The 72,089-nt window shown below is 43.8% G+C and overlaps 1 protein-coding gene across 1 annotated transcript; it reads left to right on the top strand.

The window, feature by feature from the left end:
* The first annotated feature begins 13,709 nt into the window (after positions 1-13,709).
* LOC141141132 (vomeronasal type-2 receptor 26-like) lies at positions 13,710-46,207 on the top strand. The gene is made up of 4 exons (XM_073628837.1): positions 13,710-14,489; positions 20,381-20,602; positions 26,849-26,972; positions 45,021-46,207. The coding sequence occupies exons 1-4, from the start codon at positions 13,710-13,712 to the stop codon at positions 45,926-45,928; spliced, it is 2,034 nt and encodes a 677-aa protein (XP_073484938.1). The 3' UTR covers positions 45,929-46,207.
* Positions 46,208-72,089: the final 25,882 nt, after the last annotated feature.

A 72,089-nucleotide genomic window follows, 5' to 3' on the forward strand; every position in this document is an offset into this window, starting at 1 on the left:
TTGCCTCAGAAAGCAACAAGAAGGTGGGACAGTTCTTTTCCATCCATCCTGGACCAGACCAGGGGGATAGACGCTTTTTCCAATCCTTGGCAGTTCAGTCTATGTTACGCCTTTCCTCCAGTGAGACTAATAGCCGCAATTCTCAAAACAGTTTTGGCGAATCAACGGACCTCATCCTGGTGGCGCCATTCTGGCCAAGGAGACCCTGGTTTGGCAACCTGAAGAGACTGGCCATTCCTCCCCCATTATCCCTTCCGGTCAGGGAGGACTTCATTTCTCAGGGCCCTATTCTACATCCGCAGATACAGAGCCTCAGACTTACAGCCTGGTATCAGAGGAACAGCTGTTAAGGTCTCAGGGATTTTCATAAAGAGTGATTAAAACTCTTCTGGAGTGTCAAAAACCAAAGTATGGAAGAGGTTTAGTTCCTGGCTGCAGGAGCAGGGGCTAGAGCATCCAGGGATTCCGGCAGTTCTGGATTTCCTCCAGGCAGGTATAGAACTGGGCCTTTCTATCAGTACTTTGAAAGTTCAGACTGCGGCCTTAAGTGTTTTCCTTCAGACCTCTCTTCAACAGAATCAATTCATTAAAAAAAAATGTTAAGGCCCTGGCAAGATCCAGGCCAGTGAGGGTAAGGGCTTGCCCTACCTGGGATCTATCTTTAGTACTCAGGGCCCTCACCCGAAGTCCCTTCGAACCCCTGGAAGAAGCAACGCTAAAATGGGGGGTGCTTAAAACGTTTTTTTTTATTGCGATCACATCAGCCAGAAGGGTGAGTGCTCTGCAGGCTCTCTCTATTAGGGAGCCATTTTTGTTGATTTTGGAGGATAGGACCATTTTTAGGACTGACCCTAGTTTCCTTCCTAAAGTAGTATCCACGTTTCATAGAACGCAAGACATTGTCTTACCGACATTTTCTTCCTCCTCAGAGACAGATGAGGAAGGATCTTTGAGTTTGTTAGATGTTAAAAGAAGTCTTTTATTTTATTTAGAAGCCTCACGTAGCTTCAGGAAGTCAGATTCTCTTTTTGTTAATTTTGCGGGGGCCCGCAAGGGGTATAAGGCATCTAAATCTTCCATTGCTAGATGGATAAGATTGGCGATTATAAAGGCTTATGAGTCAGAAGGGATGCAAGCACCATTAGTTAAGGCACATTCCACCAGGGCAGTCTCAGTTTCGTTGGCAGAGAGGGCCGGTGCCTCTCCGGAGGATATCTGCAAGGCAGCAACGTGGTCTAGCTACTCTACGTTTGCGAGGCATTACCGTCTGGATTTATTGTCTGATAAAGAACAGACATTTGAACGAAAGGTCCTCCAGGCAATGGTCCCGCCCTGACAAAGTAAGTTTCTTGCATATCATCTCAGAGCCTGTCCTGGAAGACGAAAGGAGAAAACCGGAGTTAGACTTACCGGTAACTCTTTTTCTAGGAGTCTTCCAGGACAGCCTGGTTTCCCACCCGGTGTTTTTTCTAGCAACTGGTGTTGGAGGTATGTACTGATGTTGTGTTAGTGTCTTATGTCTTTCAGAGCTTCCGGTAGTTCTTGCTTAAACTGAAGAGGGAGGCCTGGAGGACCACTTTTTAACTAATTGGGTATATGTGTTTCCTGTCCCGGAGGGAGGAGCCCTATGTCTCAGAGGCTGTCCTGGAAGACTCCTAGAAAAAGAGTTACTGGTAAGTCTAACTCCGTTTTTTTTGTCTGGTTTGACTCCACAGTTTCCTTCAACACCACAGGAATGGCAGACTGTGGCCTTCCATTTTGCCGACCGTTGGGACTTTCCCAACTGTGGAGGGGCTATAGATGGGAAGCACGTCCACATCGTGCCACCACCCCATTCGGGGTCTTACTATTACAATTATAAGGGTTTTAATAGTATAGTGTTGATGGCGGTGGTGTCAGCATAATATGAGTTCCTCTATGTGGACGTGGGGAAGAATGGCCAGATGTCGGATAGAGGAGTCTTTGCCCAGACCGATTTCTACCACCGTCCCCAGACTGGTGGCCTGGCATTGCCACCTGCTGTGGACAATGTTGAAGGACTCCCGTTCATCTTTATTGCTGATGAAGCTTATCAGCTTATTGCTGATGAAGCATTCGGTCTGGGCGAGCACCTGATGAGGCCATTCCCCCAGAGGACCCTCACCTTGGACAGGAGGGTTTTTAACTACCGTCTACCAGAGCCAGAAGAGTAGTTGAGAATGACTTCGGGATAATGGCCAGCCAGTTCCGCCTGTTTCTGACAGCAATACATATGGCGGACTACAAAATTAACCATATTATCCTGCTGCATATTGCACAATTTTTTACGGAAAAATGCCCAAAATTATCTTGCCTCAGTTGGGCCTGAGGCCGGACTTCCTGCTAATCACTTGATGGACCTGGATACTGGCCGTCCTGGCTTGGCACCCCAAAGCGCTCGTGAAGTTTGCCAGAATTATGTCAATTATTTTACTGGTAGGGGGGCCATTGCTATGCCAGACAATGTCTAAATAATTTTTTAATCAAAAAAATAATTATCTGATAAAATCTAGAATTTTCTTTATTGCTTGTGTTTCTTTTTAGCTGTCTCCTAGGTTCTCCTAGTGCACTTGTAGTGCCATGTGGATTTTACTTTAGTAAATAAGCCCCATTGTCACTGTAAACACAAAATTACTTCAAAAACTGGTATTGAGCATTGAAAGAAGAAGCCACACATTGTTGATTAGCAAACTTTTTACTCTGTGCACATTCACATGTGCGTTATAAAATTTTGTTGTATATATTTTTTTTTTCTCAATTTTTTACAGTTTTTTTTTTTTTTTTTTGAGTAGAAACAGGCATGTTTCAAAACATAATATACACAACTCTGGAACTTACAAAGTTCAACGTATAAAAACTGAAGGCAATATCAGACATAGTGTCAAAAATATCTTGATATTTCCTTCATCAGATGGGGTGATGTCACCCCTGTAAAAGCCAAATTTTGAAGATGCACACAATTTGGGAGTCAAAATGGGTATTTCCCTCCTGATCCCATGCCTAATGTCAACATGTGCTATCTCCCATCATGGGGGATCAATGAACGTGTTTTGGGGGTGCAACCCCTTCCACTGACCTACTAGAGTTACGAGGAAAGGGTTGCACCCCCAAAACGCGTACATTGATATCCCCTGATGGCAGGTAGCACATGTTGACACACCGTGTGCAGCTTCAAAATTTGGCTTTTAAAATGTACAATAAATATTTTCATTTAGTCAAAAACAATTAAAATGGTGGGATTTGGAAGATATTTAGATTCTCCCCAACACATCAATCATGTTCTTCATTTGTTGTTCAAGAACATTGAGTTTATTCCTTATGATGTCTACTTCACAATTCCACACCATGTCCTGGATTAGGATTTGTGCACTAGCACTTGTGAAATGTTGAGCTTGCTTTTCCACAACCAGCACATCACCTAAAAATTTGAGTAGAAACATGTATTATAAATATGCAGGCATACATATATTACCTGAAGCTGGGGTGTCAGACACTGACCTGTTGTGGTGACAATCTCGCCCACTTTCTCCACCTCTCCTTCCTCCAGATCCTCAGGGTGTGGTGTTGTGCTGAGTTCCCCTTCTTTCTGAGGTGTGGGGTTCCTGGTGCCCTCTGAGTGGTGTCCTCCAAGTCTTTTCTCCCCTATGAGAATGAAACAAAAGGTATACTTAGCAAACAGATATTTGAGTCCAGAAATAGGAATATGAAACATTGCTGGGAAGTGGGGTACAATTGTCTGTTTTGGCAGAGTTCCAAGCTGAAGACATGATTTGTTACCTTAAAGCTGGAATACTTACCTTTTTGTGACAATTTTCACACATGGAGACACCCCAAGTATCCACTCGAGTACCTGTGTGGGACACCTTAAAAAGTTTGTTCTTGTGTCCCACACTAGTGCTCCTGAGTCCAGATGTGTAAACCGTAGACATGTGCACACTGAAATATTTTGTTTCCGAATTTCGTTTTCGTCCGAAAAATACATTTATTTAGTTACTCCCGAAATTCGTTTTTATTTATTTCGTTTTTCGTTAAAAATTGCATTCGTCCGAAAATCCAAATTAATTAAGGTGGAATCTGTCATTGAAGGCTTATAGTGTCTGTCGAATGTTCAGAGAAGATTCGACGGAGCAGCTAAACTGTACGTGTACATTTCCGGTCGAATTTTCCGCCTACAAGCTAGCTGTAGTAGAATTCTAATGTTGTCTGACTAGTAATAATTATATTTAATAATTATTTTACTAGTCAACCAACATTAGAATTTTTCTATAGCCTATGGGCAGATGCATTTGACTGGAAATGTACGATTGCAGCATCGTACAGTTAAGCTGCTCCGTTGAATCTTCTTAGAACTTTCGACAGACACCATAAGCCAAAGATTCGACGTTTGTATGTTTTTCGTTGCTTTGTCAAATCTTCGTAGTTCCTGTTGAATGGTCTACTCTACCCCAAGTCAGCCAACTTTCACATTCGTTTCTCAATCTCCAAGTACAATGGCGGGCGCGGCATCCGACGTTGTGTCAGACATTGATATGGCATTATAATATAGAATCTATAATAATAAACCCCCCCCCACAACACGGGCAACCTCTGAGGCTATCACAACACTAGCAACACTAGTATCACTATCGAGTTCACAACACTAACACAATAGCAGCAGATTATTATGAAAAAGTAAAGTTGAACTGTAGCTTGCTTCACTATTGTTCTGCTGCTGTGCTTATGCTTAATTGCTAAATAATTCAGGTTCTCTGACAAACGGACCAGTTAAGATTGACTGTCTTCTGAAATGATTCAGTGTGTGTGTCTCTCTCTGCTCCCAAATCGTAAGTGAAAGTAAGTTGGCTGTACGCGTGTACTTAGTTCTAGCTATTTTACTGCCTCTCCTCTTTGGTTACAATCTGCCAATAACATTCATCATCATCATTATTTTTATTTTACTTCCCCCACCCAATTCCAGCAGCGATCTTTTCTCTCTATGTCAAATCTTTTCTCTCTATGTTGAATCTTTTCTCTTTATGTAGAATAATCTTGGACTAATACAGTTCAGGTTAGGCACATTCGACCACAGGTTCGATAGACACAGATTGTTATTGTCAGCGTCATGTCGAATCTTCTATCTATATCGAACCGTTGTCGCAACGAAAACGAAAATAAAGCATTTGTTTATGTTGGATCTTTCGGTTTTCGTATTCTGCACTTTTGTTATTGTTTGTTAAAACGATAACGAAAATACCTGAAATTCAGACGAAAATGCATTCGGATGAAAACGAATGCACATGTCTAGTAAACAGCTGCTGAGTGTCCTCTCCTTACATTACACTGAATCTTGCATTTCATTCTAGTTACAAACACATCTAGACAGCAATGTACAAAACTTAATTTTATACAAATAGGCATGACCAAATGTATTTAACCTGTATCGGCCCAAGACATCGTATTTAATGAGCGAATGATGTTTCCTACGACCGATTACTGTGCCCACGAACATGAAAGTCGCCATTTTAAACTGTACAACAGTAAAGAAAAGCACATGGAGCAGCATGCAAGTAATACTAATAATAGGAACATACGACAAGTACTTACTTTTTAGTCTTCTATACTGATCCTGCTCCCTCAGTTTCAGGTCTGACCAGCGTTTCCTCAATTGCTCCTTGGATCGTCGTACCCCAAAATTCTGCCGCAGACTCCTCACCAATTTAGTCATGATCTTGGCCTTTCTCAAATTAGGATTGGTGTGTGGTCCATGCTTCCCATCGTAGTCGTTCCTCCTCAAGATGTCCACCATCTCCACCATCTCTACAAAGGCCATATTTGAGGCCTTAAATCTTCTCCTCCAGGATTGGGCGTTTCTGGCTCCGGGCCATCCTCTTCCTCGTTACTGGAATGAACACACACCTGCTGTGTATCCACCATGTCACTCCTATTGCACGCAGAAAGAGAAGGGGCGGGGAATATTCTAGAAAGAACGTCAGGGGCGGGCGACGCGGGTGGAGTTTCACGCATGTGCAGTGTATATCAAGCTAACACGCATGTGTCGTACGTACGATCTGTGTGCAGAGGAAGGACGAACGGAAATGGCGAGCGTCCTAAACGAAGGTAAAATTTTAACTTGAGCCATCAGGGGCCTATACTGCTTCAAGATTGAGGCCTATATTGGGATAAGATTATGAGAGTTTAGGCTGACATTAGTGTTTGTCTTGTGTATTGTCTTACAGCAAATATGAATTACTTTAACCACTTCCCGCCTGCCCTATAGCGGATTGACGTCCGGGAAGTGCTTCTGTTATCCTGACTGGGCGTCATGTGACATCCAGCAGGATAACATGCCACAGCGCGCCCCCGGGGGCGCGCATCGCGGCGATCGGTGGAGCGGTGTGTCAGCCTGACACACCGATACACCGATCTTGGTAAAGAGCCTCCTTATTTGTTGCGCAAAAAATAAAAAGCGCAGAGGTGATCAAATAACACCAAAAGAAAGCTCTATTTGTGGGAACAAAATAATAAAAAATTTGTTTGGGTACAGTGTAGCATGACCGCGCAATTGTCATTCAAATTGCGACAGCACTGAAAGGTGAAAATTGGCCTGGGCGGGAAGGTGTCTAAGTGCCTGGTATTGAAGTGGTTAAGGACCCAGGATTCATGGCCAGTTTCTTAGACAGGTACAGGGAGATGAGGAATTTGTGGGAGGTGAAACACAGCTTATATTATAATAAACCAGCTAGGAGGTCAACGCTGGAGAAACTTCTGGAATTTGTGAAGACTCGGGTCCCCGATGCAACCATCGTGGTCTTGGAAAAGAAAATTGGGATCTTGAGGAACATGTATAAGAAGGAGGATAATAAGATCCAGAAATCACTCAGATCAGGAGCAGCAGCAGCGCAAGTGTATGTACCCAGGCTGTGGTACTTCAACAAACTGCGGTTTCTGGACGACCAGACTGAAGGCAGGGAATTGTTTTCTACCCTTCCCTGCAGCCTTCCCTCCACCCTTCCCTCAACCCCAGCAGAGGAGGACGAGGAACAACCTGGCCTTCCATCCTGGAAGAAATGGATGCGCCCAGCTGGAGTCAGGTAAATTATTTTACTACATATTTATTGTCCTAATATTCATAATGTTAACTAGATGTTATAATTGATAACAAATTAATGATTTAAAAAAAGTGATTTACATATCAATAGACAGTAGTGACCAAAAATGTTTGGGACAAGAATGAAAAATGCTGGGCTCAGAATGATAGTCTTTTCTATTTATTAACATTCAATTTGCAAGTCATGAGCTGAAAATTGTGTGTGATTGATGAACCAAAAACTAAAACTATGTTCCTTTTTTTTATACACAGGATGATCTCAGCCAGGAGGAGGGTCTGGAAAGTGTCAGCCAGGAGGTGGGCGGGCCCAGTGTCAGCCAGGAGGTGGGCTGGCCCAGTGTCAGCCAGGAGGTGGGCGGGCCCCGTGGCCTCACCCAATCACAGGTGCCTCCCCTCCGCAGCACTGGGCCTCATTAGGGAAGCAAGTGATGTCCTCAGAAGCCCCCCCCCCGACATGAAGAGGCCTATGGCTGATATCTAGCCACTAGATTGCAGAAATTGGAGGAGGGACAACGCTTCCTCTGTGAGGGAATTTTTGCTCAGGCCCTTCAGAAGGGGTTGAGTGGCCAGCTGACTGAAAACAGCCACGTATGTGAGCTCGCCCATCCTCCTCCTCCTCCTGCCAAAAGTCCACCACCAGAGCCACAGCCTCCAAGGAAGGCTGCAGGGAAGGGTGCAGGGAAGCGTGGAGGGAAGGCTGCAGTGAAGAGAATAAAGTGATGGCCTGGGTTCAGTCTGGTCTGACAGAAGACGCAGGCTGGTGTAGTACCACAGCCTGGGGACATAGATATCATCTGCTGCTGGTCCTGATCTCTGGGAGACCTGGACCAGATTGGGCTCCAAATTATATGGACTCCTCAAGCTAACAATTTTATTTTCCACAGACTTGATGTCGGCCCTGGGGGCCAAAAGGCTTTGCAAATTCCAAAAGTTTCTTCAGCATTGCCTTCCTCTCTATGGAAAATGAAGAAATTATTATTATTATTTTTTTTAACAGACTGTCACCAGTGCAGTACAGCGTCATCGTATAAGTAGTGTGGCGGTGATCAGGGACACTGGTGACAATATGAAAAAAAAAATAATAATTTTTTGTATTTTTTATTTTTAATTATATTTTTTTCCTTATTTTACAATTTTTTTAACACTTTGACCAGAGCTATATAGTTTTACGATAGTGACATTGCACTACGCTGGGGAAGTGATCGGTATTTTTTTTTTTTTATACATTATGTTTGCTTATAGCAGTGAATTCCATTGATCGCCCCCTAGTGTTAACCCCTTCCCTGCCAGTGTCATTTATACATTGATCAGTGCATTTTTATAGCACTGATCAATGTAATAATGTCACTGGTCCCCAAAAAGTGTAATTTGAGGTCAGATCTGCCCGCCGCAATGTCGTAGTCCCGCTAACAGATCGCCGCCATTACCAGTAAATAAATAAATAAATGTCCATAAATCTATCCCGTAGTTTGTAGACGTGATAACTTTTGCGCAAACCAATCAATATACGCTTATTGTCATTTTTTTTTTTTTTTACCAAAAATATGTAGAAGAATACATATTGGCCTAAATTCATGACGATTAGTTTTTTTACATTTTTTTTGGGATATGTATTATAGCAAATAGTAAAAAATATTGTTGTTTTTTTTTTCAAAATTGTTGGTCTTTTTTTTTGTTTATAGCGCAAAAACTAAAAACCGCAGAGGTGATCAAATACCACCAAAAGAAATTTCTATTTGTGGGAAAAAAAGGACATAAATTTTTGTTTGGGTACAACGTCGCACAACCGCGTAACTGTCAGTTAAAGCGACGCATTGCCGTATTGCAAAAAATGGCCTGGTCATTAAGGGGGCAAATCCTTCCGGGGCTGAAGTGGTTAAAGAGGTTGTAAACCTCCATTTGCAAGTTGTACCTATTGGTAAGCCTATAATAAGGCTTACCTACAGGTACTGTTAATATCTCCTAAACGTGCGTACGCACTTCTGGAAGAATGGTCAAACATTCCCATAGACACACTCCTAAACCTTGTGGACAGCCTTCCCAGAAGAGTTGAAGCTGTTATAACTGCAAAGGGTGGGCCAACTCAATATTGAACCCTATGAATCAAGACTGGGATGCAGGGGCGAAGGTGGCAAAAAAGACCAGGGGCTTCAGCCTGAAGTCCAAAAACCGGGGTGGGGGGGCGCAGCTTTTTTTGGGGCTGGGTGGTGGGGTTGTGTGATTTACCAGTGCCCATCAATGCTGACCAGTAAACACACCTGCCTGACATTGACCATTACACTAACCTGCCTAACCTACATACACTGACCTGCATACACTGACCTATATACACTGACCTACATACACTGACCTATATACACTGACCTATATACACTATATACACTGACCTACATACACTGACCACTGACCTGCATACACTGACCTATATACACTGACCTACATACACTGACCTACATACACTGACCTATATACACTGACCTGTACACACTGACCTATACACACTGACCTACATACACTGACCACTGACCTATATACACTGACCTATATACACTGACTTACATGACCTACATACACTGACCACTGACCTACATACACTGACCTATATACAGTGACCACTGACCTACATACACTGACCTATATACACTGACCACTGACCTACATACACTGACCACTGACCTACATACACTGACCTATATACACTGACCTACATACACTGACCTACATATACTGACTACTGACCTACATACACTGACCACTGACCTACATACACTGACCTACATACACTGACCACTGACCTACATACACTGACCTATATACACTGACCTACATACACTGACCACTGACCTGCCTGACTTATATACACTGACCTATATACACTGACCACTGACCTACATACACTGACCACTGACCTGCCTGACTTATATACACTGACCTATATACACTGACCACTGACCTACATACACTGACCACTGACCTGCCTGACCTATATACACTGACCTATATACACTGACCACTGACCTATATACACTGACCACTGACCTTTATACACTGACCTACATACACTGACCTATATACACTGACCTATATACACTGACCTACATACACTGACCTATATACACTGACCTACATACACTGACCTATATACACTGACCACTGACCTACATACACTGACCTACATACACTGACCTATATACACTGACCACTGACCTACATACACTGACCTACATATACTGACTACTGACCTACATACACTGACCTACATACACTGACCACTGACCTACATACACTGACCACTGACCTACATACACTGACCTACATACACTGACCTATATACACTGACCTACATACACTGACCTACATTCACTGTCCTACATACACTGACCACTGACCTGCCTGACTTATATACACTGACCTATATACACTGACCACTGACCTACATACACTGACCACTGACCTGCCTGACCTATATACACTGACCTACATACACTGACCTGTATACACTGACCTATATACACTGACCACTGACCTACATACACTGACCTACATACACTGACCACTAACCACTGACCTACATACACTGACCTACATACACTGACCTATATACACTGACCTATATACACTGACCACTGACCTGCCTGACCTATATACACTGACCTATATACACTGACCACTGACCTGCCTGACCTATATACACTGACCTACATACACTGACCACTGACCTATATACACTGACCACTGACCTGGCTGACCTACATACACTGACCTACCTGACCTACATATACTGACCTATATACACTGACCTACATACACTGACCACTGACCTGCCTGACCTACACTGTGTGCCTGACCTACCTCAGCTCAGCCGTGGTGTGCGGTCACAGCAGGCAGTCAGTCACTTGTCACCGTCAGAGAGGAGCCGAGGAGGAGAGGAGAGCCGCCCGCCCGAGCGGGGATGTAGCGTTCCCGCCTTCTGGAGCCTGCAGGCTAAGATGGACGTCACGTCACACGTCCCGCTCCAGAAGGCGGGAGCTGTGGCACTTGGCTACTTTCGGCCGCTATGGCACTCGGGGACTTACTTGGCTACTTTCGGCCGCTATGGCACTCGGGGACTCGGCTACTTTCGGCCACACTCGGCCACTTTCGGCCGCACTCACAATCAGATCGGTCCCGGCGGCCGGCACTCGGGGCTGACAATGGAATGCAGCATTCCATAGACTCTGGGCTTTTCGGGGTCACATTCGGGGCTTCAGCCCCCCCAGCCACCCCCTCCCTACGCCCCTGTTGAAATGCCATCAAAGTTCATGTGTGTGTAAAAGCAAGCGGCTTTTACACAATAATTCTGACAATATAGTGCATGTGATGTGTATAGGCCCTGAAACTTTTTTTGTGTTGGTGTCAGGGACAAAACTACATTTTATGGGGCCCCAAGAAACCTCTCTCCTTGAGGCACCTAACAGTAACAATACTGTACCTGATCTTAACATAAAAAATTCCTAAATCAAGAACAGGCAGCAGGAGAGCTATTAACATAATCCATACACTACTTGGGACTAGAGCTGTGTATAGAAGCTGAACTTCTCTTGCTAGCTCACTTCTTATTCGCTTTTCCGATATTACATAATGCCCTGTTTAAGTGGACTTTCCTCCCCTGGATGCACAGGGTATCTCTGCATTTCTTCCCCCTCAGAAATTTAAAACTGCAATTTTTTTTTTTTTGCTTGTTTGTTTTATACTTTTTGGTCCATCCTACTGCCCAGCCCTCATTCCTGCCTGGGTCAAGAATGATGTCTACTATGCGCTGAAGCCTCCTGTTATATGCATGGCACATATCCCCTGTATGATGTGCGGAGCCTCTCATGGGGCCCCCTACTGACCCCGGGCCCTCGGGCAGTACCAGAGAGCCCGAATGATCAGTTTGCCCCTGCCCCCCAGCATTCCTAGGAACCACTGACATCACCAGGACTCCCCACCTCTTCCCTGACAATATTTTTTCAATGATGTCACCACCATTCTCATCCCTTCCCAAATATAGATGATGACAGCTTTCAATGGAGTTTCAAAAATTGCACAAATCTCTAGTTTGGGATTTTTACGGCAATGAAACAATTGAATTGAGTAAAAAAATCATTTATTAGAAATATAAATATAAATACATAGAACAAAAATTAATTAATTGAGCTTCATGATGTTGTAGACAATACATAATATTAAAAGACACAATGCATATTTGAAAAAAATAATAGAAAGTGATACAGCTTACTACAAGAAACGATCACCACCAGTGCGAAAAAGGTGGCATCAAGTAGCAGAATTCCGCCGTGTTTCAACATATATTATTCAAGAGAGTCTTCCTAAGGGAAAATTGTATCACAATCTAAGGGGAATCAAAGTAACAGTGTTATGGGCTACATATAGATATCACATTTATTATAAATGGACAGAGTATCTGCCAAGCAGCTTACATTTTTCTTATGCATTTAGTAAATAACAGCTATTGCATTCCCAGTGACTTACTTTTTATGAGGAGGGTGCAGGAGTTCATCCAAAACCGGTTTTTGGAAAGCCATTATTGGGATCCTTATTATATCCAGCTGTCTTGTAGAGGATGTGTGGCAGCTTGGGTTAATGGAGGACTGGAACCCTCTCACTCTGACACTGGGAATGCACTGTTATTTACTAAATGCATAAGAAAAATGTAAGTTGCTTGGCAGATACTCTGTCCATGTATAATAAATGTGATATCTGTATGTAGCCCATAACACCGTTACTTTAATTCCCCTTAGATTGTGATACAATTTTCCCTGAGGAAGACTCTCTTGAATAATATATGTTGAAACGCGTCGGGATTCTGCTACTTGATGCCACCTTTTTTGCACTGGTGGTGATCGTTTCTTGTAGTAAGCTGTATAACTTTCTATTATTCTTTTCATATATGCATTGTGTCTTTTAATATTATGTATTGTCTACAACATCATGAAGCTCAATTAATTACTGTTTGTTCTATGTAGTTATATTTATATTTATAATAAATTAATTTTTTACTCAATTCAATTGTTTCATTACCCTAAAAATCCCAAACTAGAGGTTTGTGCAATTTTTGGAATATTATATGGGATGATGGCAATGACACATCCAACTATTTGAGTCAGTCAATGATATTCTTTAGCTTTCAATGGGGTTGCCTCCCGCAGCTAATTACTGGGATCCCCCACTGGAGTTCATGCATGTATTCACAAATGGTCCCATTCGTTAGTGTGAATGGAGCCTAATAAATACTGAAGCTCCAATAGAGCTCCAATGGATGGCAGGCCCAGGGTGGAATATTGAACCATAGAGAAAACAGACAAACTAGGCCTGCACAAAATGAAACTCTTGGGCTGGTACACTTGGCTTTTATATCTGACAAAACAATATCAATCAAGTTAGACATCTGGTATGTTGTACACATTACTATATGCATAGATAATATGCATCCATAAGGCTACACTCTAAGATAATCACTGATATCCAAAAAAAAAAACAGCCACCAATGGCTACAAGAAGGTTTTTTGACTACTCCTAAACTTACCAATCTGATGTTTGATTACAGATTAGCTATGGAGCTATGGATTCAGTCTTTATTAATAAGTTCCGGTTTCCCTCATTTTACCGGACAGTCCCTGATGAGAGACATCAGTTTAATGCCATCATCCTTCTACTGAAACATTTTGGCTGGAATTGGGTGGGCATTGTGTCTTCACAGGACCATGATAGTGAAAGAGTCATTACAGAGCTGAATAGTCTACTGATGCAGAATGAGATCTGTGTTGCGTTTGCTATCACTCTCAATGAACATATTGCACCTTCTCATAATTTGAAAACTTTGTACAGAATTTTACAAGCTACCAGCAGTGTTATAATAATTTATGGTACTGCAGAAAGCACATATATTTACGATGTCATTCATTTTACTTCCAAGGAAAGGAACATTTTCATATTGTTTGGGACTTTTCAGATATATGTTAACTTAAAAATCGGCATTACTCTTAATGGTTCTCTGATGATCAGTTTGCACAGCGGGAACATTCCAGGACTGAAGGATTACCTGCTCAATGTGAACCCTGAGAAATATCCTGACAACCCCATATTACTGAATGTTTGGAGACAACAATTCTCCTGTGTGCCTGAATCTCTTCTGAATTTCTCAGAATTTACAGAACTTCCTTGTGGAGAGTCTCATAGTTTTCAATCTGTGGATCTATTTAAATATGATGTGGAAAGGTTCCGCTTCTCTTTCAATGTGTACGCTGCAGTTTACACTCTGGCACATGCTCTGCATGATACATATTTATACAAGGAAGGGAATGTCTTTAAATCAGAAATCTCCAACCGGCAGATGTGGCAGGTAGGGCATATGTTTGGTGGAATATCACACTACAATCTCCTTGCTAGGTTTTATATTCTTAAAACCTCCTATTGATCCTTTGTATTCCAGATATACAAAATACGCCCCCCCCCCCCCCATCAACATAACCTCTTCCCATCTCCATATCCCCAGTTATTCCCAAAACGTAGATTTCAGGTATGGATAGGATATTTGCTAGTGTCAAGACAGCATGCAAGCACTGAAATATGCAGCAAATAAACATTACTCAGCCTGCAGTGTATCAGCCGTGGTAAAAGTATTAGCAATTTGGGTACCACATGCATGAGAAAACATGCAACTCTACACCACAGACAATGACACTTCCATTCTCATCCTGCATTTTCTATGGGATTTCATTGAGAAAATGTGCCTGTCAAAAAGCATAGGATTTTTTTACTGAAAAAGCCAGATGCTATCTCCCTTGCTATGGAGGGACACCCCACTTGTGTAAGTGGGGGAACATTTGCAAGCATTTGCAGAAGCATGGCGATGGCTATTATGTAATGTATTCATCCATTGTATGATTGCTCTCGTTTGCAAGTAATCATGCCAGTTCTAGAGGATGAAGGGTTCTGAGGTTCTGCTTAAGCCTTGTTACTTTTTCAAAGCCAAGCGATGAGGTTCTTCTAATAGTGAAATGTCAAAGGGAGCAAGCACATGGAGTAGTGGCATTTCAGGAGTGTGTTTTTTTTTTATTTTCTGGCATCATAGGACAAAAGTATACTACCTAAATACCCCAATCTGTGTTTCTTCTCTCCAGAGGTTCTTTTACTTGAAGTGAAGGATGGGCATTTTTGGTTTGTGGTCTGGGCCCTGACCCACAAGTCCAGGTTTTCCCTGGCTTGGGTGGTGCCCCAAGCAGTTTGGTGTGCACACGTGCCCCCTTCTCTGTCCAGGGCCATCCATACATGCGACAGACGCCCTCCCTGACGGCCTGTCCACAAATCCAGAAAGGTTGATGATGGTCTTTTTTTGGGCCTTTTTAAGGGTGCCTATTTGGAGGTACCTGAACAAGCTGCTGCTCAGGTCTTTTCAGCATCTGGAGCACAATGCATCTCTGATAATGTACTCTCTGGAGAGGTTGAATGGTTCTTATTCCATAGCGTTTGGCATTGGTGCCAGCATTGGGCACCTGGGCCTGCTCCTGGACATGGTCCTGGTGAAGCTGGCTCTTTCTAAAAAAGATGCAATCAGGTGTCATCTTTTATTCGGAATGCTAAGGTACCTCTTAAATAATCTTGGCATGAGAAGATTGTGGAAGAATGTTGCCTTGTATGAGACAGTGTGTTTTCCAGAACTATACAACAGAATGTTCAGTTGGCATGGGGCAGGAGGAGGCTCCAATGTCCTTACATTCCAGTGATTATGGTCTAGACTGGTGGATGTCTCCCCTAAAGTTGGAGACAGAGAGATCTTTTCTCACTTTTCCAGGACATCCAGGACATTAAGAGACTGGATAGATAGCAGTTGATCCTTCGCAACATCGTGGGATCAGTTCTGAAATAGGTATTTTTTCTACTGTACAGTTCTTCCATATCTGCATTCACAGGATCTGGGTGAAAAAAAAGCTGGGGTTTATCATTACACCAGCTTGCCCCAGGAGAAAATGGTATTGTGGTCTTCCTCTCTTCCTTACATTTGCTGGCTTGGACAGCAGGGCTATTGAAGAGATTGAGTTGAGAGATGGGGAAGTGCCTGATTCAGTCATCCTTATGCTTTTTAGACCTAGGATAGCTGCTTTGGGGGAAGATTTTCCACATGTTAGGGGACTCCTGTGTTGTATGATATAAGGCTATGATGCTCATCCTCACAAATTTGTTGGAGGACAGATTTTTGTTTTTCTCCAGTTGGAGTGGATACAAACCAGTCCTTGACCTTCACATTTCTAAGACCAATTACTTCTTATTGCTTAGGGGGCATTGTTGCACTTTTCTCATCTACCACTAGGTGTCTGGGAACTTGGTGGTATTAGAAATGAGAAGGGCAACCCAAGGTCAGGTTATGAGTATATGGGGTGTCTCAGCCAATGGGGGGGGGGGTTCTTGAATCCCTCGGGCTGGTGGGAGAGCCTATATATTGGGTGAGGTCGGGTGATCTATGTTCTGTGCCACCTGGATGGCTGTCTGGGTGGACATGTGTCGTATGCCCCGGGCTACTAGGTCAGGGATTGGGCCTATCCCAGGGGCATCTGGCTGCCAGGCTGTGTGAGGGCCTATCCAGAAGTATTAGGGCAGTGCAGGGTTGGGACTGTGGGTTGCAGTGCAGCCAAAAGTGACTGTTCTGTCGGCTGGAGTACCTGTCAAATGGTCGGAGGTGGAAGCTGTCGCCACAAAGGGACCAACCACCTTTACCAGGGACCACAGTGAGTAACTGAATAAAGTACCGGAACCATATTCTCACCGAACGGACACGGTGGAGAATCGGGAAACTTCAGGCAGTGATCAAGTCAGGGACCCAACCCGCGGAGGAGACGCTTGCAGGGCAACCTTGTAAGTCAAGCCAGGGACCTCACCGGTTAGCAGGGGTGAAGCATGAGAAGTATCTGGAGTGCCAAGCTAGGGACCCAGCAGAGAAGCAGGGGTGATGCTTGAGGGAGATACCAACCTTGGAGGAGCTCAAGGGATTCAGATTTAGTGAATCAGAGGGTCTAGTGAGAGACCGGGAGCTCAGTGTTGAAGAACTACAAGAGGCAGTTGTAGTGGATCTGAAAGGACGTTACGTTTTGAGTTAGGAACTGTTAAAGACTGGTACCATACGAGGAGACAATATTCCTGCATGTGCAGAAGTGACGCTTTGCTGGGGCCTTTCCCTGCATGGCTGTCCTCCTACTGAAGTCTCAGTCTGCCAATTGAATCTATAACTACTTAAAGCGGAGTTCCATCCAAATGGAACTTCCGCTTTAAGTGAAGGTGACCCCCTGACATGCCACATTTGGCATGTCATTTTTTTGGGGGGTGGGGATGGGAGCGGAAACCCTCTTTTTAGAGGTTTTCCGCTCCCACTTCCTCCTGGCACTCCGCAGCGCTGGAAGGGAGATCAACTCTCCCCCCTCCCTCTCGGCAATCATCTGGGACACGTCACAGGTCCCAGATGATTGCCCGGCCAGTCACAGCACACAGTGCGGCTCGCTCAATGCGTGCCCAGCTGTGAAGCCACAGCTGTGCGCCCACAGTGCCAATTCCGGCGTCGCAGAGAGGAGGGGAGACGAGCGGACCCTGGGACAGGTAAGTGTCCGATTATTAAAAATCAGCAGCTGCAATATTTGTAGCTGCTGACTTTTATTTTTTTCATCGGAACTCCGCTTTAAGAGTCAAAAAAAAAATTGTTTTTTTTTAAGCGGAACTCTGCTTTAAGTGTGTCCTGGCCCTAACCCTCTTTCCCCAAAAAAGACAAAAAGGACTGTCAAAAGAAATACTTATATCCAAGAAGTGTCTGGCGCCCAATGACTTTCACCATCTTTGCACCCACTACGCCTCACAACCCACTACATATTGAAGGATGTCAGCTATCTTTGGCTTTGGAGGTCCTCATTAGACTGGACGAGGCCGGAGACCTTGTTACATTAGTGTTATGCTAAAAATGTACATAATTAATTAATTTCTCCAACTAGCTATAAAATCATTACTGAATCCTGTGATGTCATGTGGCGAGTGGATTGAACCACAGCACCCAGTGGGAGACCAAACATCCAACATACCTGGAAGTGTGTTGGCTGTTGAGTTTCTGCAACTTTAGCATACATTTACAGTAAATCAACCCCTGACAGAGAAGTACAGTGCCTTGAAAAAAGTACTCATGCCCCTTGAAATTTTCCACATTTTGTCTAGTTCCAGCCAAAAACATAACTGTATTTTATTGGGATTTTATGTGATAGACCAACACAAAGTGGCACATTATTGTGAAGTGGAAGGAAAATGGCAAATGGATTTTAATTTTTTTTTACAAATAAATACCTAAAAATTGTGGCGTGCATTTGTATTCAGCCCCCTTTATTCTGATACCCCTAACTAAAACCCAGTGGAACCAATTGCCTTCAGAAGTCACCTAATTAGTAAATAAAGTCCACCTGTGTGTAATTTAATCTCAGTATAAATACAGCTGTTCTGTGGAGCCCTTAGAGCTTTGTTAGAAAACCTTAGTGAACAAACAACATCATGAAGGCCAAGGAATACACCAGACAAGTCAGGGATAAAGTAGTGGAGAAGTTTAAAGCAGGGTTAGGTTATAAAAAAAATTTCCTAAGCTTTGAACGTCTCACAGAGCACTGTTACATCCATCATCCGAAAATGGAAAGAGTATGGCACAACTGCAAACCTACCAAGACATGGCCATCCACCTAAACTGGCAGGCTGGGCAAGGAGAGCATTAATCAGAGAAGCAGCCAAGAGGCCCATGGTAACTCTGGAGGAGCTGCAGATATCCAAAGTTCAGGTTGGAGAATCTGTCCACAGGACAACTTTTAGTTGTGCACTCCACAAATCTGGCCTTTATGGAAGAGTGTCAAGAAGAAAGCCATTGTTGAAAGAAAGCCATAAGAAGTCCCGTTTGCAGTTTGCAAGAAGCCATGTGGAGGACACAGCAAACGTGAAAGAAGTTGCTCTGGTCAGATGAGACCAAAATTGAACCTTTTGGCCTAAAAGCAAAACACTATGTGTAGTGGAAAACTAACACTGCACATAACCCTGAACACACCATCCCCACCATGAAACATTGTGGTGGCAGCATCATGTTGTGGGGATGCTTTTCTTCAGCAGGGACAGGGAAGCTGGTCAGAGTTGATCGGAAGATGGATGGAGCCAAATACAGGGCAATCTTAGAAGAAAACCTGTTAGAGTCTGCCAATTACTTGCGACTGGGGTGGAAGTTCACCTTTCAGCAGGACAATGACCTTAAATATACAGCCAGAGCTACAATGGAATGGTTTAGATCAAAGCATATTCATGTGTTATGCCCCGTACACACGATCGGATTTTCCGACGGAAAATGTGTGATAGGACCTTGTTGTCGGAAATTCCAACCGTGTGTAGGCTCCATCACACATTTTCCATCGGATTTTCCGACACACAAAGTTTGAGAGCAGGTTATAAAATTTTCAGACAACAAAATCCATTGTCGGAAATTCCGATAGTGTGTACACAAATCCGACGGACAAAGTGCCACACATGCTCAGAATAAATAAAGAGATGAAAGCTATTGGCCACTGCCCCGTTTATAGTCCCGACGTACGTGTTTTACGTCACCACGTTTAGAATGATCGGATTTTCCGACAACTTTGTGTGACCGTGTGTATGCAAGACAAGTTTGAGCCAACATCCGTCGGAAAAAATCCTAGGATTTTGTTGTCGGAATGTCCGAACAAAGTCCGACCGTGTGTACGGGGCATTAGAATGGCCCAGTCAAAGTTCAGACCTAAATCCAATTGAGAATCTGTGGCAAGATTTGAAGATTGCTGTTCACAGATGCTTTCCATCCAATCTGACAGAGCTTGAGCTATTTTGCAAAGAAAAATGGGCAAAAATGTCACTCTCTAAATGTGCAAAGCTGGTAGAGACATTCCCAAAAAGACTTGAAGCTGTAATTGTAGCGAAAGGTAGTTCTACAGGGGGGTTGAATACAAATGCACACCACACTTTTGACATATTTATTTGTAAAAACTTTTGAAAACCATTTATCATTTTCCTTCTACGTCACAATTATGTGCTACTTTGTGTTGGTCTATCATTTCAAGGAGTATGAATACTTTTTCAAGGCACTGTAAGTGTGCACAATCTTTTCACACTGGCATAATCTTTAAAAATGGTGATCGGGTATCTTTAAAAACTGTTCATTTACATATACAGCATTTATTATTTAATCATTTTTCCCTTTAGATTATCAGGTATCTAAGGAGAGTGCATATTATAACCAAAGGAGGAGAGGAGATACAGTTCAATGAAGGAAAAGTTTCACCCAGGTTTGACCTAATAAACATCATCTTTACACCTAATAAATCCTTCTCAATGGTTAAAGTTGGATATTTCCACTATGATGCAGAAGAATTTAAATTTAAAATTAATAGGAAAATGATTCAGTGGCATCCCAGGTTCTCCAAGGTATCTAGAACAGTGCTTTTTAACCTTTTTCAGTCAAGGCACCCTTTAGAACTGTGCACAATCCCGAGGCACGCCAGTCTGGGGCCTCGTTCACACCAGGAGGTGTGTCAGAGCACTCACTTTTTTGCGTGTTCATGCACGTCACATTTTTCTAATGAGTGCAAACGTACAGGCATTTGCTAGATGCATGGGGATATCATTAAAAAATATTGACACCCATGTGCAACTGCAGAAGGCAGCACATTTTTGTGTGGTACAGGAAAACATGCGATTTCGCACATGTTATCTCACTGTACCTGGAGTGAAGAAGCCCTCAAATATAGCCCGTGTGGCACAGTTCAGTGATCTTAGACTGTAACTCTTCTCCCTCCAAATTCCCCCTTCCAGGACAAACCCCCCCAGCACACAATCCCCCCTCCTAGCACAAACCCCCCAAATCCCCCCTCTTATCACAACCTCCCCCCCAAATACCTTCTTCTAGCACAAACCCCCACCCCAACCCCCCCACCTCTTAGCACAACCCCCAAATCCCCCTCCTAGCACAAATGTGGCTTGTGCTCTCTTCTTCCCCCACCTCCTCTTCCTCCTCCCTCTACCCTCACCCGCCATTTCTGCTGTCTGTACAGGAGCAGTGTGGGGAGGAGATGGGGCAGTAGTCAAATCCTGCACATTAGGATAAGAGTGCTACTTTGTGTTAACTCCCATGTTATGCGACTCTGCAAGGAGAGAGAGCACAGCTCACATGGCTCTCTCCTCCTTCTCCCTGCAGCTACAGTATGTGAATAGCTATGTGAACTATTGCCGGCAAAGCAGAAAGCTGTAGTGCCACCTGACATGTCTTTAACAACCAATGATGTCATCAGTTGGTAGGATGTGGGCGGACGGCCAGAACAGCTTTCTACTTTGTCAGCAATAGTTCACACTGAAAACGTTTATAATGATAGGATGCAAAAAGCAACAACATAAAATGAACCAGATAGTAAACATGATAAATATAACATGCCACATACAGTAGGGTAAGAGGCTCACCATAGCATATATACAGGATATAAATGTGCATTAACTAAGTTAATCATTTATTTCCTTTTCTCATTATGAAGAATGCACCAGGAGGAACAGAAAAGTAAATCTCTTTTGTTGCAATAGAAGTGCTTCTGCTAGGTTAAATGTGGATAACGAAAAAAAGAAATAAAAAAAAGCACCTTAAGAATATCAGGATACTATCAGAAGTGATAAATCACTGAGATTCTGCACATCTGTATGTCAGAAACCATGAATCAGACTGAGACAGAAGTACAGTCAAATCACACTTGTTTAATAATAATAAAAAAAGGTAAACAGAGTAAACATAGTCAAAACAGCCAGAGTTCAGGAACCGGAATGGATAGTCAGACAAGCCAAAACATCAGGGAGCCAGAGAACAGTGTAGTAGAACAGCAAGCAGGATCTGAAGCCAGAAGGAATGTCAGCCAAGTAAGTCTTTAACAGGAACACAGGAGAGCGTCTCTAGAGATGTGACCAAGGCAAAGGCAGAGATCATCCTTACTGGACGGCTTAAGTAGGCAGGACTGACGAGCAGGATATCATCAACAGGTGAGTCACTGTGGAGAGATAGGAGCTGGCAATTAGCCAACAGCTGAGTGGCCAGCTTTGAGAAGGAAGGGCTGAGCCCAGCCCTAACAGTCTACTCCAGACTCTGACTCCTCTTTTCTCTCTCTGTTTTCCATCCTCTCTCGTCCCTTTATTTTTTTTTTCATCTCTCACATCCAACCATCTGCAAAAAGTCCAATACTAATCCAATCATCTATCACGATGAACACTGATCCAGTTGACTCAAAAATGATGATTCATGCCAATGATTTTCTCCCAATGGACTATCATTGCAGCTTACAGCTCTTTGTATAGCTGCTGAATACAATGGGGCCATGTCCATTTTGGTCAATGACCTCAGCCAGTATAACTAGTCCCTTATTTTACAGTCAATAGTCAGCCAGGGAATCCTCTAGTTGGCAAGTGAATGGGGAAGTGTTATATGTTGTTAGAACACAGCTGCCCACCAGTATCCTAGCAAACACTGAGAGCTCTGAGTAAGAAAATGTCACATTTAGAAGAAGGTATTAATGTCACCACTAAATCAATGACTACAACACATCCAGAGGTTCAATTTGGCAAGACCTCGTGCACAGTCAAGTGCACAGTACTGTGCAAAAGTTTTAGGCAGGTGTGAAGAAATGCTGTAAAGTAAGAAGGCTTTCAAAATATTATTTATTTTTATAAATTTATTTTTAACAATTCACAAAATCCAAAGTGAGCGAACAGAAGAAAAATCTAAACCAAATCAATATTTGGTGTAACTATCCTTCAACTTCAAACCAGCAACAATTCACTTTCACAACCACTTGCACACTTTGTACACGTGCACAAAGTTAGGGATTTTGTAGGATCAGAGTCAGGGGTATGATTAACCAATTATATCTAGCCGTTGTTAATGATCATCAATGTTGTACATAGGAAACAGAAAGAACCGTGTAGGAGGCTTAAAACTGGTTAAGGAACAGCCAAACTCTGCTACTAAGGTGAGGTTGTAGAGGACAGTTTATACACTATGGCAAGACTGAGCACAGCAACAAGACACAAGGTAGTTATACTGTGTCAGCAAGGTCTCTTCCATGCAATAATTTCAAAGTAGACCGAGGTTTCAAGATGTGCTGTTCAAGCTCTTTTGAAGAAGCACAAAAAAACTGGCGATGTTGAAGATTGTAGATGTAGTGGTTGGTCAAAGAAACTTAATACAGCAGATGAAAGACACATCATGATTACATCCCTTCAACATCGGAAAATGTTCAACAGTGCCATCAGCACAGAACAAGCAGAAACCAGTGGGACCCAGATACACCCACCTACTGTCCGGAGGAGTCTAGCCAGAAGTGGTGTTCATGATGGTAAAAATGCCATACTTTCGACATGGAAACAAGGCTAAGCAACTCAACTATGCATAAAGACATAGGACCTGGGGTGCAGAAAAATGGCAGCAGGTGCTCTGGACTGATGAGTCAAAATATTTGGCTGTGGCGGCAGGGAGTTTGTTCACAGAAGGGCTGGTACATTAATGAGTGTCTGCAGGCAATAATGAAGCATTGTGAAGGTCCCTTCAAAGTTTGGGGCTGCATTTCTACAAGTGGAGTTGGAGATTTGGTCAGGATTAATGGTGTCCTCAATGTGGAGAAATTACACACCTGAGAAACTATTCAGACGGAAGCGTAGAGATACGTCCCAATGCCTCAGATGTAAAGGAAATCCTGCTAATTTAATATATAGGTTATGGAGATGCCCTAAATTCCATCGCTACTGGCATGGGGTTGTATCTATGATTAATAACCTCTTTGGGACCAGGCTGTCTCCAGAGTCGCACAGATGTCTTTTGAGCATCCTGGATCATTCCCAATAATGGTACCAATAATAAGGAGCCTATTTCGGGCCGTAAGCTTATAGCACAAAAACAGGTATCCCCATATCCACCAGTAATGGTGGAATGGGAAACACAAATAAGGGAAACCTTAATTAAAGAAAAAAATGTCTTTTTACATAGAGGTTGTATAGGGAAATTTGAAAAGATATGGAGAAGGTGGTCTAAAATTTTGGATGGATGATGAGATGGGAGTAGATAAATCTATGACCAATAGGAAGAGAGAAGGGGGGGAAACTTTGGAGTTTATTTTGGGTTTTTTTTTTTTTGGGGGGGGGGTTCTGTGTGTTATGTATTTTTAATTTGTATATGGCTTGTATGTTGTGTGTATTGTTTGTGTATAAAAGCAATAAAAAGATAAAAAGATGATCTGATTTAAAAAAAAATGTTGAGAAATAGAGGCAGATACTAACCAATCATGCCATACCATCAGGGAGGCGTGTGATTGGCCCCAAATTTATTATGCAGCAGGAGAATGACCCCAAACATAAAACCATTGTCATTAAGAACTATCTTCAGCGTAAAGAAGAACAAGGAGTCCTGGAAGTAATGGTCTCAACATCATGGAGTCTGGGATCACTTGGAGACAGAAAGATTTGAGGCACCCTACATCCACAGAAGTGCTTAGTTCTATAATATGTTTGGAACAACCAACCTGCTCAGTTCCTTCAAAAACTGTGTGCCTAGAAGAACTGATGCTGATCTGAAGGCAAAGGGTGGTCACACCAAATGTTGATTTAGTTTGATTTGATTTGCATTTCTCTTCTAGTCATTTACTTTCCATTTTGTTGATTGATAAGAATAAACTATTAACATTTCTATTTCTGAAAGCATTCTTCATTTACAGCATTTTTTCACACCTGCCTAAAACTTTTTCACAGTAGTGTATGTTTGTTTTTTATGCAAGCACAGAAGTAAAATTGTTTCTTTGAGTGCTTTGCACACTAAAAAGGGTTTCTTTCACAATTAAAGTGGTTGTAAAGGCTAAAGATTTTTTTACATTTACACATTCTATGCAGAAAGGTAAAAAAATCTGTGTGCTGTTCCCCCCTCAGCCCCCCCCAATACTCACTTGAGCCCCATCTTGATCAAGCAATGTGCATTGGAGCCTTGGCTGTCCCAGGTCTCTCTCTCCTCATTGGCTGAGACACAGAAGCTGGAGCCAGAGGCATAGCTTGAAGCTTGTGGGCCCGATGCAAAAGTTGACCTGGGCCCCTCCCACTACTTCCAACGTGTGCAGATACATCCACCGCACGCCAAGATACTCAAAGTGGCTTAAGAGTTTTGAGTTCCCAGAGTTCCTCTTTACATCAGAGGACAGGGATTACCACTGGAGAATCAGAGGACAGGGATCACCGCTGGAGAATTAGAGGACAGGGACCCCTAGCAGGTCACTTGGCAGAGCTCCTTTCCCATCCCAGCACTGTATACAGCCCCCCCCCCCCCACACTACACAGGGCTAAAATCACATTCCATTACACACAGTCTGTCAGTCTTCACAGGGTGTATCTGGCTTTTATGTTGCCCTTCTGACCTGTGAAATTCTCTGGTTGGAACGGCAGTGTAGTTGCAGTAGGCAGGTACATCCTGTGCAGATCATGGCTAACTGGCTGTATTGTAAAGGAATGTGATTTCAGCCCTGCGGAGGAGGAACAGTATAGAGTGCTGTAATGGGAAAGGAGCTCAGCAGCCGGGCATAGCATGCACAGCGGAGGGGGTGGTCAGGGGGCTTTGGGGGGGGCAACTTAGATCTGAGAGGGCAAAGCCATGTGACACAAGATCTGGAGCATGCAGCCCTTCAGGGGCCCCCTGTGGAGGTGTTAAGGGATTTGTTTTAGCAATTTCTGAAGGTTTCTTTGTCAGTGTTGGCAGGTGTTGGGGGAAGGTCACCTCCCGGAGGTGTATGTCTTTTCCCCAGCTGTCAGGGAAGTGGGGTAAGTAGACATCCCCAGGTAGGGGGGGGGGGTACAGAGACTAGGAGACACTGTGCAGTGTCATACCTCACCAGAGACATCGGTCCCATCGTGGCTACAGAACAGAACGCTTCTCCACTTGCCTCGCTGAGCTTGGTTACCATTCCATATTGCCAGCACACAGCACAGACACTTCCCCATCCTGGGCTGTTCTCACCTCGTGCTCCTCTCCATTCAGGACATGGCTCACAGCTTCTCCCCAGCCAATGGGAACAGAGGGGTGTGGACTGTGGAAGGCAAAGTAGAAGCCCAGTACTTGAGCGTGGCTGTGGGGCCCTAGGGCAGATCAGAGCTGGATTTTTTGGAGGATATGATAATATGACAGGGAGGCTGCAGGGGCCCCCTGGAGCTAGGGGCGGGGTTGCGATTGTGACCCCTGCAACCCCTTATGCTACGCCCATGGCTGGAGCCATTGGCTCCCATTGCTGTCAACCACAGCCAGTGAGCCAATGAGGAGAGAACGGGGGGCGGGCAGAGCCACAGATCTATGTGTCTTATGGACACATAGAGCAGGGCTCGGCAGCGAGCATGCAGCAGTGCCCCCATAGCAGCAATTCCCCCATAGTGGAAGAGCCAGGAGTGCTGGCAGGGGACCCGAGAAGAAGAGGATCGGGGCTGCTCTGTGCAAAATTATTGCACAGAGCAGGTAAGTATGACATGATTGTTATTAAAAAAAATACTGAACCTTTAAGATAACTTTAAAGAACCACCAAATAACCAAACTAACCTTGCATATTCACCATTTTTACACAATGCCAATGTGATAAATTAAGTTAAGTTAATTTGTAAAGTTGAATTTCCCTTTAGACTCCACATTTTCTGTGCTCTGAGAGCTGTCTTCCTGGATACCAAAAACTGTTGCAGGAAGGAAGACAATCCTGCTGCCATTACTGTGTGCCCTGTCCGGAGAACGAGATCACTGATAAATATGGTTGGTGCTCCATATTCTTCATTCACATTTTCTTTAGCTATAGACACTTCTATAATGAAAGAATGCATATAATTACAACACTTACTTGTATAGGCTCTTCAGTTTCATCTTTTAAGAGATATTCTAGGTGGAAGTAGATATTTTTCACAAGAAAGGTGTCAGGGAAAAAGGGACAATTGCAGCTATGATGAGCCATGAACCCTTTATAGGAAGCAATGATGCTGACTATCCGTGTCAGTAAAAAGTTTGATCACCAAATCTTGGGCAATTTCACACTTTTTTTCTCTTTTATATGTGTGTTCTTATATTCAGGGGATTTGTATCTTTAATCTAATTTCATCTTTATCTAATTTTGGTTTGTGATGGATTTGAAGACATCAGTCACTTTATGCTGACATCCCTTCCATAGCAAATCACTTTTTTTTTCCTTTGAAAAAACTAGTGTAGTTTTGTTTTTGGAGGTAGATTTTGGGAGTTTTCATTTAATTTGGGAGATTAGTGTTTTTTTTTTTTTTATAGCACTTTTTACACAGATGTTTCATCTGGGGGCTGCTGCTTGCTTTTGCCCTGTGTTTAGTATATTGGTCATGTTCTTGCCAATTCAAGCTATCCTGTTACCTTCCAATTTCTTATATAACTCCTAGATACATGTGTGTAAAAGATGGTCAAGGGAAGGAAATTGTCAGTCAGCAAGGATAAGCCCAAATGCAGAGACACAAGACATAGGCATGTGTTTTTCTGCAAGATTTAAGAGTGTCAGCCCTCAAATGATACAGCTGCATAAAAATTGACCAGTGGCAGGATAGTTTGCACTAGCAGGAACAGGAATAGCGTCAGAGAACTGCTGGTCAATTTCTATCTGCTAATCAAAGCAGATCTGGTAATGCTTGATGAGAGGATATCTTTCCCTACTAAAACTACCTAAAAAAAAATCATGATTTGAATAAAATAATAGAGAATTGGAGTGCTGCCAAGATACCGTAATTGTAAAATTTAAAAAAAAATCAATTCCATAACCAAAAATACAGGAAGGAGGGGATACAGGAAGTGTCAGATTCAGGGTTTTTTTTTTTTTTTTTTTTTTTTTACAGTTTAGAGGGGGATAGATTACACAGCACAGGCACTGTGCTGTGTAATCTGCTTTAAGGTACCAAAAAATCTATTTTATTTTTTTCGGGTTAACAAATGCTTTAATTCTTCTCTACTGGAAAATACTAACAGTAGCTGGCAGAAGCAATCAATAACCTGAGTTTAGGACCTTTTTAAGCACCCATCAAAATAAAACATATCATTAGGCTGGCTACAGCCTGGCTGCATCTAGAAGACACAAGGTAAACTAGGGACACTATTGCTTATTGTGTATGTAAAGCATAAACAATTTTTTTAACTTATTTGTTCCCTTTTGCTCTGTTACATATACCATTGAAAGTGGTTTGTTATATCTGTTCGATAAGTTAAAAATTGCCTGTTGGTCTTGTCAGGAATTCAGAGCTGTCCTCTACATTCTGCCTGTGTTATCTCAAGAAGTCTAAATAGTAGTTATACTGAACTACAGAAATACTACTCTCTATGCTATGGAGATGAGACGATGGAGAGGGATTCTGTAGCTTACCAGAGATTTTAAATGCAAAAAGGCATTGTTGTCAGCTAACAACAAAAAATTATGTTAAGTTGCATTTCTTGCAAGAATGTATTCTGCTACATTTCTTTGGTAAAAAAAACCCAATGAAAATAAATAACAGATAGGTGTATATTATTTAGTCTGTGTGAAAGTTATAGAGTTTACAAACTATGGTATATATATTTGAAAACTCATCAGTCCTGATGTTCTGACTGCCTATTTCAATTCTTTAGACCCAGGACAGTACAAATACTTCCAAAATGACACCTCCGTGGAAGGTAAACAGTGCAAAGTTTTTAATAAGAGGTGGTGATGGGCCGAACATCCCCCCCGGTTTGGTTCGCACCAGAACTTTCAAACATGGAAAAAATTTAGACCCGAGCCGTGGACAACCTGTCCAAACGTAAAAAAAATCAAAAGTCCCCATTTTAAAGACTTATATGCAAGTTATTGGCCATAATAAGGGTATGGGGGTCTGGGTACTGCCCTGGGGGACATGTATCAATGCAAACTTTTTTTTTTTAAAAACAGATTGTTTTTAAAGGAGCAGCAATTTTAAAGATGATTAAAGTACAACAATAAAAATGAAAAATGTCTATAAATATCTCTATATATGTGACGAACGCGGGTGTCAGATCCCTGCCCTCCTCGCTAACTTGCAACGAAGGACCGGCCAACCTCACACCACGCTGTCACGCGTAACAATGCCACTCTCAGCTGCGCCCAGCACAAAGATTTTCCAGCTTGCGGGACCACAATCTAGGTGCGAGCAGCCTGAGAGTGATTGTCACTGGGCTAATTACACAATTAACCCTTTAACTGCCACCACCCCCGTTTAAAAGACCGAGCCGGGGGAGACTCGTAATTTTAGCAATACCAATTATAAATTTAGAATAAGTGTCTGCCACACACACACTGCCACCACAGACAGGTCTGCTCAGAGTCTTACTCTACAACATCCCAACCATGACACTACCTGCCTGGAGTTTGTATGTTCTTCCTGTGCCTGCGTGGGTTTCCTCCGGGTACTCCAGTTTCCTCCCACACTCCAAAGACATGCTGGTAGGTTAATTGGATCCTGTCTAAATTGTCCCTAGTATGTATGAATGTGAGTTAGGGACCTTAGATTGTAAGCTCCTTGAGGGTAGGGACTGATGTGAATGTACAATGTATATGTAAAGCGCTGCGTAAATTGACAGCGCTATATAAGTACCTGAAATAAAATAAAAATAAATAAAAAATATGCCTGGGGGGTCCCCTTAGTCTGTCTGTAAAGTGTCACATCTGTACCGTGTATAGAACTTGCTGCAGCAAAACTGACATATATAAAGAAAAAAAATTACATTTAGATTGCCGGCAATACAATACCGCTGACAAAACAAAAATGTTAATAAAAAAAGGTGTGTGGGTCACCCCCAATCCATACCAGGCCCTTTGAGTCTTGTATGGATTTTAAGGGGAACCCCCTGCCAAAATAAAAGAAAAAAATGGTGTGGGGTCCCCCCCGAAATCCATACTAGACCCTTATCCTGGCAGGTCTGGAAAGGGGGGTACTTTGGGGGGCTTATTGAAATCTGAAAGCCCCTTTTAACAAGGGGGCCCCCAGATCCCGCCCCCCATGTGAATGAGAATGGGGATCAGTGCATGCTGTGTCGGTGGTGTCCCATAACCTATTTAGTCAGCGGTTAGCCTTTGTTGCGGGCAGAGCTTTTTTAAAATTATTTTTTCAGGTTTGGCAGTGGTGGCGGGCAGCGTGATTTACAATGGATCTACCTCGCGGGACATTGTTTTTTTTATTTTTGTCAGAATTATGATGAAGCAAAAAGGGGAGAAGAGGGGTTCTAGGGACTTTGGGGAGGCCCAGACCTGGTAAGGTCACGTATTTCCATCCCTAGGGGACTTTGAATGAAATCATGACCTGGTAAGGTCATGTATTTCCATCCCTGACAAGTCAAAACAAAGGAATTGGGGAAAGTGGGACTTTAAATGAAGCACCTGGTAGCACATAGATAGTTGAGCTGAACAAGGGAACTTTATTTTGTGTACATTGTTGGTAACCATACATATAATGTTGATATCAAAGCAATGAGTAAGCATTAGGGTACATATAATTGACCATAAAATGATAAGACACATGTCTCAAATGCGATCATTAGTACAAGTTTAGACAAGATAATAAGAATAAAATGGTACATATAATGATACAAAACCATGGGTAAAACCATAACAAAATTCCCAAAGTTCAACCAGAATTGGGTTGGATACAATTATGGTTGCGAGGTAATGCCTGCAAGATCTGAGGACTCACTTAAACCTGTAAAGGTACAATTTACATAAAAGGTTAAGGATCTGGATGTAATTGAATGAAAATACGGCATCAAATAGCTCTACGCGTTTCGTGGCTAATCCGCCACTCGTCAGGAGCATGCGTGTGATAATCTATAGTGGGAATGATAAGGAAAACAATCCGTCAATAATGATGGGGTAGGGTACATTATATGTATGGTTACCAACAATGTACACAAAATAAAGTTCCCTTGTTCAGTTCAACTATCTATGTGCTACCAAGTGCTTCATTTAAAGTCCCACTTTCCCCAATTCCTTTGTTTAGAATTATGATGAAGAAATAAAGATATTTCATGAATTTCAGATGGAGGTTTAAGGTTGAATAAGCTTCAAAACAAAGGTTAACCTCAGGACAGTCACATAAGTTTTTCAAACAGAGACATCCTTCATCTTTTATCACCCTGTTAGAGATCTGTAAACAGGTTGTTTGCAAAACTGGGTATATAAAAGCCTAGGACAACTACATTACATGGTTTCTAAACAGAATTGATTTGAGGAGCCTTAAATCAGTAATACAACTTTGGAAACACAGCAACCATAATTGTTTTTCCCAGGTGAGATATGCTATATTCATATGAGGTCTCACAAGAAAGTCTTTGGGGAAATGTTTACCTAGCTAGACACTTCTGAGATAATGTTGGCAAACAGACCAGCTAGTAAACATATGGGATATCTGCTCAGAAATGTCTTACCATTTAGGAATTCAACTAATACATCACCTATAATATATGGACACTTATCATATACTGTATGGACACTATGGAGGTCATTTATTATAGCGCCGGAAAAATTATCCTGCAGTCCTGGAAAATAGTGCCCAATTAAGGCCAATTAAGACTTCAACTCTCAGAATCTGGGCGCTAATGCAAATGGAAAGCATCGCTATTGCCCTCGAACATGCCTGTCAGATCACATATGCAGGAATAGTGGAAGTCAAAGAGGCTCGAACCTGCAAAATCCAAAGTTCTCACTGAAGCTTTTCAATGCAAGTTCTTTTCCATAAAAAGTGTATGGGGACCTGGGTCCTGCCCCAGGGGATATGTATCAATTGGAAAAAATGTTTTTAAAATGGCCGTTTTTTTTAGGAGCAGTGATTTTAATAATGCTTAAAGTGAAACAATAAAAATGAAAAATTCCTTTAAATATCGTGCCTGGGGGGTGTCTGTAGTATGCCTGTAAAATAGCGCATCTTTCCCATGTTTATTACTGTATCGCTGCAAAATGACATTTCTAAAGGGAAAAATGTCATTTAAAATTGCTTGCGGCTGTAATGAATTGCCGGTTCCCGGCAATATAGAGTAAAAATCAAAGAAAAAAACAGCGTGGGTTCCTCCCACCAGTCCATACCAGACCCTTATCCGAGCACGCAACCTGGCAGGTCAGGAAAGGGAGGGGATGAGCGAGTGCCCCCCCTCCTCCTGAACCATACCAGGCCACATGCCCTCAACATGGGGAGGGTGCTTTGGGAGAATGGTAAGTCTGGAGCACGGCAGTACGCAGACTCTCTGGGACAAAGCAGCGGTCACAAGGTTTCTCAGGAGGAGCATATACCTGAGCAGCAAGAATTTTGTCACCCAAAGGAGAAGTGAGACTGGTGCGAACTGTAGCCAGAATACGATCAGGAGGAATTACAGGAACCGGAACTGACTCAATCTTGAAAGTGGAGGAAAATTGTCGTGACAAAGCGTCAGCCCTTACATTCTTAGTACCGTGTAAGATTGAGACAATATAATTGAAACTAGACAAGAAAAGAGCCCATTGTGCCCTTCAGTGGTACCTTTGAGGAGATGTCTCCATTCTTTCAGGGCTAAAATAATCGCTAACAGCTCTCTGTCACCAATCTTGTAATTGCACTCCGCAGGTGAGAAATTCTTGGAAAAGTAGCCACAAGGATGCATAGCACTCTCAGAGGTAGGACATTGAGACAGATGGGTGCCAACTCTAATCTCAGAAGCATCAACCTCAAGGATAAAAGGTAACGTAGGATCAGGATGTGCCAACACAGGAGCAGAAACAAAGGCAGCATCGAGACTCTCAAAGGCCCTAATAGACTCTGGAGACCAACTGTGGGTTACTGTCCTATCTGGTCAAATCTGTCATTGGCTTGACCAGAGAAGAGAAGTTACGAATAAACTTCCGATAATAGTCCTTAATCCTCACAAGATTGTATGCCCCTCTCAAATCAAGCTTCGTGAAAACCGTTGCTCCCTTGAGGCGGTCAAATAACTCCGTAATCAACCAAATCGGATAAGCATTCTTAATCGTGAAACGATTGAGACCCCTATAATCAATACAAGGTCTCAGTTCATGATTTCTTCTTCACAAAGAAAAAACCAGCACCAGCAGGAGGCAAGGATTTGCAGATGAAACCTTGAGAAAGTGCATCTGCAACATACTCCTCCATGGCCTTATCCTCCAAGACCGACAAAGGGTAAACTCGGCAACGAGGGGGTATGGCACCAGGTTGAAGGTCAATTGCGCAATCATACGACCGGTGTGGAAGCAAACTAGCGGCTTTACCTTTGTCAAAGACATCACTAAAATCGCGGTACTCCTCCAGCAGGGAGGAGAGTGAAGAGGTGCACAGGACCTTGGCTACCTTCTGGAAGCATGTCTTACTGCATTGTGGTGACCAGGAGAGAAACTCAGCACGGAGCCAATCAAGAGAGGGGTTGTGCCTCTGTAACCAAGGATAACCAATAACCAGTGGAAACTTAGGTGAGGAAATAACTTGGAATTGGATTATCTTATGAAGAAGAGCTCCTACGGCCATGGGCAATGGAACAGTCTCATGAGTCACATGGGCAGGCTGTAGAGGTCTTCCGTCAAGAGCCTCAGTGGCAAGTGGAGTGTCACGCAGCTGCAGTGGAATCGAGTGCTTCGATACAAAGGCAGCATCAATGAACAGGCCTGCAGCCCCAGAGTCAATTAGAGTCTGTATCTCGACGGACGACTCAGCCCAAGAAAAGGTAACCGAAACCAGGGGCTTATCCTTCTGGATAACTGGGGACGAAACAACGCCACCTAAGGTCTGTCTGTGACAGGACCTCAAGGTTCAGGCGTTCCTTGCCTGGCCACAATAAAGGCACAATCTCTCCCTCCTCCTAAGGGTTCTCTCAACCGCAGAGAGACCTGTGAAGCCCAAGTGCATGGGTTCATCCTCACAGACCGACTCGGTACCAGGAGGCATGGGAGGTGAGGGAGGCAAGGGTGGGACTGCAAATTTCGGAGACAAATGTACAGGAGGCTTCTGCAAGCGCTCCTTAAAAGAGAGTTTTTCTCTGAGTCTGGAGTCAATGAGGATGGCAAACGTGATCAACCTCTCCAGCTCAGTGGGTATATCTCGGGCTGCTATGTCATCCTTGATGGTATCTGAAAGACCATGAGAAAAAGCAGCCACGAGGTCCTCATTGTTCCAAGCAACCTCTGCTGCCAGAGTACGGAATTCAATGGTATAATCGGCAAAGTTCTCATACTCTGATGGACATGAGGCACTTGGCAGCAGAAGTGGAGCGTGCGGGAACGTCAAATACCCTTTTAAAAGAAGTTACAACCTCTGGGTAACTCAAGACAACAGGTTTTTGCATCTCCTATAGAGCCCAGGCCAAGGCTCTCTCAGAAAGCAAAGATATCCCGAAACCCACTTTGCTTCTGTCTGTGGGAAATGCCTGGGGCAGCAACTCAAAGTATATCTCAACCTGGTTGAGAAACCCTCTGCATTGGACTGGATCGCTCCCCAAATCGCTGGGGAAACAGAGCGAAACCAGACATACCTCTTATAGAGGTAATACTCGAGGCGGGTGCCTGCACAGAGACTGGAGCAGCAGCAGGGATGGCCTGCAACACAGGTTGTACCGGAGCAGCCACAGTGGGAGATTCCAGGTGAGCCCTGTGACTCAGGAGTGGTTGTAACGCCATGGCAAACTGATCCATGCAGTGATCCTGCTCATCCAATCTGGAAAAAATACCAACAAGTGGATTGACTGCATCGTCTGAATTCATGGCCTTCACCTACTGTCAGAAACCATCAGACTGAGACAGAAGTACAGTTAAATCTCACTTGTTTAATAATAAAAAAAAAGGTAAACAGAGTAAACGTAGTCAAGCCAAAACGTCAGGGAGCCAGAGATGAGCGTAGTAGAACAGCAAACAGGATCTGGAGCCAGAAGGAATGTCAGCCAAGCAAGTCTTAAACAGGAACACAGGAGAGCGTCTCTAGATATGTGACCAAGGCGAAGGCAGAGATCATCTGGACTGGACGGCTTAAGTAGGCAGGACTGGTGAGCAGAATATCATCAACAGGTGAGTCACTGTGGAGAGATAGGAGCTGGCAATTAGCCATCAGCTGAGCAGCCAGCTTTGAGAAGGAAGGGCTGAGCCCAGCCCTGACACAAACTTGCTGGTCGCATATTTAGTTTTTAAGGTTGAATGAAGGCTGCACAAACCTTCAAGCTAGTCCTTACCTACAGTATATCTTCCAAGCAATTCTGGCATAACTGCCCCAAATGCTGCCCCCCCTCTAGTCAAGTAGGCTTGCAATTGTTTCAAAGCAGAAAGGCCTACTTCCTGCATGCCAACCTAATCATCTTGGTAACCCAAGATTGGATGACTCTTGAGGGCCTGATGGCTAAATGAAAAGATTGTACACTTTCCTTCTTTGACCAAGTTAGTAACTCGACCATGTGTAAGAAAACTGAAGTCTTCCTGTTGTGCACTCAGTGCCTCTCGTGTGAAAACTTGGAGGGACTACTTCCCAGTTTTTCTGGAAACTGGATATGTCAGGGAAATGTTAAGCTTCTCCCTATAAGCATATATTTTCTTTGTACTTAAAAGCACAAATATAGCTCTTATATATAATGCCGGGAAAGCGTGCTTTGTATCCCTCCAAGTAACACAAACAGATGCTGGTATCACCTTGAGCTCAGTAGAATCCTGAAGAGAATAGCCAGGCTGCTTTTATTTATACTAAACACAAAACAAAAGAAGGTGTTGGCTTCAGAATCAGCCAATCAGACACTTGTATTCATTCAAAAGAATCACACACATGTATATATTCAAATAGAAATACAGCAGTGACATGTGCAGATGTTCATTTGCAGAGCCATGCGGCAAGCACATGGCTCTGAACACGATCTTGTGCACATTCCCACTGCTACCAATGACGCGAGCCATACTCTATTATGGCTCAGTGGGCCATAATTTTGTATGGTTATGCTACGGTTCCCATGTATGCAGATCTGCTCACTAGGAGTTATAGATGCAGTCGCTAGGGAGTGGCCAGTCCCTTGGTGAGGCATAAACAAACATCCTTAAAAGAGCAAACAGATCTGCCATGTCCATGGGAAGGTTTTCACATCCAATGGTCTTCTACCAACGTCTGTATGTGCGAATACCCTCACATGTATAACAGCAAAACTGACACTGGTGGACATCTGACAACATACATTAATAAAAATTTCCACAACAGATACCACTTTAAAATTGAACATTGGAGATAGATGTGGTATCCCTATCTCTGGTAAAAAGGAAAAGAAAAAAGACACCAAAGGGCCCTTGCAGGAAAGTGTTGCAATCTTCAACATCCTTATGTCTGAAGTAGTTGCTATCAGGAGAACTAATTTTACTGTGAGGTACTTCAAAGGAATTTAAACCTATTGGAGCAAAGGGTGCTCTCAGATCCAAGCCTAAGTCCCACAGAGGGAACAAGGATTTCCCTCATGCCCTGTACACACGACCGGTTTTGGCGTCGGACTAAACTCCGAAGGTTTCTCCGATGGAACTCCGAGGGAAGAGGTCTTGCCTACACATGGTCAAACTAAAGTCTGACCAAAGTCCGACCATCCAGAATGTGGCGACGTACAGCACATACGACGGGACTAGAAAAAGGACATTCAATAGCCAGTAGCCAATAACTTACGTCTATTACTTGCTTCAGAGCATGCGTCGTTTTTGGTCCGTCGGAACAGCATACAGACGAGCGGTTTTCCCAATAGGAACTGGTTCCGGTGGAAAGATTTAGAACATGTTCTATTTCTAGGTCTGTCAGAATTTTCGAAAAGAAAGGTCCGATGAGACGTACACACGAGCGGATTATACGATGAAAAGACTCAGTCAGACTTTTTCTATCGGACATTCCGCTCGTGTGTACGCGGCATCAAGGTCATATGGATTGTCATCTGGAAGAAGCATCTGGTCACTGGCTTTTGCACCCAGCTGCAGCCTGTGAAAAGATAAAGTAGAGATCTGTACCTTAAATGGAGTTGTATGCCAGACCAACCTCTAGCGCTGACTGTAAAATGTCAAGGATATTGGCTAGAGCAGGGAACACAGGAGAGAAAGCTTTTGCTGAGCAGACAAAACAGACTTCTTTCATATCCTCACCTATGTAGCGTTCATGGATGATCTTCTGGTCACCAAGGTCTGAACAACCTCAGATGAGAATCCCTGCACCTGTAGTTTAGCCTATTCCATAGCCAGGCTATTAAAAAGTAGTCTCATTGGATTGGGGTATTGTTACTGACCTTGCCATAAAAGATTTAATTTGATCTTGCATGATGGAGTCTTTGCATTGGTATCCTGTTGCAAATATCAGAAGCTGCATGTTCAGTGAAGTCTCCCTGAGAAGTACTGCTGGAACGCCCCATAGGCCAATATTGGTATGAGACATTTGTTGAAAAAATATTATGCCTAACCGAACCAATAATTGGATTTGCTTCCCTGGCAAGAAGACTAACCTTAACTGACTAAGTGGTTTTCTGCCCCATGAAAATTTTCTTTGCAAGATGTAACAAGAAAAGACTTTTGGTGTCCCCTTGTCAGGCAATGTAGGTGTCAAGATATCTAATTGACCAGACTGTGTGGACTACACAGAGGAAACCCAAAACACATATAAGTGAAATAATGGTGTTTATTAACAAGTGATAAGTGAAAGGAATATAAACAGTGCAAACCCACACAACAACCCACTACAAACAACAATATATATAGGTAAATGGAGATACCGTAATCGTAATCAAAGCCAAGCCAAGGTCATACACAGGGAAGTCAGCAGAAGGGTAAGGACGGGAAACTGAACAGGACAAGGAGAGGATGGATGGATGGGGTTCAGGGCAGGGATCCAAGGGGGCCAGGAACAGAAGGGACAGGACTAGGAAGGCCTCAGGATAGGGATGGGATCAGATCAGGACAAGGCAGATAGCAGGCTCAAGGTCAAACAGGCAGCAAGGTCAGAACGCAGGGAGAGAGAGATACCAAGGCAAGCCTATGAGGGCTTGCCGGGTATTTGTAAGGCTGTGGTAATTGACCTCATGTCACAGCTGAGCGCAGTGTGAGCTGTTTGCTCCACACTGCCAGAGTGTACCCGCTGGTTGACGCCGGTACTACGGCCCGAGGATGCAACAGTGCCACCAGCAGGAAAGACCTCTTACTGCAGGTCCTAGGTGTTGGAAGACACCTGCTGATGGACACTGGTACTGCGATCCCAGAGACCGATAGCGCCACCAACGGGTAGACCTTCTCATGACAGTAGGCTACTACTGTCTTGTTGTCAACCTTACTCCGGAAAGGCATGCAATGCTAGAAAAAGGCTTCCAAGATATTTGGAGAGTCTGCACTTCACTGCGCTCCAATGGCCTTGCACTTGTTTCTTCAGATTGTGGACTCCCCAGCCCCAGAGACTGGCATCTGGCTTCAGAATCATCCTCCTGGGCTGAGAGGCATGCCTCCGAAAGAAGCACAGTGGCGATGTCCAAAATTCCAGTTGTTGTTGAATTTGTATAGGCACAAAGATTTTCTGAGCTGTTGTTGAAATCCTGCTCGTCAGTCCTGCCTACTTAAGCCGTCCAGCCCAGAGGATCTCTGCCTTCGTCTTAGTCAACATCACAGAGACGCTCTCCTGCATTACTGTTTAAAGACTTGCTTGGCTGAGATCCCTTCTGGCTCCAGATCCTGCTTGCTGTTTTACTACGCTCATCTCCAGCCCCCTGACGTTTGGCTTCTCTGACTATCTGTTCCGGTTCCTGAACTCTGGCTATGTTTTTACTACTTTTGTTCTATTTACTTTTATTATTAAACAAGTGTCATTTAACTGTACTTCTGTCTCGGTCTGATTTCATGGTTTCTGACAGTAGGCGTAGGCCATGAATTCAGAAGATACAGTCAATCCACTTGTTGGTAATATTTTTTCCAGATTGGATGAGCAAGATCAACGCATGGATCAGTTTGCCATGGCATTACAAATGCTCCTGATTGCATGGCTCACCTGGAATCTCCCACTCTGGCTGCTCTGGTACAACCTGAGTTGCAGGCCATCCCTGCTGCTGCGCCTGTCTCTGTGCAGGCACCCGCCTCGAGTATTACCTCTATAAGAGGTATGTCTGGTTCCGCTCTGCTTCCCCAGCGATTTGGGGGCGATCCAGTTCAATGCAGAAGGTTTCTCAACCAGGTTGAGATATACTTTGAGATGCTGCCCCAGGTGTTTCCCACAGACAGAAGCTAAGTAGGTTTTGTGATATCTTTGCTTTCTGAGAGAGCCTTGGCCTGGGCAAACCCTCTATGAGAGACGCAAAAACCTGTTGTCTTGAGTTACCCTGAGTTTGTGGCCTCCTTTAAAAGGGTATTTGACGTTCCCGCATGCTCCGCTTCTGCTGCCAAGTGCCTCATGTCCATCAAACAGAGTACGAGAACTGTTGCTGACTACATCATTGAATTCCATACTCTGGCAGCAGAGTTTGCTTGGAACAATGAGTCCCTCGTGGCTGCTTTTTCTCATGGTCTCTCGGATTCCATCAAGGATGAGATAGCAGCCCGAGATATACCCACTGAGCTGGAGAAGTTAATCACGTTTGCCATCCTCATTGTCTCCAGACTCAGAGAGACTCTCTTTTAAGGAGCGCTTGCGGAAGCCTCCTGTACGTTTGCCTCCGAGCTTTGCAGTACCACCCGTGCCTCCCTCACCTCCCATGCCCCCTGGTACCGAGTCGATCAGTGAAGATGAATCCATGCACTTGGGCTTCACGTGTCTCTCTGCAGATGAGAGAACCTTTAGGAGGAGGGAGAGATTGTGCCTTTATTGTGGCCAGGCAGGTCACTTTTTGAAGTCTTGTCCTACTCATCCAGGGAGTGCCAGAACCTTGAGGTCCTGTCACAGACAGACCTTCGGTGGCGTTGTTTCGTCCCCAGTTATCCAGAAGAATAAGCCTCTGATTTCGGTCACCCTTTCTTGGGCTGAGTCGTCCGTCGAGATACAGGCTCTAATCGACTCTGGGGCTGCAGGCCTGTTCATTGATGCTGCCTTTGTATCGAAGCACTCCACTTATCATTGAGGTTCTTGACGGGAGACCCCTACAGCCTGCCCATGTGACTCATGAGACGGTTCTGTTGTCCATGGCTGTAGGGGCTCTTCACCACAATCCAATTCCAAGTTATTTCCTCACCTAAGTTTCCGTTGGTTATTGGTTATCCTTGGATACAGAGGCACAACCCCTCTTTTGATTGGCTCCATGCTGAGGTTCTCTCCTGGTTGCTACAATGCAGTAAGACATGCTTCCAGAATGTAGCCAAGGTCCTGTGCACCTCTTCGCTCTCCTCCCTGCCGGAGGAGTACCGCAATTTTAGCAATGTCTTTGACAAAGGTCAAGCCGGTAGTTTGCCTCCACACCGGCTGTATGATTGCACAATTGACCTGCAACCTGGTGCCATACCCCCTCGTGGCCCGGGTTTACCCTTTGTTGGTCTTGGAGAATAAGGCTATGGAGGAGTATGTTGCAGACCCACTTTCTCGAGGTTTGATCTGCAAATCCTCATCCCCTGCTGGTGCTGGTTTCTTCTTCGCGAAGAAGAAGAGTGGTGAACTGAGACCTTGTATTGATTATAGGGGTCTCAATCGCTTCATGATTAAGAATGCCTATCCGATTCCATTGATTACGGAGTTATGTGACGCCTCAAGGGAGCAACAGTTTTCACAAAGCTTGATTTGAGAGGGGCATACACTCTCGTGAGAATTAAGGAGGGCGACGAGTGGAAAACTACGTTTAATACCAGAACAAGCCATTATGAGTACCTTATAATACCTTTTGGCCTTTGTAACGCCCCGGCAGTTTTCCAGGAATTCATTAATGATGTCCCCTGAGATTTGTTGCAGTTATGTGTGGTGGTTTATCTCGATGATATCCTCATATTTTCCAAGTCCCTGGAGAGCCACTACACAGATGCCTGGCGTTTGCTTCAGAAACTAAGAGAGAACAATCTCTATTGTAAATTGGAGAAGTGCGAGTTCCATCATGAACAGGTTAAATTCCTGGGTTATGTAATTTCCACTGCTGGTTTTTTGATGGACCCTGAGAAACTTTCAGCAGTTCTACAGTGGCCCCGACCCGTGGGTTTATGTCCTATGCAGCGTTTCCTGGGCTTTGCCAACTATTATCGGAAGTTTATTCCTAAATTTTCATCTCTGGTCAAGCCCTTGACTGATATGACCAGAAAGGACAGTAACCCACAGTTGGTCTCCGGAGTCCGTTAAGGCCTTTGAGAGTCTCAAGGCTGCCTTTGTTTCTGCTCCTGTGTTGGCACATCCTAATCCTACGTTACCTTTTATCCTTGAGGTTGATGCTTCTGAGACTGGAGTTGGCAAGGTGTTTGTCTCGGACAGGGGTAGTCAGTTTGTGTCCTGGTTCTGGTGATCCTTTTGTGCACAGTTGGGAATTCAGCTTGCTTTTTCCTCTGTGTATCACCCGCAGTCTAATGGGGCCACAGAACAAGCCAATCAGTCCTTGGAGCAATTCCAACATTGCTATATTTCTGACCATTATAACAACTGGTCAGACCTTTTACCGTGGGCAGAGTTTGCTCACAATAGTGCCTTGAATTCTGCTTCCCGATTGTCCCCGTTTTTATGGCAAACTATAGTTTCCAACCTTCCATGTTGCCTGACTCATTTGTTCCGCAGAGTATTCCTGCATTAGAGGAGCATCTCCATGGTCTTCGTTCCACTTGGGCACAAGTCCAGAAGGCTTTGCGACATGCTAATGATAGGTACAGACTCCATGCTGACCGCAGGCGCCTGCCTGCGCCTTCCTTCCAGGTTAGAGACAGGGTCTTGCTGTCATCTCGCAACCTCCGACTTCGCGTTCCCTCACTGAAGTTCGCACCTTGGTTTATTGGGCCTTTCCGTATTCTTTGCAGGATTAACCCAGTGGCTTACGCATTAGACCTTCCTTCTAACATGCGTATTTCGTATTTCATGTCTCCTAATTAAAACCTTTGGTCTGCAACCTCTTTACCACCTCTGTGCCACGTTCTCACCCTGTACAGGTTGAGAACCATGAGGAGTATGAAGTACAGTCCATTGTTGACTCCCGTAGGTTCTGTGGGCGCATACAGTGCCTGGTGCATTGGAAGGGGGACAGTCCTGAGGAACGCTCTTGGGTCTCATCCTTGGACATACATGCCCCTTTCCTCCTCCGTGATTTCCATAGACGTTTTCCCCTCAAGCCTGGTGCATCTCCAAGGGGGAGGGGTCATTGAGGAGGGGGTACTGTCAGGGTTGGGCTCAGCCCTTCCTTCTCTGAGCTGGCCGCTCAGTTGTCGGCTAATTGCCAGCTCCTACCTCTCCACAGTTACTCAGCTGTTGTTGATATCCTGCTAGTCAGTCCTGCCTACTTAAGCTGTCCAGCCCAGAGGATCTCTGCCTTCACCTTAGTCAACATCACAGAGACGCTCTCCTGCATTCCTGTTTAAAGACTTACTTGGCTGACATCCCTTCTGGCTCCAGATCCTGCTTGCTGTTTTACTACGCTCATCTCCAGCCCCCTGACGTTTGGCTTGTCTGACTATCTGTTCCGGTTCCCGAACTCTGGCTATGTTTTGATGACTAGGTTTGTTCTATTTACTTTTATTATTAAACAAGTGTGATTTAACTGTACTTCTGTCTCTGTTTGATTTCATGGTTTCTGACAGCAAGGTCCCTACACTAGCTTGTAGACATGAGATAAGATATTCTCCATCCACCTTTTATTGGTCCAGCTCAAATTAGAGCCTTCTGTCCATGGCACAGACAGACACCACCCGATGACCATTATCTTAGGGGAGTTTGAGTCTCTTCTCCACCATCCTTCCTAGACATAAACCTAAATATAAATGACCTGGAAGGAATGCAAGTTTTTTAAATCAGTAATAGGGCTTCTGAAACTATTATATAAAATTAAAGAAAAGCAAAGCCAGGATTGTCTGATTGCATTTAGGCTTTCAGATAATTTTTACCTTGACTAGAGTAAAATATTTCCATGCTCTGCTTCTCATAAAGGGTACCAATGATACGTGTAGACTATCATGATAGTTCCAACTTATTAGGGAGATCCCTATGAAACAATAGAAACTGACATGAAAAGTGGAACTAAGGAGTAACTGTAGCTGTGATCATGATACAGTAATATGTGAAACTGTGTGGCTAGATTCAGAAGAGAGGTCATCAGGTGTACCTGGAACTTTAAATCTGGATCAGGACTAGAGTAAACACATTGGGGCCTGCAGGTACATGGCCATTGGTGGCCAACGCAACAACCCTACTCTAGGATCACATCTGTTACAAAAAAACACTTTCTGGTGTTTGTTTTGTTTGTCTGCTAGTCATAGCATGGTCAAGAATATTATGAAATGTCTAAATATGCCCATTGAAGGTGATTGCAGTTCTACTGATCATGGATAAGAAATGTGTAGCCAATAACTATGCAGAGAAAAATGCTTTTTTTTTCCTTTTGCACTAAAGTCAAAGGCGTGAGTCAGATAAATGAGGGTTTTCCCTTGGAGCAAACTTGAATAACAAGTTAAAAGTCTGAAAATAGGTACAAAATTCAACACCTTGCATAAGTCTGAACAAGCAAAAAGCAAGAATTTCTTTGTTCTGGCACACATACATTTCACCGTGCAGTTCTATAAACTCAGCAACCTTTTAAAGTGACAGACATGCAATAATTTTGCAGGGAGAAAGACACATGCTTTGGAAAAGTCTGTATGGCTCACAGAAGACAATGGGGTGGATTTACTAAAGGCAAATAGACAGTGCACGTTTCAAGTGAAGTTGCACTCATTTTCCCCAAAACTCCTGAACTTAGGCTGACGATACCTGATTCTTTTTGTTTTTCATTCAACCGAAAAAAAATTGAGCCAATTTCCCTGTCTACACATGTGAGGTGGATGGGGGAATCCTTCCCTCTATGGTATTGTATTGACAGTGGGGAGCCTTCCCTGTCTTGAGAATACAATGAACAGTGTTGCTAGCTATATCATTCGGAAAGAACCCGACAGACTGGTTGTATACAAGCTGGTCGATAGATCGACTTGTGTACAACCAGCTTACCCATGCATGGATTTAAATTTGTCCGGTCCTTGAATTTTGATCCATGTATAGAAAGCTTTAGTAAATGTGGTAAAATTCTGCTGATTTCTATCATCCAATCATGTACAAGCAAATCTAATTTTTTTTTTTTTAAATTTGCACTTGATTAGGTAATCTTTACAAACTGAAGATTTAACCACATTTAATAAACTCTGGGAAAAATTAGAGCAACTAAACTTGCAAAGTGCACAGTATTTGCCAGTAAGCTGGATCTGCTGGCTCCAGCACTTAATTTTGGTTTTTGACGGATTATACAACCCACTCTGTTTGGCAATGGTAAGAGGCAGGTGGCCAGGAAAAATGATAGGTGGGCATGTAAGGCAACATAATTTACAAAAGATCATAAAGCAAATGATACCAAATTGTTTAAATGCAATTCAAAATAAATAAATAAATAAAATAACTGCATCAGATTTGGAAATATCAACGTGGAACTCTGGTTTTCAAAAGCCTGAAGTATCCATGCTTTTTTGCTCAATTTAGTCTTCTTATCAGTCTAATGATGTAAAAAAAACAATCAAAAACGAATACTGGTATTGGGAAGCCTAGGTACACCAGAATACAGAAATAACAGCTATAACTTGTGTTAGTTTTCTATTTTTTTGCTATGTCTGTCAAAGTTTTATAATACTACCAATCAAATACTTTGCTTATGACATTTAAGAACCGTTTTATTTAACTCTTTCAGACATGGAAAGGTGTTATAAGTGTGCGGAGGATAAATGGCCCAATGAGAGAAGAGACACCTGTATACAAAGAACAACTGAATTCCTGTCCTATGGAGATACAGTGGGATTGTCTCTCATTTTTATCTCTGTTATTTTATGTTTCATAACTATTATCATATTTGGAATATTTGTAAAATACAAAGACACTCCAATTGTAAAAGCGAATAACAAGACCCTCAGCTTCATCCTTCTCCTCTCACTAATCCTGTCCTTTCTATGTCCTCTGCTGTTCATCGGACATCCTACAAAGGTTTCTTGTCTCCTTCAACAGGCTGTCATTGGGATGACTTTCTCTGTTGCCATTTCTTCAATGTTGGCCAAAACAGTTTCTGTCATTCTGGCTTTTAAAGTTACCAGACCTAACAGTATGCAGAAAAAATGGCTGGGCAAACATTTTTCCACATCTATTCTGATCATCTGCTCTGTTGGGGAAGGAGTGATCTGCGTCTTCTGGTTGATCTTCTCTCCACCATTCCCAGAGTATAACACCCAAGTGATGATGGGGAAAATAATATTACAATGTAACGAGGGATCTGTCACTGCTTTCTACATTATGATTGGCTACATTGGAGGTCTGGCTGTCTTAAGCTTTATTGTAGCATTTTTAGCCAGGAAACTTCCAGACATGTTTAATGAAGCTCAGTACATAACATTCAGCATGCTGGTCGTTAGCAGTGTTTGGCTTTCCTTCATCCCAGCCTACCTCAGCACTAAAGGGAAATACATGGTGGCCGTGGAAGTCTTTGCCATCTTGTCCTCCAGTGCTGGTGCCCTGGGCTGCATCTTCATTCCCAAATGTTACATCATTCTGCTGAGATCAGAGATGAATGTGAAGACAAGTGTAACCCAAAGAAATGTTTTTAAGTAATCACTCAAACAAATGCTAAATGAAAAATGGTATAGCTTGGGATAATAAAAGAAATATAATTATTGTTTTGTGAATTTCGAACTTACTTTGGTAAAAACACACAATTATATGCAATGGAAAAATTATAGGGATTGTAAAAAAAAATAAAAAATTCTCAACAACTAGCCACAGCTACAAGCCCACGTGCTTTTATATAGGGGCATCTTGCCAGTGTTGGGCAACTCAGAGCATGGCCAATATAGATCTATAGAGGTTCACTTCAGCCAGCAGTTTGGAAGCTTTCAGCTGGAGGATATTAAAGCCCAATTCCAGCTTGGGTACAAAAAATAAATTGGGTCCTCCATCAGCTCCTAACAATAAAAGAAACTCCATCTGTTATATCCACGCCCTCTTCAGAGATGTCTATAGGTTTGAATGGTGCTAGCATCATTTGACCCACTTGCTGTGAGCTCAGGGCATCAAGTCTCTGCATTTTAGGTTGCACCTAATTCCAGGGGAATAAAAGGCATAAGGAGGACCGGTAACATCACTGGACCAGACCAAAGGCCTCTGCAAGAAGGATATGTACTGTATAAAGATTTTTTTAGAGATAAAGGGGTTCTCCAATTGGCTGGGGAAAGGGGGGGGGGACTCAAACTGTGGAGAAGGATCCTGAGAGTGAAAGTAGAATTCCAGCTTAAACCAAACTAGTCCCAAAAATGTAGCCCTGTACACACGGTCGGATTTTCCGACGGAAAAAGTGCAATTGGATTGTGTTCTCGGAAATTCCGATCGTGTGTGGGCTCCATCGACTTTTTCCATCGGAATTTCCGACACACAAAGTTTGAGAGCAGGATATAACATTTTCCGACAGCAAAATCCGATCGGTTAAGTTCCGATCGTGTATACACAAATCCAACGCACAAAGTGCCACGCATGCTCAGAACAAATTAAGAGACGAAAGCTATTGGCTAATGCCCCGTTTATAGTCCCGACGTACGTGTTTTACGCCACCGCATTCAGAACGATCAGATTTTCCGATAACTTTGTGCGACCGTGTGTATGCAAGACAAGTTTGAGCCAACATCCGTCGGAAAAAATCCATGGATTTTGTTGTCGGAAAGTCCGATCAATGTCCGATCGTGTGTACAGGGCATAACACTGGAGCAGGCTGCAGATGTACTCCTCAAGCAAGTATGAAGCTGGGAAAAGGATTTTTCTAAATTTAAATCTGGTGGGCTAGGGAGAGTTGGAAACTGAAGTTTTAATTAAAGCATGTTGCCATTTGCTTGCAGCCCTCTTGCTTTATGTTCCACAAATACTGAACCCTTTCACAGGACCTAGAAATCCCTTTATCTTGGTTCACAGAGTAGGGATTATTACTTCTACTTTCCCTACAGAGGCTGAAATTTACTCGGTTAAAAAAAATACCTATGGATTAGAGCGATCTAAACAAGAACAGACATCCTATACTATACCAGATCTACTGATCGACTTCTGGACAGCCACACTGTGGGGTTTTAGCCGCTGGCTAAAGCTTTCAGCTCAGATCAGTGTATTCTGACATTCCGCTTTCAGAATAAAGTACCTAAGCGGGGAGGATTTCATTGCACATTAAGTGTGAGGATGGGGGATTTATGTAATTTTTTACAGGTTGAATGAAAAGATATTAGTGTATAGACTGCTTAAGGCTTTAATTTCCCGTACATTATGCATTGCACAAGCTTGGCTGCTGGCAACAGTCGCAAGCAAAGCCTAAACTGTACTCTTCGCTGGTTCTCATCCTACTTATTCAACTGCTCCTTTAGCATTACTCACAAGTCTACTGCCTCATCTCCTCTTTCTTTCTCTGTTGGGGTCCCCCAAGGTTCTGTTCTTGGACCTCTCCTATTCTCAATCTATACCTCCTCCCTGGGTCAGCTGATAGCCTCCCATGGCTTCCAATACCACCTCTATGCTGAGGACACCAAAATATATCTCTCTACCCCTAAGCTCACTCCTTCAGTCTCTTCTTGTATCACTCATTCCCTTACAACACATCAGCCTGGATGCCACACCACTTCCTCAAACTCAATCTATCCAGAACCTAGCTCATACTAATTCCGCCCCATGTGACTCTTCCCCTGATTTTCTTTCCAAGATTGATGGCACAACTATCAACCCCTACCCACATGCCAAAGTTATAGGTGTGATCCTGGACTCTGAACTATCCTTTCAATCCACACCCAATCGCTGTCCAAATCTTGCTGCCTCAACCCACGCAACGTCTCCAAAATATGCCCCTTTCTAACCAATGACACCACAAAGCTTCTAACCCACTCCTTGGTTATCTCCTGCCTCGACTACTCCCACTCCCTCTTTACTGGATTACCTTTACGTAGGCTATCCGCCCTTCAGTCCATCATGGATGCTGCTGCTGCCAGATTCATCCACCTTACCAACAGTTCAGTGTTAGCTACTCCTCTCAGTCAATCCCTCCACTTGCTCTCGCTCACCCAGCTAATTTAAATTCAAAACACTAACACCAAATTACAAAGCCATCCACAACTCAGCTACATCACTAACCTTGTCTCAAAATATCAGCCTAATTGCTCTCTTCGCTCCTCCAAAGACCTCCTGCTGTCTAGCTCCCTTGTCACCTCCTCCCATGCTCACCTCCAGGACTTTTCACAAGCCTCTCCCATCCTATGGAACTCCCTACCCCAATCTTACTATCCCCTACTCTGTTCGCTTTTAGATCCCTGAAAACCCTTTTTTTCAGAGAAGCCTATTCTACACACAAACAACAACTATAGTTTTATTTTCTCCATAAACTCTTGGAGGGGAAGATAAGGGACTATATACAAGATTTCAGTAATGAGAACGGTATCATTAGCAGTAATCAGCATGGATTTATGAAGAATCGTTCTTGACAAACCAATCTATGAGGAGGCGATTTGCCATCTAGATATAGGAAGGCCAGTAGAGGTGGTGTATCTGGATTTTGCAAAAGCATTTGACACAGTTCCCCATAAAGGTTTACTGTACAAAATAAGATCTGTTGGCATGGACCATAGGGTGAGTACATGGATTGAAAACTGGCTACAATGACGAGTTCAGAGGGTGGTGATAAATGGGGAGTACCCAGAATGGTCAGGGGTGGGTAGTGGGGTTTCCCAGGGTTCTGTGCTGGGACCAATCCTTTTTAATTTGTTCATAAATGACCTGGAGGATGGGGTAAACAGTTCAATCTCTGTATTTGCAGACGATACTAAGCTAAGCAGGGTGATAATGCAGGATGTGGAAACCTTGCAAAAAGATCTGAACAAATTAATGGGGTGGGCAACTACATGGCAAATGAGGTTCAATGTAGAAAAATGTAAAATAATGCATTTGGTGGCAAAAAAATGAATGCAATCTAGACACTGGGGGGAGAACCTCTGGGGGAATCTAGGATGGAAAAGAACCTGGGGGTCCTAGAAGTTGATAGGCTCAGCAATGGCATGCAATGCCAATCTGCTGCTAACAAAGCAAACAGAATATTGGCATGCATTAAAAAGGGGATTAATTCCAGAGATAAAACGATAATTCTCCCACTCTACAAAGAAGGGCAACAAAGCTAATAAAGGGTCTGGAGGATCTTAGTTATGAGGAAAGGTTGCGAGCACTGAACTTATTCTCTCTGGAGAAGAGATGCTTGAGAGGGGATATGATTTGAATTTATAAATACCATACTGTTGACCCCACCATAGAGATAAAACTTGTTCGTGGAAGGGAGTTTGACAAGACACGTGGCTACTCATTAAAATTAGAAGAAAAGAGGTTTACCTTAAACTGTGTAGAGGGTTCTTTACTGTAAAAGCAGCAAAGATGTGGAATTCCCATCCACAAGCGGTGGTCTCAGCGGGGGGCATTGATAGTTTCAAGAAACTATTAGATAAGCACCTGAACTACCACAACATACAGGGATATACAAGGTAATACTGACATATAATCACATATATAGGTTGGACTTGATAGACTTGTGTCTTTTTTCAACCTCACCTACTATGTAACTATATAACTCATCACCCACAGCTATTACCCTTTGTATCACTAGACCCTCCCTGCTAGATTGTAAGCTCTAATGAGCAGGTCCCTCTGATTCCTCCTGTATTAAATTGTATTGTGTCTGTACTGTCTACCCTCATTGTTGTAAAGCACTGCGCAAATTGTTGGTGCTATATAAATTCTGTATAATAATAATAGTAAACTATATGATCTTTGATTATATGGGTTTGAGGGTGGAAACTGCTGGGCTGCCCTGTGGCCAGTGTGCTTTCAGAACGTGCATTTAGTTAGGTGGGTGATTTTGTGACAGAAGAGAATCCACCTGTCTCCAGACAAAAGATAAACCAGTGCTGGATCAGCAATATATACCAAATCCTTGGGGCCCCCCCAAGTCACCAGAACTAGTGTCCTTGATGAAGGCTTTCCCCTCTATTCCTTTTCTGGAGACAACTCAAAATTTTATTTTGCTTTTGATAATAATTTTAAACACGATAAATAGAGAGGATGAATCACCCTAACATGGACACAGAAAACAATAACTACCTAATAGGTGTTTTAATTTATCTCCACATGATCTAAAACTAAAAAAAGGTTTTGCCTTTAGTTATAGTTTAGATCTATTTGTTTAATTTGGCCCAAAAACATTATTACAGCAGTACCATTGCCTTCCACCATCGCTAGCCTACCACCATTACCATATCCTGCCACCAATACCAGCTTTTTTTACTGCTGCTGACCTAAAACCATAACATATGCTGGCACTACTACAGACCTGCTACATTACCATCTCATGCTGCCTCTCCTGCCTTATTCCAGTACTCTGGCACTGTCAAGGTTCAAGACCTCTTGTTTCTGCTGCTGCTATTTTGCTGCTTAATTCCAGCCTATGAAGGTGTTGCACATGTTTCTGGAAGCTATATGGGGCTTTTTGTAATTTATTTTTTGGTTAATTCCAGGGCTCCATCAATCAAGAAAATTTGTAGCTATTGTCTCTTTGAAATAATGGGGCCTGTACAATATTTCATAAAAAATATATATTCTAAATTGTATTTAACCATATAATCTGCTTCATCACTCATTCTTCCATTACAGCCTAGTAAAACCTTTTACCTGATGTGCAGCATGTGGGTGCAAAAATTCTGTCTCTCGTCTCTGATGTGGTACACTGTTATTTTTATTTCTTGATAAAAACTGCCCCTTCTCTCCATCTTCCAATGCAGTCAAGTAAAAATGCTTACTGTACATAATCTGCAGCCAGTCTGTACAATATTTCTGACTCTTGTCTCTGACATAATACACTGTAATTTTATTGCTGGATAAAACATGACTTGTCTTTCTCTTGTACACCTAGTGACCTAGTATAAACACTTGCATGATTTACAGTGTGTCTGTACAATATTTATGGCTTTTTTCTCTGAGATAATACACTGACATTTTTATTTCACAAAAAAATCTACCTCCTTCCTTTGCAGACTAGTAAAACCTCTTTCATGATATACACATTTTCTCTGCAATGTTTTAGGCTCTTATCCCTGACATAAAGCACTGTATTTATTCAATGATAAAAACTCATCTCATCTCGTCTCATCCCTTCCTCCTCAATTGCAGTCAACTAAAATGCTTACATAATCTGCAGCCAGTCTGTACAATATTTCTGACTCTTGTCTCTGAAATAATACACTGTCATTTTCAATCTGGACTAAAATGACTTGTCTTTCCCTCGTACAGTGCTGCCTACTCAAGCTACTAGTATACCCTCCAACTACTGTGCTATTTGTCTGGCTATTTTCTCTGAAATATGGATCTGTAATTTTTATTTCAGCATAACAACTGTCTCATCTCTGACATGTAGGGATGTGGCTTTGAAGTGATTTTGTGCACTCAGTGTTGACATTTCTGCACTAAAGGAAGACAAGCTATGCCATTAAACCTGTTTTGCCACTGTTAAACAATTGCTAAGAAATAGAGAGCTTTAGCTTTGTTTTTTCAAATATGTTTGTTAATCAAACATATTTGTTGCCATTGTCTTTATGAAATCCGGACTATGGAGTTTGTACAATACTTTTGGCCTTTGTCTCATACACTTGAAGTTGTATTTTACAATTAAATCTGATTCTCTCTCTCTCTCTCTCTCTCTCTCTCTCTCTCTCTCTCTCTCTCTCTCTCTCTCTCTCTTCCTTTACAGCCTAGTTAAACCTCCTATGTAATGTGCAGAGTGCCTGTGCAATAATTTTGGCTCTAATGTCTGATATAACACTCTGTCATTTTATTTTTAGATAAAGACTAGCTTTTCCCTCTATCTTCCATTGTGCCTTGTAAAACCAATTACATTATTGTATCTCACGCCCCCTACTCTCTGACAAGCACGCCCATACACCGCGGCGCCGCTACAGAAAGCCGGCCGCCGTGGGCTGCAAGTGTGCGGGAGGCGACAGCGGGAGCCGGGAATCAGTCAGACGGATGGGGGGGCTTTCTCTCATGCGGGGGGGCGGCGTGTGTCACTCGTGCCCCTCATAAGCAACAGGTGACAGGAGGAGCCTTAAGCTCCGCCTACCCTCCCCTGCACTGCTTTCCTGCAGTGTATCGTCTCCTCGGCCCTGGGGCTGTGACATCAGGAGGAGAGAGAGGAGCACGAGGGAAACCCCCAGGACAGCAGGTACAATGATTTAATAAAGTATATCAGTATTATGGGCACTGGCAGCATTTGATGGGCACTGGCAGAATTTGATGGGCACAGTGGCTGCATTTGATGGGCACAGTGGCAGCGTTTGATGGGCACAGTGGCTGTGTTTGAGGGCACAGTGGCTGTGTTTGATGGATCAGTGGCTGCGTTTGATGGGCACAGTGGCTGCGTTTGATGGCACAGTGGCTGCGTTTGATGGGGCACAGTGGCTGCGTTTGATGGGGCACAGTGGCTGCAATTGATGGGCACAGTGGCTGCGTTTGATGGGCACAGTGGCTGCGTTTGATGGGCACAGTGGCAGCATTTGATGGCCACAGTGGCAGCATTTGATGGGCACAGTGGCTGCGTTTGAGGGCACAGTGGCTGCGTTTGAGGGCACAGTGGCTGCGTTTGAGGGCACAGTGGCAGCATTTGATGGGCACAGTGGCTGCGTTTGAGGGCACAATGGCTATGTTTGATGGCACAATGGCTACGTTTGATGGGGCACAGTGGCTGCGTTTGAGGGCACAGTGGCAGCGTTTGATGGGCACAGTGGCTGCGTTTGAGGGCACAATGGCTATGTTTGATGGGGCACAGTGGCTGCGTTTAATGGGGCACAGTGGCTGCATTTGATGGGGCACAGTGGCTGCGTTTGATGGGGCACAGTGGCTGCAATTGATGGGCACAGTGGCTGCAATTGATGGGCACAGTGGCTGCGTTTGAGGGCACAGTGGCTGCGTTTGATGGGCACAGTGGCTGCGTTTGATGGGCACAGTGGCTGCGTTTGATGGGCACAGTGGCTGCATTTGATGGGCACAGTGGCTGCATTTGATGGGTACAGTGGCTGCATTTGATGGGCACAGTGGCTGCATTTGATGGGCACAGTGGCTGCATTTGATGGGCACAGTGACTGCGTTTGATGGGCACAGTGACTGCGTTTGATGGGGCACAGTGAGACCCCCCCCCCCCGTGATAGCATTAAAACTCAGCAGCTAAAAATACTGTAGCTGCTGACTTTTAATATTAGGACACTTACCTGTCCAGGGATCCAGCGATGTCGACACCTCAGCCGATTTTCGGATTGGCTCTCGGGTTTTGCCACTATCATTCATGGTAAGGGAAACCGACCGGTTCCCTACTGCACATGTGCGAAGCGCGTTGCACTTTCTGAATGGCCCAGCGGAGGAAGGAGGAGGGGGGGCAAACTTCAGAGGGGACAGCGCAGTCTCCCGGAAGTGGGGAAGGGTACCTGTCAGAAACAGGTACCCGTTCCCCCCTGAAAGGTGCCAAATGAGCCTAGAGGAAGGGGTGTTGTTTACAGATGATAGGGTGGGTCTTAAACAGGAAGGGGTGTGGCCTCAGCAGGATGGGGTGGGTCGTATTTAAATTAGGGGGGTGCATGCGTTTAGTCAGGCCTAGGGCAGCACAAAACCTAAATACACCTCTGGTACATTGTGCACTATTTCCCCAACAAAAATGCACAGTCTGTGCAGGGATAATGAACATGAGGACTGAGTAGATTTTCTTAGTAATCCAGAACTTTTTATTATACATGTAATGCATTACTGACAGTCTCACAATGTATGGGTGGCTAAGTGCTGCCCTTCCAGCCCCACTATCCTAGGATTTTGTGGACGATGTGTGTTTGTGACTTGGTGCATGTACCCTTGTCAAGCAATATCTCTTTTTGACCTTGCTGCTTTAAACCTTTGGCCTTCATTTGTCTCTAGCACTTCTCTTTTTCTACTCTTTCGTCTTCTTCAATAAAGTAATGAGAAAGAAAGAAAAGACAAACACAAAGAAAAGGTATGCTAAGTTCCATTCTGCAGACCAGCCAATTACATTTCTCCTTACAGTAGCTTAGAACAGCCAGAACAATAAGTTCATTTATGATTGACTAATAATATTGAGTGCCTTTCTTATACTGCTTTTCAAAATCTCGCAGGAAATGTAGAAAAATGAATGCAGTCTATAATGACATTTTGCTGAAGAGATGTTTAAACATGCGATAACCTGTAATCTTTATTTTATATTACATTCCCATTATTCCCTACCTGACCTCACACATTGTCCTCCAACTCCTGAGTGTGCAAAGCAATCTAAAATTACAGAGCCCTGTAGCTGTTTAGATATATTGTAAAGGGCTATGTTAAAAACCAAACTGAAGGCATCCTTGAAAAAATGGTTTAGTACAATTCCACACAGCGCTACCCCCCCATTGGAGCCACAGTTTACTATGGGTTCTCTGTTCCTTGCCTCAAACTCTTCAGTCCCTCTGACACATTGGGGGTAATTTACTAAGACAAATGCGCTGCGTCGGTTCACACTTTAATTGGTGCGCTGGAGAAATAATTGATTACATGTGTGGACCGGCGCATGCAGACGCGCAACGCGATAATAAATATAAAATCCAACTGGCGCTATGTTAAATATGATTTTCTCATTGATAACAGCGCACCCTCAATGCAATTAGTTTATTTCATCTAATTGGGTGTGTCTTGCTAGGGAATTAGTAGCTGTTCTCAGTTAATTAACCCCTTTTGAGGCTAAGCTCATTCTTATTATTTCTAATATATCTTTGAATGTTTTTTTTTCTTTTGTTTTAACCAAATCTTTCAATACATTACAAAGAACAGAGAAGCATTTCTAAACACAATAAATTCATGTTTTCATATCTTTAAAGGTGACAATACACTGGGCAATCAGTTTTATCTTCCATAAATTAGATTTAGTGCAAGAGCCTTTTTGATTTACTACAATTAGATGTAATTCTTCCAGTGTGTCTTCTTATTACCTATTTAGCCTAAATGTTGAGTTGTACAGAGATTTTACAATCAGATTGTGTAGTGCATGACCATCTTAATTGCAAAATTTTGAATGTAGATGTGCCATGACCTACTTGTATGTTACAAACAATTTTTTTGGTCCATTATGGGAACATGAGAACCCACCTTTTTCCAGATACATGGATAGCCTTCAAGACATGCTAGACCAGGTTTTTTCAAGCCTGTGCTTTTTTTCATACATCACAGATTAGAGACAGTGCTGAAACCATTTTTATGCCTCCAGAATTTGGAAGTGTGGCATCTACCCAACTTCCCTCTGCTGGTGGACACAAGAAGCTACATATACAAACATACAATGGAGCATAAATAGAACTAATCACATAACCGATTTTCATTTTTTTGGTTAAGTATCTGGGACAATTGTGGCCTGTCACTAGCTATTAAATAAGATAGCTGCTTCAATGGACACGCCAGATGTGTGCAGCAGAACATGCCAAATCGCCCAATATTTTTCAAAATAGGGGCTCACATGTAGTATTGCCACACCCTTTAGGGCATGGCTGCTGTAGTGATTTCCACATGTGGAATGTCACCAAGGAACGAAGAAGTCACACTATATGGGGAGTTGCTTTAAGCTCAACCCTCCTGCTCATGGCATGTCACTAGCTGGAATAATTCCAACTAGAAATTGATGATGTTAGGGTACAACTACCAGGCACACCCTTTCACATACTTTCTGACATAATACATGCATGGCTAGATTCAATCTAATAATTCTGGCTTTTAATTTTTACATGTCTTTATTGTCTAAATAAATAATGGTGTAGGTTTATAGTTGACTGAGCTCATCTGAACTTTAGCCCACAAAAGAGGTCAGCTTTAGGATCTTCTCAATGCCAGGGCCCACACTGGGAAAAAAACAAGATTTTGTATTTAATGTATTTCTCTTGTATCTATTTGGATATGTGTCTATTTGAGATGGAGAATGCTCACCCATATGCCCAGCTCTTTGCCAACACATGGCACCTCCACCTTTGGAAAGAAAAAGGTCTCTGATGTCCATTCCAGGTTATTTTATTCTTTTAAACACAGAAGCAATTACACAACATAGAGGAGAGGGATGTGGAAATAACTGTGCTGCTTCCAAACCACCTCTGACATGTCAGGGTGTTTACACAGGTCCAAGATGCCAATCCTTGCCTTGTGCCACAACGTATCCACTTTTCACAAATGAAGGTGAGTGGAGGATGTGAAGATGGCTTCCTCCCAACAGGATCCGTAAGCAGTACCACTTCTGTACAATGACATTGAGATATTAGTCACATTTCAGAATAGGCTTTCAATTAGTGCAGGCTAGTTAGAGGGAAATCACTTTATCATAGTTCAGGAGTGAAACAAACATATTAGTTGCAAACACATGCTGATTACTGAAGTATCTTTACTTCATGTGGGGCATACAGGACAATTTAGGTCCATGTCTGTCATTGGGCATGCTGGTGTGAGTAGTGTGCTACATCCATGACTGCTGTGCATATTTGTTTTTTGTTGATGTTAGCAGACAATGACAAAGTTAAAAAAGATGTTACTAATTTATGGAATTACAAACAGCTTTGCTTCCTTTGACAGGGAGCTGTGAATGGGCTCCAGGTGTCACAAGGGGATTGGTTAAGGCACACACCTGTGACTCCAGACAGCCCTTCTGAACGGGTTTTCCAGGGTCCAACTTTTAAGCAAAAAGCTCATGTGCTTATTCAGCTAAAGAACAAAAAAACATTACAAACAACAAAAACATAGCAGAAGTAATTTTATAATATACTCTCTCTAACAGGGGCACACACACAAACATCTGACAGCTGTTCTACTCCCTCTCCACTCCATGTCAGAAAAGAAACAATGCTTGCCATTTATCTTGGGGTTGTGCTGCCCAGTGGCATCATGTTGACGACAGACTCCATATAATGCCAAGAACAGATGTCAGACATTTCTTAGTGTCTGTGTCCATGTCATGTAGAGATTTCAATGTGTTTTTTATTTCAAATTCACAACTAGGTATGATTACTTACATGTAAAGTATCTGCTGTTCAGCTCAGCTCAAGTAGCCAATCCTGCCTCAGTACTCTCCCTTCTGGCGACTGCCGGCTGCAGGTCTCATTAGAAATAGGCTAGAAGGTCTTTAGCACTGCTGAGACTAATAGTTCAATATAGACTATTTTCTGGCCATGGGGAGTGCTGGGACATGTCATTTTGAATTGTCTGTGCTTCTTTTCGGACACTGAAACTCCCCTTTTCCCCCCACTTTGTAGACCCTTTTCTGTGGGAGCCATTTGCTGCCAGAATCTGTGAGGGTCCAAGACTGCTGTGTGCCTCAATAGAATGTCCTGCCTGCCCTCTCTGATGTGTGCCCACAGTCCTCCATGGAGTGCCAGGTCTGGACTCCAATGACAACAAGACCACCACAACCCTTTACTCAGGACAGTTGACGTCTGAGTTTTTGAACCCTTCCACTCCTTATTTCTCCTTCCTGTGCCTTATTGCTACCCTGTGGACTAATTCCCCTTGTTGTGCCTTATTGCTGCCCTGTGGACTGTTTCCCTTTGCTGTGCAATATTTGCAATTCATAGACTGGTATCCCTTGCTCTGCCACATTACTGCCCTAAGGATCATCTCCCCTTGCTGTGCCATATTACCGCCCTGAGGATCCCCTCCCCTTGTTGTGCCATATTGCTACCCAGTGAACTGTTTATCCATGCTGTTCCCCATTGCTGCTCCATGAACTGTTTATGTGTGCTGTGCCATATTGCCACCCTGTGGACTGTCTGAGCTGTGTGCTATTGCCGCCCCCTCCCATGCACCGAAGTTCCTTAATAAATGCCTGTGTGTCAGGAACCATGTGATGTGCCCCTGTATGCTCTCTCAGTGCTCCTAGTTCATCACACATGGGTACATTTTATAACAGCCCACATTGGGGTTTTCATAAGAATGCACACTATATTGTCAAAAGTATTGGGACACCTGCCTTTACACGCACATGAACTTTAATGGCATCCCAGTATTAGGTCCATAAAGGTATGGACAAGTGAGTATGGGGTAGAGGAACTTGACTGGACTGCACAGATTCCTGACCTCAACCTGATAGAACACCTTTGGATTCAATACTTTTGGTCATCGATCCAAAACCAACAGCAAAACAAGGTCTTGAACTAAGTTAGCCCTAAAAAGCCTGGCAGCTAGCATTTTCAGAAAGCAAGCAATGGCTGCCAACAGTCAAAATTCAGCCTTGTTATCTGGATTATTTTCCAATCCATGGTCTGGCATTAAAATTGATCTTATTCCCTCATCAGGCCTCTTAATATTTTTGTGAATAGTTCTGTGACTGAGCAAACCAATCAACATTCTGTTTTTATGTTTGGTATGGGATACCACATTTTGGGTGTTGTGTAATCATCTTGGAATTAATCTTATTTGTACCAATACTGAATCAATGTAAATGTAGTGGCCTAATGATGATGTGGTCATAATGCCATGTACCAGGTCAGTCATTATACATAAAGAATTCTGCATGGCTAGCAAAAAAAATGTTCTCAGGTTTTCCCACACCAGAAATGAAAAGGTAAAAGAGCCAAAGTAAGAAATTACTAGTTCAGATGGCTTCACCTGGCAGATCAATTTACACCAAACATGCTTTTATGGGGAAGAAACTTGATCCATATAATTTTCTAGTTACTTTGTATTGGTTCATCATTATTTGAAAAGATTATCACTCCATTTAGCATAAAGCAGCAAGTCAGGTTTGATCTATGGATTTCCATTATAATAACTAGCAAACAAGCATATTCATTAAAAGAGGACATTTTTGCAGTGGGTTCTACTTTGTTCATTGTGGTCATTTCTTGCATGTGGAATATTTGTTGTAAGTTTTTTAATTTTTGTATGTGTATGTACTGTATGTGTTATGGAATAAAATGGATAGAGTGGGGAGTTGGGGGCAGTAAATCTCTGATGCACTAATGTGACATAGAAAACACAGCCCAACAAAATAAATATTTTTTCTTGGTGCCTTGCTTTTTAGACCTGTCCTTGGGGTAGTTGGGGCGCTGATTCCGAAAATTACATTGGATAGATTATATCAGCTCTAGTTTCTTATATATGGTCAAGTTTATATAATTTTCTAGTTAGTTTTTGAAAATATATTGCTGATCAACTTGTTCTTCTGTTACCTAGTTGGTGTTTTTCCGTACAAGTTAGCAGATAAATTGAGAGTGTTTACGTACTTTCAACCAGTGGCGAAACTACCAGGGTTGCAAAGGTCACACTTCTGGTGCCTCGCCACCTTGGGGGGGCCCCAAGCTGGCAGAAAGGGGGCCCACTGCAGAACACGTGAAAGGGCCCCACTGTGGGAACCAAGGTGGAACGGGGCGGGTAATGCTGCTTGAGGTGGACACTGTTTGCTAAATATAAATATCCCATTCATGGCCAATTACCTGCATATAAGCTTTCAAAATTATCACTTTTCATTTTTCCTGTTCGGCTCCCATAGGCTCCAATGGAGTTCGCTGTTCAGGTTAGGGGGTGTTTGGGCCATCGCTAATATACACTTAATATACACTTATTGGGAATTTTTACCAAAGACATGTAGAAAAATACATTTCGGCCCAAATGCACTGGCCTTAATACCTCTAGCATTGCCTACTAGAGCCTCTGGATCCCGCTCAGCACTCAGTAAGCGGTCAGGGAGAGGATCAGCCACAAAATTTTCATCCTCGAGATCCATTAAAAGATTTTCCGCTGCTGAGAGAAGCAGCCCTAGCATGCGGAGTGTGCAGGCCAGAGCCTTGGGATTCATCATATCCCTCTCCGTATACACGGCTTCACTCTGAGAGAGCTTCCTGGCCTCCTCCTCAGGGCTGATGGAAGACCTGCCGGCTCAGAAATGTCCTCCTTAGTGAGTGGCTTAAAGAAACTGTCAGGGATGTTTCACAGCCTGGAGAAATCTATGAAGAAGGAAATTACAGCGGTAAGGTCAGTTATGTCCCACCTGCTAGCCCGAGTAGAAGACATGGAGAAATGCTTAGACACACACACGAGGTCCCCATTAAAGAATTACAGGACACAGTCACTCAGCTGGCATTTTCCCATCGCTCCACTCTCTACAAGCTCGAGGACTTAGAAAATCGGAACCATAGAAATAATCGCCAAATCCGGGGATTATCAGAGGCAACCAAAGATAGCGACCTGGAGGTCACGATCTGTGGTATCCTGAACTCGATTCTGGGTAAACTGGTCACTGAACTCCTAAGATTCGATCGTGTTCACGGTGCTCTCCAGCCACGCAAACTCTCAGCCAAACAGCCGAGAGATGTAATCTGCCACCTTCATTACTTTGAGGACAAGAATGCCATCATGATCAAGCTGCGTGGCACCCCGAGTATTGATTTCGATGGCGCTGTCACCAACATATTTCCAGATCTTTCTAAAGAAACCTTAGAAAGTCGCAGGGGGCTCAAACCATTTCTTGACCAGCTGAGGGCTGATGATACCACTTACAGATGGGGATTCCCCTCCTGCTTAATTGCCACCAAAAGTGGACGCACGTCCACTCGACCTTTCTCAGCATGCCCCCAGTGGAGCTTCCTGGTTGGCAAGATCCTACCCCAGTGTTCTCTGTGACCCCGGAGCCCCAGTGGCGTAAAACCCCCTTCAAAAAAGAAGCACACAGCAACACCGGGATCATCTCAGAAAAATGGGTCAGATGTACTCAATTCTTACCCTCTTTGCACTCATCTGCCCACACTCAAAGGGCTACTGTTCTGTATATAAGTTATAAATGGCCTTCTAAATGCCATCTGCCTCCTTTGAGACCAGAGGCTGTCAGAAGACAGTTACTGTTTTGAGATATTCCCCACTCCATTATCATAGTTACATAGTTACATAGTTAGTAAGGTTGAATAAAGACACCAGTCCATCCAGTTCAACCTAAGTGAGTGTGGGTGTGTGTCTACAATTGTCCCTAACCCTGTACATCCCACACTCACATCAGTACCTACCCTCAATCCAAGATCCCCATTCATATACTAGAGATAATTTTGAACAAAAGCTAATTAACCTACCAGCATGTCTTTGGAGTGTGGGAGGAAACCGGAGTACCCGGAGGAAACCCACGCAGGCACAGGGAGAACATGCAATCTCCAGGCAGGGTCGTGGTTGGGATTTGAACCAGCGACCCTTTTTACTGCTAGGCGAGAGTGCTACCCACTACACTACTGTGCCGCCCAACATCTTAATGTTCAGTATTGACCGTATTGTCTTAGTTACTGTTTTTCAGTTTTCCTCAATGCTAGAGGTTATTTCTTCTTGTTATTTTGCACTTATCAATTTGGCTGTGTGCTGACGGGACCTAATGCCCCTAATGTTTTTTTTATATGTTCCATGCCCCTCTGCTTTTGTGGTTGTGAGTGAGAGCTGCCTCTATACTTCCCTGGCTGGCTACTCATTCTTTTCTTCCCCACAGGAACCACAGCAGTTTACTGTGTGAATGTTTTGTGATTCGCAGAGTCATAAGCTCTATACATCTGTCATACTTATTTATCTTCTTCCCTTCTCCTCCTTTCCTATTTTTGCTGGTGTAGATGGTCCCACGAGCTGAGAGCTCATGCACCACTGACACAATGGCTACTTTGACCATTCTTGCATATAATGTAAGGGGTTTGAATTACGCCATGAAACAACACCAGGTAATGAGAGCATTCAAACATGCTGCCTGCTCCATTGCCCTTCTTCAAAAAACACGCCTAACGCACTCTACTTCTGTCAAACTTTCTTCACCCCAATTTCCAAAATGGTATTATGCTCTGTCTGATAACAATAAAGCTAAAGGAGTGGCTATTTAGTGGGAGTGTGTCCTTTCAGCTTGATGAGACGATAGCAGACGATCATGGTCGTTTTCTTTTTCTTAAGGGAACTATAGGCAACACCCAATGTAACTTGGCAAATATATACTGTTCAAACAACTAGCCTATATGTCTCAAATCCTCACGAAACTGATTTCACCAAGGAGATCACTATCCTGGCAGGAGACATCAATATGTCGCTAGACCCCATTATGGATACCTTACAGGGTCGTTCTGGAATACCATTTAAGTGCTTATCTTAAGTCAAAAAAAGACTCAATGACCTGCAATTGATGCCTGGTGCTTATTTCAACCCAAAGATAAGCACTATTCCTATTATTCCAAAACACCACTTCTATTCAAGGATAGATAATATTTTTATGACCATTTCTACCTTCCTCTCTTGCATTCTGCCTCCATATGTACTGCATCAATATCAGATTATGCACCTGTCTCTATTTGTCTGTCCATTCCCTCTCTACCCCTTGCACCAATAATTGGAAACTTAATGATTCTCTCCTCTCTAATCCTACTGACGTCTCCATCTTATCCTCATCTCTGACACAGTATTTCATGGAGAACAGATCTCCTGAAACTACTCCTTCTCTACTATGGGAGGCCCACAAGGCAATGATGAGGGGTAGACTTGGTGCGAGTAAAAAGAGAGGAGCATGGTCAACAACTTAAAGAATTTTATGCAACAGGTTGCTGACTTAGAGAAACAACACAAATAATCCCTGCATACAACACACTTGGAGGCTCTTACACAAAAGAGAAGAACTCAAGGCTCTTCTAGACCTAGAAACGAAAAAGAAGTTCCACCTGTGAAATGTCTCATGCTTCCCCTCAAATTGCCAAGGCTTTTAGGGATTTCTATGCCGATCTTTACAATGTTAAGGGTGACCTAGCATCTCTTCCCCAGCGGAGAAACGCAAACGTATACTTTCCTACCTAAAACAAGCGAAACTTCCCAAACTCCCAAAAATGGAAGCCAACTTCTCTGTCAAGGAATTTAAAAAAGCATTAAAATCCACACCTTTAGGAAAAGCCCCAGGCACAGATGGGTATACAGTCTTGTATTATAAAACATTCAGTGACATCTTACTCCCTCGCTTAAGAGCTTATGCCAACTCTATTTCTAATACTACAGGTCTACATCCGGAATCCCTCTCTGCTCATATAACAGTTATTCAACAGCCATTTATCTCGTTGCCGTAACATCTCTAAAATTCACCCCTTTTTAACAAATGAAACCACCAAGCTCCTCATTCACTCCCTCGTTATCTCTCGCCTTGACTATTGCAACTACCTTCTCATTAGCCTGCCTCTCCATAGGCTATCCCCTCTTCAGTCTATCATAAATGCTGCTGCCAGACTTATACACCTTACCAACCGCTCAGTGTCTGCCAACCCTCTCCTCCAATCCCTACACTGGCTCCCAATCACCCAGCGAATTACATTCAAAATACTAACCATAACATTCAAAGCCATTCACAACTCTGCCCCGAGTTACATCATCAATCTTGTCTCCAAATATCACCCAGATCGTCCTCTCTGCTCTTCTCAGGAACTCCTACTCTCAAGCTGTCTCGTCTCCTCCTCTCATGCTCATCTCCAGGATTTCTCCAGAGCCTCTCCCATCCTCTGGAACTCGCTACCTCCACCTGTCCGGCTATCCGCTACCTTCAGGCGATCCCTGAAAACTCATCTCTTCAGGAAAGCCTATCACGTCTCTAACTAATCTTTTACCACTTCCATCAGCTCATTCCCCACAGTTACAACCTTTTGTATCATCTGCTTCACCCTATTAGATTGTAAGCTCTTCTGAGCAGGGCCCTCTTAATCCTCTTGTATCTTATTGTATTATGAATGTATTATCTCCCTTTTATATTGTAAAGCGCTGCATAAACTGTTGGCGTTATATAAATCCTGTATAATAATAATAATAATTCCCAAACCGGGCAAAGACCCTACTCATTGTGGTAGCTACCAGCCTATTTCTCTACTGAATGTGGATACTAAACTACTTGCCAAAGTCATGGCCACTAGGCTACTTCTTCTTCTTCCCGAATGGATCACAGCGGACCAACAAACGTAGCAAGAACCGTCGATTTCAGGAGACTGCGGATCTGTAGAAAATGTAGTATGTAGTTGCCAAATTTAATGGCATACAATAAATCACTCTCCAATTTTAACCACTTGACAACAGGGCACTTAAAACACCCCTCGTGACCAGACTAATTTTCAGCTTTCAGTGCTCTCACATTTTGAATGACAATTACTCAGTCATGTAATACTGTACCCAAATGAATTTTTTGTCTTTTTTTTCATACAAATAGAGCTTTCTTTTGGTGGTATTTGATCACCTCTGGGTTTTTTATTTTTTGCGCTATAAATGAAAAAAGACCGAAAATTTTGAAAAAAAAAACAAATTATTCTTTGTTTCTGTGACAAAATTTTGCAAATTTTTCTTCATTTTTCTTCATAAATTTTGGCCACAATTTATACTGCTACATATCTTTGGTAAAAATAACCCAAATTAGTGGATATTATTTGGTCTTTGTGAAAGTTATAGAGTCCACAAGCTATGGTGCAAATCATAAAAAATTTATCACACCTGATGAACTCATGGCCTATCTCATTTCTTGAGACCCTAACAAGCCAGGAAAGTACAAATACCCCCCAAATGACCTCTTTTTTGAAAGTAGACATTCCAAGGTATTTAGTAAGATGCATGGTGAGGTTTTTGATGTTGTCATTTTCCACAATTCTTTGCAAAATTTAGTTTTTTTTTTGTTTGTTTTTTTTTTCCACAAATTTGTCATTGTAATAGGTTATTTCTCTCACATGGCATGTGTATACCACAAATGACACTCCAAAATACATTCTGCTACTCCTCCTGAGTATTACGATACCACATGTGTGGGACTTTTTCACAGCCTAGCCACATAGAGAGGCCCAACATGCAGGGAGCACCATCACGTGTTCTAGGAGCATAAATTGCACATCTAACTTGTTGACTACTTATTACACTTTTGAAGGCCCTGGAGACCCAGGACAATGACACGTGACACTGATGTGGCACTAATGACAGATGGCACTAATACGTGGCACTGATGACACGTGACACTGATGACAGATGGCACTAATATGTGGCACTGATGACATGTGGCACTGATGACAGATGGCACTAATACGTGCCACTGATGACAGATGGCATTAATACGTGGCACTGATGACACATGACACTGATAAAAGATGGCACAAGACACTAACAGGTGGCACTGATGACAGATGGCACTGACACGTGGCACTGATGACACGTGATACTGACAGGTGGCACTGGGGACAGGTGGCACTGGGGGCAGGTGGCACTGGAGGCAGGTGGCACTGATAGGTGGCACTGAGGACAGATGGCGATGGGGACAGATGGCACTGATAGGTGGCACTGGAGACAGATGGCACTGTGTTGTGTTCGTGCAACTGATTTTTTTCACTCCCTCTGCAGCATGGAAGCTCTCCCTCCTCACACGCTGTCTCTGTGTGAGGAGGGAGAGCCGGCGATGAGAGATGATCTCATATGTTTAACATATGAGATCATCTCTCATTGGACACTCCGATCGAGTGCTAAATGGCCGCTGTGATTGGCCATTTAGCACAATCTGTGATTGTCTGTGTCCAAGGGACATGGCCAACACAGATTTTAACCGCTGCGCGCCCGCGGCGGCATGCAGGGGTAATGTAAATGGGAGGACGCCCTCCCAGCAATTGAGTGCCGCGCTGTAGCCATCTTTCGGCTATAGCATGGGCGCAAGGTGGTTAAAATCTATCCAAGTCTGAGATCCTAAACATTAATGTTCCCCATACGGAAGCTGGCCAAATAAAACCTCTCTTTCCCTTCCATTGGCAATTAGAGAACCTAAAATACCTAGGCATCCATCTTACCCGCTCATCTCCACTCTATCTTTAAACATAACTATATTCCCCTATTAAATAGCATTAAATCTGATCTCCAGAAATGGTCTTCCCTGTCCCATTTGTGGCTAGGTAAAGCAAACATTATAAAATTGAATATTTTTATCTCGTATAATTTTTATTTTCCAAATGCTGCCTTTGGGTGTTCCAATAGGGTTCTTCTCTATATGTCAGACCATGATCTCTTTCTTTATTTGTGGCTAGGTAAAGTAAACATTATAAAATTGAATATTTTTATCTCGTATAATTTTTTTTTTCCAAATGCTGCCTTTGGGTGTTCCAATAGGGTTCTTCTCTATATGTCAGACCATGATCTCTTTCTTTATTTGGAGGAACAGGCACCCCAGAATATTCAGATTGATCATATATCACTGCAAGTGCTCTGGGGGTGCTGGCACTCCCAGACTTTAAAAAATACTACCATGCTATTGCTCTGTCACGTCTATCGGACTGGAAGTATGCTGGTAATGCCAAATTCTGGGTCCAATCGGAACATACTCTGAGTGGCACAGACTTATCCATCGTTCCATGGATACCCCGCTCCTCAAGAACTTTATCTTCTACTACCTCACTTCTAACTGCCTCCACCTTGGACATTTGGGACATTCTACACAAAAAATGTTTCTTGGAACTATAACTCCCCTTTAATGCCGCTTCTACATCACAGCTACTTTCCACCCGGCTCCATGGACTCTGGCTTCAAGTCTTGGTCAACTGAGGGCCCTCTTCTGCTTCATCACCTTCTTCAATCAAACGCTTTCAAGCCACTTCTGTATATCCAATCACGTTTATGGACAGTTGGCATTATAACCAGCTACAACGCTTCCTTCTCTTTTTGCCTTGTCCACTACAGGGTCTACAGGACTTGAATCCAGCTGCAAAGCCCCTTATATCCGGATTACCCTGGTACGTGGGAAGCCGACCTCAAATCTCACCTTACCATAAGCAAAGAGATAAAATACTGCAACTTGCTCACGTTTCCTCGATATCATCCAAAATGGTGGAAACAAACTACAAATTACTTACCAGATGGCACTATACTCTAATTAAACTACACTGTATGTTCCCCTCTAGTTCCGCCTTGTGCTGGAGGAACTGCGGGAACATTGCCTCTCATGCCCATATCTGGTGGAACTGCCCTCTAATCTGCCCTATTTGGTCAAACATACTCAAACTCATAAATCAGATAGTGGGCCTCTCTCTCCCCCCCTTGACCCCTGGACAATACTCCTTCATGGTTCCCGAAAGCCAATTGGCACTTATAAACATCCCCTCATTCCTCATCTATTGAACACAAGGCCCTCATACCTGCCTTATGGGGTCAACCTACAACCCCTTCAATGAAAAGTTGGCTACAAAAAGTTGGTGAAGTCTGCGTCTTGGAAGAACGCGCCCATATAGCTAGAGGTAATGTCAAACGTCACACCACAATTTGAGTCCAATGGTTCGAATTCACAACTACCATTTGTTACAAAGACATCATGTTTATAACCCCTGAAGTTGCACAGCCTAATGCAGTCTCTTAAGTTGGTAATCTTTCTGTATGATGATTGTTCTACTGCTGTTAGTTGTAAACTGTGTGTATGAAGACTAGAACACTACATTGGTTACCAGCACCCCATCTCCCCCCCCCCTTCATCCCCCCCCCCCATCTCTGATATTTGATTGAATTTATACATACATATATCTACAATATGTGCCTGTATTATTTCTGTCAATTCTGTTTGCTATTTCCTTAACCACTTAAAGACTGAGCCTCTTTTTCAGACTCTGTGTTCACAAGTTAAAAACAAGTTTTTTTGCTAGAAAATTACTTAGAACCCCCAAACATTATACATTTTTTTTTCTAACACCCTAGAGAATAAAATGGCGGTCATTGCAATACTTTTTGTCACACGGTAAAATAAGACAACAGTAAAGTTAGCCCAATCTTTTTTTATATTGTGAAAGATAATGTAACGCCAAGCAAACTGATACCCAACAAGTCACTCTTCAAAATTGCGCCCACTCGTGGAATGGCATCAAACTTTTACCCTTAAAAATCTCCATAGGCGATGTTTAAAAAATTCTACAGGTTGCATGTTTTGAGTTATAGAGGAGGTCTAGGGCTAGAATTATTGTTCTCGGTCTAACGATCGCGGGGATACCTCACATGTATGGTTTGACCACCGTTTTCATATGCGGGCGCTACTCACGTTTGCGTTTGCTTCTGCGCGAGAGCTCCTCGGGACGAGGCACTTTAAAAAAAAAATTCTTATTTATTTTACTTGATTTTATTTATTTTTACACTGTTTTTTTTTTTTTTTTTTTTTTTAAATTGGGTCACTTTTATTCCTATTACAAGGAATGTAAACATCCCTTGTAATAGAAAACAGCATGACAGGCCCTCTTAAATATGAGATCTGGGGTCAAAAAGTCCTCAGATCTCATATTTGGTCTTAAATGCAATAAAAGAAAAAAAATAATAATTTTGTCATTTGAAAAAATGACAACAAAAAAGTGCCTTTAAGTGCCTTTGTGCAAAAGTGACGTTTTGATGTCGCTTCCGCCCTGCTATGGTATGGAGATGGGTGGGGGCCATCTTCCCCTCACTCGTTACCATACCCAGCCACGGACAGGTCCTGATCGCCTCCGCCACTGCCAACGGCTCCGGTAAGCGGCAGAGGGCACGGGTGAGCGGCGGTAACAGTGATCTCGCGGCAAATCCACCACAGAAACCACCATTATCGTTAACAGGACCGCTCAATGAAAAGATGGATAGCTCGGTTGTGGCAACAGCTGCTGCCGTTACTGAGATATCCATCTTTAAAGTGCCGACGTATACATACAGGAGCCGGTCGGCACGTGGTTTTAAATAAACAGATATTAAACAAACAAAAAAATGTATAAAAAGAGAAGTATGGGTTTTGGCTTCTGTGCAAATTCATACTTACCTAGGTGGATGCAGAATCGGTCTGATGCTGCATCTGTCCCCCGACGTCTCTTCACTGAGAACCGAGCGATCGAACACCGCCAATCACTCAGTTCTCACAGTTCCCCGAGTAGAGAGCTGCATACTCCGCAAAACTCACACTTGTGACCTGGCCCTGGTGGCTTGCCACCGTGGGGGGGCCTCAAGATGGCAGGAATGGGGCCCACTGCAGAACACGTGAAAGGGCCCGCTGCAGGACTTGAGGTGGAACGATGGTGGGTAATGCTGCTTGAGGTGGACACTATTTGCTACACTGAGTGGGTCCCCCTGTGCCAGCATCAGGATCACTAGCTTCTGCTTCTGTCTTATTGAGGGCTGGACTGGGACAAAAATGTGGCCCTGGAGTTCATCCAGACCAGGGCACAACACATCAGGGTACGGTATATCAGGGCACAGCACATCAGGCTACAGAGCCCAGCACATCAGGGCACAAGGCACATCAGGGTACAGCACATCAGGGTACAACACACCAGGCCACATCAGGGTACAGGGCACAGCACATCAGGGTACAGAGCCCAGCACATCAGCGTACAGGGCACATCAGGGCACAACACATCAGGATACAGGACATCAGGGTACAGAGCCCAGCACATCAGGGTACAGCACATTAGGGTACAGGACATCAGGGTACAGGACATCAGGGCACAGGTCACAGTACATCAGGGCACAACACTTCAGGGTACAGGGCACAACACATCAGGGCATGTCAGGGCACAGTACATCAGGGTACAGGACATCATGGCACAGGACATCAGGGCACGAGGCACATCAGGGCACAGGGCAAATCAGGGCACAAGGCACATCAGGTCACGTGGAACATCAGGGCATAGGACATCGGGGCACAGCACATCAGGGCACGGGGCACATCAGGTCATGGGGCACATAAGGGCATAAGACATCAGGGCACATTAGGGCACGGGGCACATCAGGGCATGGGGCACATAGCACATCAGGGCACGGGGAACATGGCACAAGGCACATCAGGGCACGGGGCACATCAGGGCATGGGGCACATGGAACATCGGGGCACATCAGGGCTCAGAGCACATCAGGGAACATTATGGCACATCAGGGCACATGGCACATTATGGGCTAATTATGGGGCACATTGGGGCAGATAGCACATCAGGGAACATAGCACATCAGTGCACATAGCACATCAGGGCACAGGGCACATCAGGGCATTGGGCACATCAGGCCACATGGCACATCAGGGCACAGGGCACATCAGGGCATGAAGCACAGGGCACATGGCACATAGCACATCAGGGCATGGGGCACATCAGGGCACGGGGCACATAGCAGGTCATGGGGCACATAAGGACATAAGACATCGGGGCACATTAGGGCACGGGGCACATCAGGGCATGGGGCACATAGCACATCAGGCACGGGGAACATGGCACATAGCACATCAGGGCACGGGGCACATCAGGGCATGGAGCACATGGAACATCGGGCACATCAGGGCTCGGGGCACATCAGGGAACATTATGGCACATCAGGGCACATGGCACATTATGGGCTAATTATGGGGCACATTGGGGCAGATAGCACATCAGGGAACATAGCACATCAGTGCACATAGCACATCAGGGCACAGGGCACATCAGGGCATTGGGCACATCAGGCCACATGGCACATCAGGGCACAGGGCACATCAGGGCATGAAGCACAGGGCACATGGCACATAGCACATCAGGGCATGGGGCACATCAGGGCACGGGGCACATAGCAGGTCATGGGGCACATAAGGACATAAGACATCGGGGCACATTAGGGCACGGGGCACATCAGGGCATGGGGCACATAGCACATCAGGCACGGGGAACATGGCACATAGCACATCAGGGCACGGGGCACATCAGGGCATGGAGCACATGGAACATCGGGCACATCAGGGCTCGGGGCACATCAGGGAACATTATGGCACATCAGGGCACATGGCACATTATGGGCACATTATGGGGCACATTGGGGCAGATAGCACATCAGGGAACATAGCACATCAGTGCACATAGCACATCAGGGCACGGGGCACATCAGGGCATTGGGCACATCAGGCCACATGGCACATCAGGGCACAGGGCACATCAGGGCATGGGGCACGGGGCACATGGCACATAGCACATCAGGGCATGGGGCACATCAGGGCACGGGGCACATAGCACATCAGGGTACATCAGGGCTCAGGGCACATCAGGGCACATTATGGCACATCAGGGCACATGGCAAATTATGGGGCACATTATGGGGCACATAGCACATCAGGGCATATAGCACATCTGGGCACATGTTGGGGAACATTATAGGGCACATCAGGGGGCACATCATGGGATCTTACTAGCCAGTATGCAGAGTAGCGTAGGAAGCGTGTCAGAGAGGTTACCTGGTTGGGTGCCGGTGCACCCTGGGTCGCGTTGGTGCGCGCGTTCCTGTGTGTGCTGGGCGCGTGCCTCTGGGGGCACTGGTGTGTCTGATCCGGCTGGCCATGGTGTGCGCGGTGGGGCCCGGGTGCGCGCGCATCCACCTATGGGCATTGGGATGCGTGTGCCTGGTGGTACTGGTGTGCGCGCCGGTGTCTGGGGGCGCTCAGGCGTGTGCGGGAGCGCGGGCGTCTGTGTGTATCGCGCATGCATGTGCGCGGCGTTTGGCGCCAATCAGCCTATTTAGGCTTGCTGCAATCTCTGCTCAGTGCTGCCTAATCAACAGCTCCTGTGCCAAAGTTCCGTTACTCTCTCTGTGTTCCCGTATTCCTGAAGTTCTGATCTGTTACGACCCGGCTTGCCTATTGGACCTTCCTGACTGCTGCCTGAACCTGACCCCGGCTTGTTTTGACCCCGCTTCTGCCTGCTCCTCTTGTACCTCTGCT

Source organism: Aquarana catesbeiana, linkage group LG04 (assembly GCF_042186555.1).
Source record: "Aquarana catesbeiana isolate 2022-GZ linkage group LG04, ASM4218655v1, whole genome shotgun sequence".
Lineage (NCBI taxonomy): Eukaryota > Metazoa > Chordata > Amphibia > Anura > Ranidae > Aquarana > Aquarana catesbeiana.

What these genes read in the sequence shown, in the direction of transcription:
- LOC141141132 (XM_073628837.1), top strand. Translation starts at nt 13,710, where the DNA reads ATGGATTCAGTCTTTATTAATAAGTTCCGGTTTCCCTCATTTTACCGG. An exon ending in CCAACCGGCAGATGTGGCAG is followed by an intron (nt 14,490 to 20,380) that starts GTAGGGCATATG and finishes TTTTCCCTTTAG; the next exon opens with ATTATCAGGTATCTAAGGAG. An exon ending in CGAGATCACTGATAAATATG is followed by an intron (nt 26,973 to 45,020) that starts GTTGGTGCTCCA and finishes TAACTCTTTCAG; the next exon opens with ACATGGAAAGGTGTTATAAG.